At 40.7% G+C, this 72089-nt stretch overlaps 1 protein-coding gene across 1 annotated transcript; it reads left to right on the forward strand.

Annotated features, from left to right (window-relative positions):
• The first annotated feature begins 13051 nt into the window (after positions 1-13051).
• Positions 13052-55460, forward strand: LOC124282107 (neurogenic locus protein delta-like). Its single transcript, XM_046718077.1, has 11 exons — positions 13052-13487; positions 34142-34296; positions 37545-37677; positions 38217-38371; positions 39005-39141; positions 41250-41375; positions 43823-44104; positions 47059-47209; positions 48654-48831; positions 49731-49843; positions 50410-55460. The coding sequence occupies exons 1-11, from the start codon at positions 13428-13430 to the stop codon at positions 50945-50947; spliced, it is 2028 nt and encodes a 675-aa protein (XP_046574033.1). The 5' UTR covers positions 13052-13427; the 3' UTR covers positions 50948-55460.
• Positions 55461-72089: the final 16629 nt, after the last annotated feature.

Below are 72089 nucleotides of genomic sequence, written 5' to 3' on the forward strand. Positions count from 1 at the left end.
CAGATATATAAACATGGCAGGTATATAGTACATGGAGTAAGCAGATATATAAACATGGCAGGTATATAGTACATGGAGTAAGCAGATATATATAAACATGGCGGGTATATAGTACATGGAGTAAGCAGATATATATAAACATGGCAGGTATATAGTACATGGAGTAAGAGATATATAAACATGGGGGTATATAGTACATGGAGTAAGCAGATATATAAACATGGGAGTATATAGTACATGGAGTAAGCAGATATATAAACATGGCGAGGTATATAGTACATGGAGTAAGCAGATATATAAACATGGTAGGTATATAGTACATGGAGTAAGCAGATATATAAACATGGCAGGTATATAGTACATGGAGTAAGCAGATATATAAACATGGCAGGTATATAGTACATGGAGTAAGCAGATATATAAACATGAGCAGGTATATAGTACATGGAGTAAAGCAGATATATAAACATGGCAGGTATATAGTACATGGAGTAAGCAGTATATAAACATGGGGTATAACATGGCAGGTATATAGTACATGGAGTTAGCAGATATATAAACATGGCAGGTATATAGTACATGGAGTAAGCAGATATATAAACATGGCAGGTATATAGTACATGGAGTAAGCAGATATATAAACATGGCAGGTATATAGTACATGGAGTAAGCAGATATATAAACATGGCAGGTATATAGTACATGGAGTAAGCAGATATATATAAACATGGTAGGTATATAGTACATGGAGTAAGCAGATATATAAACATGGGAGGTATATAGTACATGGAGTAAGCAGATATATAAACATGGGAGGTATATAGTACATGGAGTAAGCAGATATATATTCACGGCAGGTGTATAATAGTACATGGAGTAAGCAGATATATAAACATGGCAGGTTTATAGTACATGGAGTAAGCAGATATATAAGCATGCTAAGTGTATAGTACATGGAGTAAGCAGATATATAAACATGGCAGATATATAGTACATAGAGTAAGCAGATATATAAACATGGTAGGTGTATAGTACATGGAGTAAGCAGATATATACACATGGGGGGTATATAGTACATGGAGTAAGCCAATATGTTTATACGGTATCTCCTTACCCCATGTGTCATACACACAATATGTTTATACAATATCTGCATACCCCATGGGTCATGCACCCAATGTGTCAATACAATATCTGCTTACCCCATGTGTCATACACCCAATATGTTTATACGGTATCTGCTTACCCCATGTGTCATACACCCAATATGTTTATACAATATCAGCTTACCCCATGCGTCATACACCCAATATGTTTATACAATATCTGTTTACCCCATGTATCATACACCCAATATGTTTATACAATATCTGCTTACCTCATGTGTCATACACCCAATATGTTTATACAATATCTACTTACCCCATGTATCATACACCCAATATGTTTATACAATATCTGTTTACCCCATGTGTCATACAGCCCAATGCGTTATTACAATATTTGCTTAACCCATGTACCATACACCCAATATGTTTATACGGTATCTGCTTACCACATATGTGTCATACACTCAATATGTTTATACAATATCTGCTTACCCCATGGGTCATACACCCAATATGTTTATACAATATCTCCTTACCCCTGTGTCATACACCCAATATGTTTATACAATATCTGTTTACCCCATGTGACATACACCCAATATGTTTATACGGTATCTGTTTACCCCATGTGTCAGATATATAAACATGGCAGGTATATAGTACATGGAGTAAGCAGATATATACACATGACAGGTATATAGTACATGGAGTAAGCAGATATATAAACATGGCAGGTATATAGTACATGGAGTAAGCAGATATATAAACATGGCAAGGTATATAGTACATGGAGTAAGCAGATATATACACATGGCAGGTATATAGTACATGGAGTAAGCAGATATATAAACATGGTAGGTATGTATATAGTACATGGATTGAGCAGATATATAAACATGGCAGGTATATAGTACATGGAGTAAGCAGATATATAGACATGACAGGTATATAGTACATGGAGTAAGCAGATGGGATATAGACATGACAGGTATATAGTACATGGAGTAAGCAGATATATAAGCATGTTAGGTGTATAGTACATGGAGTAAGCAGATATATACACATGGCAGGTATATAGTACATGGAGTAAGCAGATATATAAACATGGGAGGTATATAGTACATGGTGTAAGCAGATATATAAACATGGCAGGTATATAGTACATGGAGTAAGCAGATATATAACATGGTAGGTGTATAGTACATAAGTAAGCAGATATATAAGCATGTTAGGTGTATAGTACATGGCAGTAAGACAGACAGGTATATAGTACATGGCAGATATATAAGGTATATAGTACATGGAGTAAGCAGAGGTATATAGTACATGGAGTAAGCAGATATATAAGCATGTTAGGTGTATAGTACATGTAAGCAGATATATAAACATAGCAGGTATATAGTACATGGAGTAAGCAGATATATAAACATGTTAGGTATATAGTACATGGAGTAAGCAGATATATAAGCATGGTAGGTGTATAGTACATGGAGTAAGCAGATATATAAACATGGCAGGTATATAGTACATGGAGTAAGCAGATATATAAACATGGCAGGTATATAGTACATGGAGTAAGCAGATATATAAGCATGGTAGGTGTATAGTACATGGAGTAAGCAGATATATAAACATGTGCATGGCATGGGTAAGCAGATATATAATCATGGTACATGGAGTAAGCAGATATATAAACATGGTAGGTGTATAGTACATGGAGTAGCATGGAGTATTCAGAAACATGAACATGCGGTAAATAGTACAGATATATATGGTACAGATAATATAAACAGGTATATAGTACATGGAGTAAGCAGATATATGAACATGGTTAGGTGTATAGTACATGGTGTAAGCAGTTATATATACAGTTAAGCATGTATATAGTAAATGGTACATGGATTAAAACACATGTTAGGTATATAGTACATGGAGTGTATTCAGAAACAGATATGGTAGGTATATAGTACATGAGTGTAAGCAGTATAAACATGGTAGGTATATAGTACATGGAGTAAGCAGATATATAAACATGGCAGGTATATAGTACATGGGTAAGCAGATATATAAACATGGCAGGTATATAGTACATGGAGTAAGCAGATATATATAAACATGGCAGGTATATAATACATGGAGTAAGCAGATATATAAACAGATATATAAACATGGGAGGTATATAGTACATGGAGTAAGCAGATATATAAACATGGTAGGTATATAGTACATGGAGTAAGCAGATATATAAACATGGGAGGTATATAGTACATGGAGTAAAAGCAGATATATAAACATGGCAGGTATATAGTACATGGAGTAAGCAGATATATAAACATGGCAGGTATATAGTACATGGAGTAAGCAGATATATAAACATGGCGAGGTATATAGTACATGGAGTAAGCAGATATATAAACATGGCAGGTATATAGTACATGGAGTAAGCAGATATATAAACATGGCAGGTATATAGTACATGGAGTAAGCAGATATATAAACATGGTAAGTATATAGTACATGGAGTAAGCAGAAATATAAATATGGTAGGTGTATAGTACATGGAGTAAGCAGATATATAAACGTCGCAGGTATATAGTACATGGAGTAAGCAGAAATATAAGCATGGCAGGTATATATTACGTTGAGTAAGGAGATATATAAGCATGTTAGGTGTATAGTACATGGAGTAAGCAGAGATATACACATGGCAGGTATATAGTACATGGAGTAAGCAGAAATATAAGCATTGTAGGTATACAGCTCATGGAGTAAGCAGATATATAAACATGGGAGGTATATAGTACATGGAATAAGCAGATATATAAACATGGCAGGTATATAGTACTTGGGGCAAGCGGATATCGTATAAGCGTATTAAGTGTATGATACATGGGGTAAGCAGATACTGTATAAAAATATCAGTTGTATGATACATTGAGTAAGCAGATACAGTATAAACATACTGGATGTATGATACATTGGGTAAGCAGATACTGTATAAACATATCAGTTGTATGATACATGTGGTAAGCAGATACCTTATAAACATATTGGGTGTATGACACATGGGGTAAGCAGATATTGTATAAACATATTGGGTGTATGACACATGGGGTAAGCAGATATCGTATAAACATATTGGGTGTATGATACATGGGGTAAGCAGATATTGTATAAACATATTGGGTGTATGACACAGGGGGTAAGGAGATATTGTATAAACATATTAGATTGCAGATATCGTATAAACATATTGGAGTGTATGACACATGGGGTAGGCGGATATTGTATAAACATATTGGGTGTATGCCACATGGGGTAAGCAGATATTGTATAAACATATTGGGTGTATGATACATGGGGTAAACAGATATTGTATAAACATATTGGGTGTATGACACATGGGTAAGCAGATAGTGTATAAACATATTGGGTGTATGACACATGGGGTAAGCAGATACTGTATAAACATATTGGGTGTATGACACATGGGGTAAGCAGATATGTATAAACATATTGGGTGTATGACACATGGGGTAAGCAGATACTGTATAAACATATTGGGTGTATGACACATGGGGTAAGCAGATATTGTATAAACATATTGGGTGTATGACACATGGGGTAAGCAGATATCGTATAAACATATTGGGTGTATGACACATGGGGTAAACAGATACTGTATAAACATATTGGGTGTATGACACATGGGGTAAGCAGATACCGTATAAACATATTGGGTGTATGACACATGAGGGTAAGCACATGGTATAGATATCGTATAAACATATTGGGTGTATGACACATGGGGTAAGCAGATACCGTATAAACATATTGGGTGTATGACACATGGGGTAAGCAGATATTGTATAGGCATATTGGGTGTATGACACATGGGGTAAGCAGATACCGTATTAACATATTGGGTGTATGACACATGGGGTAAGCAGATATTGTATAGGCATATTGGGTGTATGACACATGGGGTAAGCAGATACGTATAAACATATAAACATATTGGGTGTATGACATACATGGGGTAAGCCTGGGGTAAGCAGATACCGTATAAACATATTGGGTGTATGACACATGGGTTAAGCAGATATTGTATTAACACATTGGGTGAATGACACATGGGGTAAGCAGATACCGTATAAACATATTGGGTGTATGACACATGGGGTAAGCAGATATTGTATAAACATATTGGGTGTATGACACATTGGGTAAGTAGATATTGTATTAACATATTGGGTGTATGACACATGGGGTAAGCAGATATTGTATTAACACATTGGGTGTATGACACATGGGGTACGAAGATATTGTATATCTATGTCCATAACGTATTGGGAGTATGAGACTTGGGGTATAGTATAAACATGTTGGATATATGACACATTGGTTCAGCTGGTGCTGTACAAGTGTCTGGACTCATCTGCACTCAATGACACGCCTGACTGGAGTGTGAGAGTTCAGAAAACGAGAAAAATTGTTGGAATGGGTAAAATGCGCAGAAAAGATCTAAAAAATACCAAACTGAAATGAAGGTGTGTTGACAAGTTATACAAGCACTGACAAACTTGTTGGGCGCGACGTTATCTCCGTCTTCTCCACCTCGTTCAAAGACCATCAACGCATTCCTCATTTTCCCTCCAGAGAGAGGTAGAGTCAAATAACAAGAATGTTTTCCTGAGTATATTGACCCGTGAAGATCCGGGTTAGAATGAGCCTTCAGTATCCCATGCTTGTCGTAAGAGGCGACTAACGGGATCGGGTGGTCAGGCTCGCTGGCTTGGTTGACACATGTCATCGGTTCCCAATTGCGCAGATCGATGCTCATGCTGTTGATCACTGGATTGTCTGGTCCAGAGTCGATTATTTACAGACCGCCGCCATATAGCTGGAATATTGCTGAGTGCGGCGTAAAACTAAACTCACTCACTCGTGAATATATACAGTCAAACACCGTTGTATCGATCTTTCGGTTGTGTCGAAGTGAACGTTTGGTCCCTGCGTAGTTTGTATTTAGGAATCATTTTGCGGCTGTGTCGAACATTGGATATCGCGAAGTATACTCATGCCAATAATGGTTGTCACCCCCTTCAATTTTTTTAATTGGAGAGGGTGTGTAGTGGGGGTGTGAGGTGTGTGTGGGGTTGGGGTGGGGAGGGTGACAACCATTATTGGCATGAGTATATTTACGTAGATCCCTTCAGCTTCAACACAATGGTGTATAACTGTATTCGGCTAACCTGAAGATGACAACTCACACGAGTGAGTGAGTGTATCTATAATGAACCAGTATGAACCCGAATCTAGGAATGATAACAGTACGGAATGTTACTTGAGGCCGCTGTCTGGAAATCTTCAGCATTATCATGGCTGTCTGTCAATGATGGTAGCTGAACTGGAGTGAGTGTGTGAGTGAGTATAGCTTTACGCCGCTTTTAACAATATTCATGCAGTATCCAGCGTGGGTCACCAGACATGGGCTTCACACCTCCCCTTGCGGCGATTACACAGAATGGTAAAGTGAGTGAGTGAGCTTAGTTTTACGCCGCACTCAGCAATATTCCAGATATATGCTGGTGGTCTGTAAATAATCGAGTCTGGACCAGACAATTCAGTGGTCAATATCATGAGCATCTAACTGTGCAATTGGGACACGATGACATGTGTCAACCAAGTCAGCGAGCCTGACCCCCGATCCCGTTAGTCGCTTCTTAAGACAAGTATGTGCTACTGAAGATCGATTCTAACCCGGAGACGGCGGGTAGACGTATTACCAGTTGTATATTTCTATGCAGAGAAATATGGTGCTTCGTGCAACAAAAATGAAAGAAACATGTTTTAAAGTAACTTGGAAAAGTACTGATATACTCCGATTGATCCACATGCTGTAGTTGATTCGGAAGATTATGTATATACATAGGCTTGTTGTTATTGAATATGTATCCACGTGGACTAGTTAGATGTAGCCAACTGCTGCACCGTCAACATAAAACCCTCTGTCCAAACACAGACCTGCATTACTAGGCCAAACAGAGTTGTGAGGCGTGCGCGGTGAGGGCATGAATACGAGTGTAAATATAGTATGTTGTATACAGGCTAGCTATTATTTACTGTGTCAGGGTGAGTTGAGACTAAATAATAACACAGCTTTTGGACAGAGAGAGAGAGAGAGAGAGAGAGAGAGAGAGAGAGAGAGAGAGAGAGAGAGAGAGAGAGAGAGAGAGAGAGAGAGAGAGAGAGAGAGAGAGAGAGAGAGAGAGAGAGAGAGAGAGAGAGAGAGAGAGAGAGACGGATGTGTGGAAGTGTGGAAGGACATAGATCTACATAAAAAGCTAGACTAATGTTTTCTTCTTAAAACATTCCATCATCATATACAGCTATCTATACCGATATTGCATATCATAGATAGATTCTCAGGGAAGGTGACAAATGACCGAAACACTTACAGCATCACGCACAGAAACAGGAATGTTTACACAGAGATATACTGTCCCAAGAAGACACGCAGTTTACTACAAATATAAACAGAACGTTTTGCTTAATTCATAAACTAAGTCCAGTGCAAACTTCCACAAGCCACAGCTACAGATCTTACACAACCAAGACAAGCCGTACGGTCACACTTATGTCAGCACCGCATTGCAGCTCAAGGCACAATAAGCATAAGTTTATATATATACATATATACTCCCATAAAGATAGAACCATTTTTTATTGATTTTATGCAGTCATGAAAAGCGAGGATGGTCTATTTTTTTGTATTAATGATGCTCTTGTGGTGTCAAATTGGCACTGGCGATTTAATTTCAGGGTATTTATTGTTACATAGATAATATGTTATGAATAAATATGACGTTATTTAGCAGTACCTCTGTTTTGTTATCACAACCAAGGAGACTCAAATCTCACAACATGGTCGTTACAGTAAGGAGAAAATATATCAAGGCAAGTTATAAATGTATATCAGGCTGCTTCTATGTACAGTATGCTGACTAAAACTACATTGACACGAGATATTGTGCAAAGTCGAGGATGTGACACAAGTCCTGAAATATACCCACTATTTATCTCTATAAATCTAAAAAATATATTTATCTCACAGGAAAAAAAGGCACATAGAGATTTTCCTTGCGGCAGACCCTGCATAGTTTTACCACTCAGTTTTTGTAATAATTGTCGGCACCAGTCTCAACGTTTTCATTATCAGTGGCGCAGACGGATGAAAGCTATGACTTGATATGACAAATAACTTAATTGTGTCCCTTAGCTGTGACAGCATCCGCTGATACTGGATTTCTAATCAAAGATTCGGTCTGAGTATCATGGATGCTTTCTCAGCACCATGTCAGTTCTCGTTTTGTTTCATTAAAGTGATATTTGTCTCAGATCTATGTCAATTGTTTTTTTCTGTCTGTCTTATGTACTTTTAATACGCAATACTCACTCACATTTAATGTTTACGACTTGGAGCCCAAGTAATCTAAACGAAATATAGGCGTAATGAGTTTCAGGCAGAGTGAGTGAGTTTGTGAAAAAATATATGTAGTTTTGTAGTTTTTTGTAGAATATGTAGGCAGAATATGTAGGCAAAATATGTAGGCAGAATATGAAGGCAAAAAAAGGTAGACAGGATAGATTGAAGGCAGAGTGAATCCTACAGGCACCATGACAGGACAAGAACATGATATAGAGTGGTTGAGACTGACATTTGGATAAATGTCATCTATTCAGTCCAGGTTGTGCCTCAGAAAGTAGGGCAACCCTTACGTGTACAGTTCGTTTATTTATAGTTACCTCCAATCGGGCTATGATTTATAGCCAGCGACCCACAGTCTCCATTGTCAACGTTTAAATGATATCTGTGATTTGGCAACGGTTGCCATATCGAAGGAATCAAAGCCATTGAATTCATAACTGACTTTTATTGAATGTAATATACACGACTACACAACAGTATCTGCCGAGTGGCAGCTATTACTACTTACTATTAAGGCTACATTGACGGTAGCAATGTTTACTATCGACATCAACAAAAACAGAGAATACAGCGGGAATGCGATAGAAGTCATATTAAACATATTTCAGAATTAATACCAATCCTGCCTCGTCGCGTCGTCATTTAGTTTAAGTAGGATCTAACTTTGGGGTGTAACTATGGGGCAATATAAATATTGCATACATATTAAGGATATACGAGACACCCACCTATGTCTAGACGTAATCGTGAATTTTCAGTATGGCTAAGATAAAATATTAAGATAATGTCCATAATACGGTCTCGTAACTTTTTTATTGTTTCATTGGTACATATTTCATACTGTTCTCGTTTCGATTATGTCTACGATTTGGTCTTCTACATGTACGTATCTCATACTATTTTCGTGTTAATCATGTCGTGTTAATACCATATATCTGATAAGATCCGAAAAGACCCGGGTTAGAATTAGTCTTCAGCAACCCCATGCTTGTCGTTAAGGCAACTAACAGGATCTGATCGTCAGGGTTGCTATCCCAGTTGCGTAAGTCGATGCTCATGATATCAGTCACTGGATTATGTGGTCCAGACTCGAATCTTTACAGACTGTAGTTATGTAGCTGGAACATTGCAGAGCGCAGCGTAACACAACAAACAAACAAACATGTAGCATAATATTTTCATTTTTATCCTGTCCGTGATAAGGTGTAGTATTGTGTCTATCTCATATTATGTGCAAGCACATTGATATAAATTTTAATATTTCTACTTATATTTTTATAAAGATGAGAATTGTATTCATATAAAAGCTAATATTAAATCAACTTGAAGACAATAACCATACAGTCATAATAATAGTTTTCGGGGGAGAAAAACAACAACAACAACAACAACAACAACAACAACGACGACGACTACTCAATGCCATTTAGAAAGTGGTCAAATGTAGCATATGTTATATTTGTGATTACACTTTCTCAGTAATGTATAGATTCTAGTACTTTTGTTTTGGTTGAGTCCCATCCGGGATTCGAACCCACACACTCAGAGTCAGGCACCTAATCAACTGCACACAATGTCAACCCAACAAAGTACTAGAATCTGTACTTTACTAAACAAGTGTAATCACAAATATAGCATGTGCATCAACAACATCAACAACATCATCACAACAGCAACAACAATACCATCATCATCAACAACAATCAACAACAATACCATCATCATCAACAACAAACAATACAACAATCATCATCATTACATCATCAACAACATCACCATCATCATCAACAACAACAACAATATCATCATCATCATCAACATCATCAACAACAACAATATCATCATCAACACCAACATCATCATCAACAACACCAACAATATCATCATCATCATCAACAACACCAACAATATCATCATCATCAACAACACCAACAATATCCTCATCAACAACATCAACAACAACAGGTATTCCAACGGGTTGTTTGAAGAAGACGGTAGGAATTTTATCACAGACAATAGCGGAGGTTGTAATGACCATGCCTCATTTTCTACCCGTCCAGTCGGAAAAAGTAAAATCTTTTATTTGTTTGAAAGCCACTGGCCCACGTACAGAGAAAGTACATATTACAGTTATACGTGACTTCGTTATAATTTACATTAAACTATTAGAGTATCTATAAATCAAGTCTCATTTCATAACTGTGAGGTAGATAGTTATTCAGTTTTCTCGGTAACCTCACATTGTTCAAAGACAGAGGAAAGTTATACATATTCGGGTTATAAAATACATCCTTTGCAGATAGAAGCGTCACATGTTCTCGATATCTCCCAGCAAGTGACTCAGAACGATCGATGTTACACCACGAACCTGTTACAATCATAACCATAACGAATCATTCGAGATCACATCTTTTAACATTTAAACCCCAAGTATCACGTGTCGACATATCAGATACGGAGAGTGTGTTGACAATGACATCACTGGAGAAAAAAAGATATAAGATGGTTAAAAATATTATTATCTAAATACAATGAAATGCCTTTATGTGACATTGTAAGAATGTAGTCTCAATGAATGTGGTCTCGAGGAGAGGTGAGCAGAATTGAGGATTACTGTGGCTTTCACGATAACTGGAAGGTCCAGGTTAGAATATTGATCTTCAGTAACCTATGCTTGTCGTTAGAGGTGACTAACGGGATCGGGTGGTCAGGCTCGCTGACTTGGTTGACACATGTCATCGCATCCCAATTGCGCAGATTGATGTTCATGCTGTTGATCACTGGATTGTCTGGTCCAGACTAAATTATTTACAGACCGCCGACATATAGCTGGAATATTGCTGAGTGCGGCGTAAAACTAAACTCACTCACTCACGACAACTGAGTGAGTGAGTGAGTATGGCTTTACGCCGCTTTTAGCAACATTCCAGCAATATCACGGCGGGAGGACACAAGAAATGGGCTTCACACATTGTACCCATGTGGGGAATCGAACCTGGATCTTCGGCGTGACGCGCGGACGCTTTAACCACTAGGCTATCCTACCACCAACTGTACAACAGAAGTAGACACGATCAATTAAGAAATATCAGTGCATAGTGTATGTTTATTCAATGAAGAATCTTACATTTTAAGTGTTTAGATTGCATTAGTTATTTCTAATATACATTCCAGACTAATCATTTTTTGATGTTTTGCGAGATGCCATCAGCAAGAACGTTCCTATCAAACTGTTAATTCTGCCTCATAGCCCCTGAACCACATTATCTTACTTTCCCCAAACATTAAACAAAGTCTAAATTTTCTTCGAGTTCAGGCTGAATCTCTCATCTCACTGGGACGCCTTTTAAATTTAAATGGAGAAATCAAAATTATATTTTTCAGAAACTATGTATGAGTCTACATGCTGTTACTTTATTTATAAAACCCACAACAGATCAATCACCGGCTACCGATTTTCTGTTTCTTGGTTCGTTAATTTGTTTATTTACATATTGTCTAACGCTGCACTTCAATCCAGTGATTGGTAATCGATTTCCGCAAACTGGTTATCGAGACTTTGTACTATGCATACATATATGTATCATAGACAACACATATGTTTAGCTTAAGGTCGATACAAAAATGAGAACACTGCACGAGAAGGATAAGGAAACGAAAAGAATATGGATGACACGAGAGCGACGGGCGTGTCTCTCAGGTCACGCAGAGTCACAAAGGCCATTTGTTCCTCTTTCCATCAACGTGTTTAAGACCTGCACGACTTAAGGTTCTCAACCACCTAATGTTGTTTTAAACCTTAATCGTCCAACAGCTAATTGTGCAATCCATGCCCGCTATCGTATTATCGACCTGAAACACAAATATGTTCATCTCCGTTCAAGCATACAAACGACAGGTTGAGGCTTGGCGGTGCCTTACAACATACAGACTGCTGGAGGCAGTGTCATCAATTATCACAGCAGCTGCATCAACTAAATCCAGATCAACGATTACAATTTTATAATGAACCCTGAACTCGGAAAAGAAGCACACGGTAGCACACGTGGGAAGGGTTCCCGATTGATCTGACATACTGGCTTACATTCATGTGATTTGTTGACAGTGCGTGTCTTGTGTATAAACAATCATTTATGATATTTCATCTGGCAGTCACATGTTGTGACATACGTCTGTAAGTCTGCTACTTAAAGTAATACTACTTATACCGGCGGCCAGGTCACACACGTTAGTACGTGATGCTGACGGAGACATGTCACGCAAACTGTGACACGGGGTAAGGCTGGCAAAGAACGGGGTCGCCCGGCAGTCATATTTACCATAAGTGGAGTTTACTTGCAACAATCACGTTCAATCGAGCGTGACGCTCACACTTATCACAGGTGGTTATCGAAGACTCATGCTCTGTTACCTATCGACAGTGACGTCACGGTCACGTGGTAAGCGTGACGGGAAGTGACAAATGAGTCTGTAAACTCCGCTGTAGCGCTGTCAACAGAGCCAGGCTGGATTCGGCTGATTGACCGAGGGCCGTGAGAAAGCAACGCGGCTGGCTTTGTCTCGTCGGTGTTTTCGCTACCTGTTCAGCATCTTCTAGTTACCTGACCCCCTCCCCCGTGTGTCCTGGGGGTGACCCGTGGTCTCAAGGTGTGGGTGGATGTCAATCGGCAACATTGTCTGAAGTTTCTGCGACTTGGAAAAGTGTTGTGACTTTCTCTACCTGTTCGGTGTGACACAGCAGTGGCGGAGGTGACTCGGGGTTTATACAGGACCTCTCCGACTCTCGGACTATATCTTGATAACAGACGCAGCAGCAGTAGCTGAAGATGAGGAAGCACGGTCGTGGATGGAGTGTGGCTTTCACACTACTGGTTCTGATCCTACATGTAAGTAACCAACCGTACCACTGATAATACATACAGATACAGTCACTGTCCGTTATGTCAATATTCCGACTGTCCTGGGATGTTTTTTGTCCTCATTCGGAAGATGGCGATTTGGGGATGGAGATAATGGATATGTAACTATACCATTGCTGTTGTTAATGGGTTCGTTTTTCTTTTAAATGATCTTCCTGAACAATTTGTGTGTGTGTGTGTGTGCGTGTGTGTGTGTGTGTGTGTGAGAGAGAGAGAGAGAGAGAGAGAGAGAGAGAGAGAGAGAGAGAGAGAGAGAGAGAGAGAGAGAGAGAGAGAGAGAGAGAATCCGTGTGTGAGTGCCTGTGTGTGTACGTGTGTGTTTTGGGTGTTGAATTACAGGCAGGTGCACATGTAAATATGTTAAGATACGGTAACCCTTGACTATAAGCATATAAAAAGATAATATTTATTTAGGGTTAACTTCGTTTGCCCTAGAGGTATGAGCGGAAATCTTTCCCAGATGACAGATGTAGCGATAGAACTTAGAAGGTAGCACTTAAAGATCTCAATAATAGGCTTTACTACGTCTTGGCTGTCAGTAAGAAGAAAGCGTCTTTGATGCGAGAAATTATGGAGCAGGTTTATGTATATTGATAGGTTCTGAACGTCGTATTTAGATTTTAGGGTAAGCATTCAGCAATACTCATTGAAGAAACGCAGTGAGCCGTGAAGACTAGATTAACTGTGTGAGGTAGATGTGTATAGTGAGCTGTTATGGAGAGACTTAGTACTTACAGATGATGTTGATAAGTTGGTTACCCAGTGGGCTATCTATACTTTTATAGATTGTTGTCATGGGTTGGGGGTGATGAGGTGAGACAGGGTCACGTGTGATATGACAGAATGTGTGCTTGCGATGGAAAGGTGTTTTTGTGTGAAAGAAGAGGACTTTTGTGTGATGGGCTAGGTGTATGTGTGATGGAACTGAGATGTTTATGTGATGTTACAAGGTGTACATGTGTGTGTGATGTGACAGGGATGTTTATGTGATGTTACAAGGTGTATGTGTAACAGAACAGGATGTTTATGTGATGTGACAGGGATGTTTATGTGATGTTACAAGGCGTGTGTGTGATGTGACAGGGATGTTTATGTGAGGTTACAAGGTGTGTGTGTAACAGAACAGGATGTATGTGTGATGTAACATTGTGTGTGTTTGTGATGGTGAAATGTGAATGTGTGAAAGAGCAGGACTTTAGTGTGATGGGGCAAGGTGAATGTGTGATGCAACAGGGATGTTTGTGTGATGTCAATTAATTAAAATACACCAGGAAGTGAGTATTGGGGTTTCATTCGCGAGTCGCCATGTCTCCTATTTCTCTGATGTCAATATGGCGTCTAATCCAAAGAATAACTGTACCCCACATATCCACCTAAACCCTCAGTATAGGGTAAGGGTTAAATGAGGATGCCACCAGTTGCTCCTGTCTGCTGGGATCAGCAACAGGGGTCATGTTTTGTAAGTCAGACCTTTACCCACACTGACCCCGGTATACACGTCCTTCATCTTGCATGTGCTTGTTCAGATCTTTCAATCAACGTTGACAAAGAAACAGTCTGAATAGAAACACAAAATACCAATGAGAACTTATAGGTTTAAGTGGGTCAACCATGGCCAAATTGGCCTCTCTTTGAGGGTGAGGGATAGACCCCGAGGGCAGAGCTTTCATTGATGATGAAAAGTCGACGTTGTATGTAGGTGAGATATAGTCCCCGGGGTGGGGCGATGTTGACATACATTCGAAAGTAAAGTGGAACACTCTTGGGAGAAATGATGCTGATAAAAACGTTTTTAAGCTTTTATTTCAATTATGAATAAGTTATAAGTGACATTGTGTATTATCGGAGCGGTGGTAGTTTCTTGAAATGGATTTAGGGGTGATATCTACATAGTAATTTACGTGTATATACCTTATGACCCCCGCCAAATGAATATTTATAACGACTATTGTATAACTGCATTAAATAACTGTTTGTATTGTAGAAGTTGTTGGTGAGTGAGTGTGTGAGTTTAGTTATACGCCGCACTCAGCAATATTCCAGCTATATGGCGGCGGTCAGAAGTTGGTGGTAAACAGGAACACATACAGCTTTAAGGATAACAATCTGGATCAGAGAAGCTATTATCAATGAATTTGTAGACGTTCTTAGTATGAAGTATCTTATTATTTTGCAGTTCAATATATTGGAGGGCGGTGGGTAGCCTAGTGGTTAAAGCGTTCGCTCGTCACGCCGAAGACCCGGGTTCGATTCCCCACATGGGTACAATGTGTGAAGCCCATTTCTTGTGTCCCCCGCCGTGATATTGCTGGAATATTGCTAAAAGCGGCGTAAACCCATACTCGCTCAATCAATATACTGGTTTTAAGAACATACGACCATTATCACATACATATATGTATGTCATACAGTTCTAGTACATTGCACTTACACATTTCCAGTTTAATTTTAAATTCACTACACATATAATTTGACAGTTCTGAAGACTTTGTAAAGTAATGTTTTGTATAGTTGGCTTGGTCCTTTGTTGAAATACAAAGGGTATGCGCATTGGCATACAGAGGACATACGAATACAACGCCCATTTCATCTTCTGGGCATTTCTAGTACGAACAGAGGGAGTCTTTATGACATACATTACATTTAACTTTATCTGTTTTGAACAACAAATATATTTTCCCCTTATAAATTTCAGCCTGACGTTTTTGTAATTAAGTACATCAAAAGTTAGGACATTCTTATTATCAGTATCAGAATTTTATTACTATACGTTTACAAAGTTTGTTTACCATGTTGTTATTTCGATTTTGCTTGAAAATGTATAATGTTATGAAGACTCCGCTTTGGTGCAGCCACATCGACATTGTTTTGGACTGATGTACGCCAATCATTATTTATGAATAGAACACAATTAAAACAGAATATCCAGCTCGGTTTAAGACTTCGTGTCCTCAGGGAAACCCGAATAACCGTATAGATAAGGAGGTTATATTTAGTTTGGACGTATAGCTCTCCCAATCCACGTTTTTCGTTACAACATCCATTCGAAGTCAACGACTTGTGCCGAACGCCCTGTTGAATAACGCCTCCTTGTTGACTCACACAGAACGTGATGGGGTAACTAATGCTTTCAAAAGAAGTGGGTGTTGTTGAATCACTGCTGTGGTTTTCTCACCAGCACGGTAGGATAAACAAGTCAACTTGACAGGTACATGTCACATTCATATTGCTGTACGCCCCCTCTTCTCCCGAACCCACCCGGCCTCTGACTGACTGATGCAATATTCCAGCTATATCACGGCGGGGGACACCACAAATGGGCTTCACACATTGAACGCTTTAACCACCAGGCTACCCCACGGCCCGACTGATGATGATGATGATAATGATGATGATGATGTGATACTGACGATGATGATGATGATGTGATAATAACGATGGTGATGATGTGATAATAACGATGATGATGATGATGATGATGATGATGATGATGATGATGATGATGATGATGATATTTCGTAAGGTTCCATTCTACAATCATTCCTAATGTATATTTTAAGAACAAAATGCCTTAATCGCTCAAACTCCTTCAGTAGCGTCTCTGACTTATATTTGCTACACAGATATCTCATCTCAAGTGCTTTACAAAGTAACATTTTCAGCTAGAGTTGTCCTGCTGACATTAATATGTCAAGATTTTATTTAAAAAAGACACACTTTTTTTCGCTATCTATAAAACTCAAATGCCAGTTGATGGATCAGCTGGAGATACGCTTCAGCAGTAAACCATGATTGATCGGTTGAAGCATCACCAGGTTACATCCACCTGACAGCTATCGCTCAGTAGATGTTTAACACAAAACGAACATGAGACAGAAGTAAACTAAAACTACCAATTAAACCTTACGGAACATGTACATTGTCATTTTATTTCCTCCTTGGAACCTGAAAAATTCCATTTTTATATTTAGCAATTATCTTACAAAGTAGGGAATTCCGAGAAAGGTGTGCACGTGTGAACTTACGCCCTCATCACAAAATCTGTCTTGAAATTCTGAATTTGGGCATTTGAAAGGGTAATCCCCGTTAGATAAAAGCATTATTTACATGAATCCTCATTGCATTTAGCATCCTGGTCATGAAACTATATCTCACAGATAAATGACGCGCATATATCACGCAAGTAAGTATAACACGCAAGTGCAACACGCAAGTACATCACGCAAGTACAACACACAAGTAAATCACTCAAATTCAACACACAAGTATATCAATCAAATTCAACACGCAAGTACAACACACAAGTACATCACGCAAGTGCAACACGCAAGTACATCACGCAAGTACAACACGCAAGTACAACACACAAGTACATCACTCAAATTCAACACATAAGTATATCACTAAAAATTCAACACGCAAGTACAACACGCAAGTACATCACGCAAGTGCAACACGCAAGTACATCACTCAAATTCAACACGCAAGTACAACACACAAGTACATCACGCAAGTGCAACACGCAAGTACATCACTCAAATTCAACACGCAAGTACAACACACAAGTACATCACGCAAGTACAACACACAAGTACATCACGCAAGTACAACAGACAAGTACATCACGCAAGTACAACAGACAAGTACATCACGCAAGTGCAACGCACAATTACATCACTCAAATTCAACACGCAAGCGCAACAACACACAAGTACATCACGCAAATACAACACTCAAGTACAACACACAAGTACATCACGCAAGTACAACACACAAGTATATCACGCAAGTACACCACGGTTTAAGACTTCGTGTCCTCAGGGAAACCCGAATAACCGTATAGATAAGGAGGTTATATTTAGTTTGGACGTATAGCTCTCCCAATCCACGTTTTTCGTTACAACATCCATTCGAAGTCAACGACTTGTGCCGAACGCCCTGTTGAATAACACCTCCTTGTTGACTCACACAGAACGTGATGGGGTAACGAATGCTTTCAGTAGAAGTGGGTGTTGTTGAATCACTGCTGTGGTTTTCTCACCAGCACGGTAGGATAAACAAGTCAACATGACAGGTACATGTCACATTCATATTGCTGTACGCCCCCTCTTCTCCCGAACCCACCCGGCCTCTGACTGACTGATGCAATATTCCAGCTATATCACGGCGGGGGACACCACAAATGGGCTTCACACATTGAACGCTTTAACCACCAGGCTACCCCACGGCCCGACTGATGATGATGATGATAATGATGATGATGATTGTGACAATAACGATGATGATGATGATGTGATAATAACGATGGTGATGAAGATGATGATGATGATGATGTGATACTGACGATGATGATGATGATGTGATAATAACGATGATGATGATGTGATAATAACGATGATGATGATGATGATGATGATGATGATGATGATGATGATGATGATGATATTTCGTAAGGTTCCATTCTACAATCATTCCTAATGTATATTTTAAGAACAAAATGCCTTAATCGCTCAAACTCCTTCAGTAGCGTCTCTGACTTATATTTGCTACACAGATATCTCATCTCAAGTGCTTTACAAAGTAACATTTTCAGCTAGAGTTGTCCTGCTGACATTAATATGTCAAGATTTTATTTAAAAAAGACACACTTTTTTCGCTATCTATAAAACTCAAATGCCAGTTGATGGATCAGCTGGAGATACGCTTCAGCAGTAAACCATGATTGATCGGTTGAAGCATCACCAGGTTACATCCACCTGACAGCTATCGCTCAGTAGATGTTTAACACAAAACGAACATGAGACAGAAGTAAACTAAAACTACCAATTAAACCTTACGGAACATGTACATTGTCATTTTATTTCCTCCTTGGAACCTGGAAAATTCCATTTTATATTTAGCAATTATCTTACAAAGTAGGGAATTCCGAGAAAGGTGTGCACGTGTGAACTTACGCCCTCATCACAAAATCTGTCTTGAAATTCTGAATTTGGGCATTTGAAAGGGTAATCCCCGTTAGATAAAAGCATTATTTACATGAATCCTCATTGCATTTAGCATCCTGGTCATGAAACTATATCTCACAGATAAATGACGCGCATATATCACGCAAGTAAGTATAACACGCAAGTACAACACACAAGTACATCACGCAAATTACAACACGCAAGTAAATCACTCAAATTCAACACGCAATTATATCAATCAAATTCAACACGCAAGTACAACACACAAGTACATCACGCAAGTGCAACACGCAAGTACATCACGCAAGTACAACACGCAAGTACAACACACAAGTACATCACTCAAATTCAACACATAAGTATATCACTCAAAATTCAACACGCAAATTTGCAACACGCAAGTACACAATTCAAACGTACAGTACATCACGCAAGTACAACACACAAGTACATCACGCAAGTACAACAGACAAGTACATCACGCAAGTACAACAGACAAGTACATCACGCAAGTGCAACGCACAAGTACATCACTCAAATTCAACACGCAAGTACAACACACAAGTACATCACGCAAATACAACACACAAGTATATCACGCAAGTACATCACGCAAGTACATCACTCAAGTACAACACTCAAGTACAACACTCAAGTACAACACACAAGTACATCACGCAAGTACAACACACAAGTATATCACGCAAGTACACCACCAGGTGTATATAATGCTGTAATCAACAGTTGAGTAAAAGCACAAGTGACGTACACGAGTCTGCCCCCGACTCCGAGTTCACGTCAAGGTATACATAGCCCGCGGATATATGACAAACACACTCATGTCCACCGTCATCGAGATCTGGTGTGGCGTGTGTAGGTAATGCCCCGAGACAGAGATTTAGACACGAACATAAAATACGGGGCAACCTACACACCTACATATGAGATGGTTATGATTATGGAGTAGTTACCTCATGGTCGTTATGCAGTTTAAGCCAATCGATCACGTTCCAGGAAGTTTTTAATCAGGGTGTTTATTTATATAAGAATAAGAATGTCATGATATAAATTATACATATTTTATAACTGAAGATTAATGACGATAATGTTGATATTGACAACATATTTTACAGATTGCATTTTTTCTTGGTGTTTAACAACAATCTACTTGTCAGGGGAGACCAGATTTACATGATCACACAATTGGATATCACTACAGCAAAGAGAATTTGGAACTGGATTTCCAAGTACTACACGTGTTCACATTAAATGGGAACGAAAAAACAACAAGTGTTTCCACCGAATGAATGAATGAATTTATTTAGCATCACTTGCTCGATAACGGTGTTAGAACCTACACCGAAACGTCGGTCTCACAGCAATCAAGAAGTTGTTCATCCCTATATTGTTATCCTTCCTTATTGCTCCAACTTCTAAATGCCACTCAAAGAACTTGAATTTATTAAAGTTTCCTCCAGAATTTACATCCGAAGATTTACAATATCCCTGCTGTTACTCTGAGGAAATACATGGTGCTAGTATGTACATACTAAACGTTCAGGGGTTAATACGTTACGCAAGATTAAACAAAAAGAATAACAAATTCGATAAGCTGATTAAGCCACGATACAGGAAGAAGATTACATATTACATACAATATAGACAGTGTAAGAACAAGGAAATAACCACGTATCGCCGTATCGTGTTGAGTTACGTAATACACAAATAGAAACATTACTTCCCCTACAGAGTGTGTAGCTTATCATTCTGTTAATATGGCGTGTAAAGAATCGTTTCAATAAATCAGTAGTACCAGCAAAGAATGTTTTCTGGAACTGATGTCAGTAAATTCTTTCCTCCCTCGGTTCAGGGAAACAGTATACCGACCATAATTTACACCTAACACCTGCACGCGTAACCATGGAGCGTTAAAAAATGAATGAATAGACCACCAGCTGATATTGGCAAACAAACAATGACAAGAAAACTTATATTCTTGTGAGTTGAACACGTGTTGCATGATATTGAATCACTTGGGAGAATCCACAAAATCGTTATACAATCATACAATTCGTTATATATGAACGTACTCCACTGTACTAATAAAGTGATATTGGTTACACTATGCAAATCCCAGTTCTGGTTGTTCCCTGTCGCGAGGGGGGCCGTGGGGTAGCCTAATGGTTAAAGCGTTTGCTCGTCACGCCGAAGACCCGGGTTCGATTCCCCACATGGGTACAATGTGTGAAGGTAATCTCTGGTGTCCCCCGTCGTGATATTGCTGGAATATTGCTAAAAGCGGCGTCAAACTAAACTCACTCACTCACTCACTCCCCGCTGTGAGTTTGCTGGACTATTTTTAAAAGCGGCGTACAAACCAAATCACTCACTCACTCAAAAAATAATTATTTTTAAGAGACATGAGCAAGTCCAGCATGCATAGAGAGTTGAGGAAAATACTACAAAGCACGAGTTAGTATGGGATAACAGTAAAAAAGTCACTATTATAATCGATACAGAACGACATTTCCTGGTTTCAAAACTAAATCAAGATCTGACTGGTCTCTATGTTAAAACCCATGTAACTGAATTTCCCATGGTCTTTATATTTCCTTATTGAAATGGTTTTACCAATAAACACGTTCTGGAAACACATAGGGAATTCCAAACGTATTGAAATAACTGACTGCCACACTCTAGCGATTACAGTACACGTGGTACTAAAAATAGCTCTTGTTGATTGCAAAACAAAGACCAACTCTGTCGCAAGTACAATTGTTTCTTTGTGAATCGGAACCGTATCGAAACACTGCACCCTTCAAGAAGAAGCATATGAGTCATTAATCAGGACTGTCACTCACATGCAACTGCATTTGCAGCCCAGGTGTTCTTAAACTGTCGACCCTTAAAATACCACGTGATCACGCTGGTCCAGCTTGTATACAGGTTATATTTCGTAGGCTGTTAGGTTGGCGTCAGGTCTTCAATGTACTGGTGATGAATAGCGTTTGGATGAAAAAATCAGGGAAAGATTGACGTGTCCTATTACTGCTAGACTGGGCTGATAGCAGTGAATCTGATGACACCTAATCACTATCTCTAGCTGCAATACAGCTCCCACCGACGCCCTTTTTAAAGTGGTTTTGACTTTTATCGTCTTGAAATTAATGTTTTTACTATTATGTCTCACAGCCGCAATTAGTGACAATTACTGAACATTAAAATCAGCTTTATTTATACAAGAAACAGGGACTACACAAAAACGACAGCAAATATAATTTGTATCTCATCCATGCAACAATTAGCAATAACCAAACTAAAATCAGTTAAACCAGTTATATAGTTCTCAGCTATCACGGTCCTCAGCACTAGAGGCCAGATTACATAATAAAATATTTTACCAACCGGAATGGGCACTTTAACAAATTTAACAGCACAAATGCATTTAAATCACAATAGATCCTATCACCATTTTTCCTGGTACATAGGCTATATATAAAGCTGACGGAGGAACTTCAATGCCCCACCAGTGCAAGGCTAGTCGTATATATTTCTGTGTTTCCCTTCTCCCGCCGTTCTGAATTTATATTCCGACGTAAATAATGAAACTTTTCACCGTGAAAATTTATGCCCTGATGAAAAAATTCTCCCCTTGTAATTCTCAAAGGAGTCACCAGGATCATTCGTCGTTTCCGAAGCAAAACGACTCAATATTGATAATTTAATTTGAAGACTGTTACCAAATGAACTAAATTTTAGAATTTCATAAAAATACACAGTTAGTGAAAAGCATATATTTCTTAACTCATTTTTGTTGCCCGGCGGCTCTCGTGCTGGTTGAAGTTTTAGATGAGAAACAGTAAAAGATACGGAGGGCCTAACAACCATCAGTCAATGCACTGGGGTTGACACTGCAGTCTTTCTCTGGTCAGGTGAAAGGTTGGCCCGTGTTAAACGCTTGTAGTTAAACGTGATCGCTGTCACTCGAGGGTAATGGGCGCTTTAGTTAAAATGTACAATTGCCAGTGGAAACTCGAGGGAAAGAAATGTTTAAAGTTCGGTAAATTGCTTTACTTTTCATGAAGTACAAGCATTAGAGAATCTGTTACCAAATATTCAGCACTCAGGCACAAACAATTACCTTGAGACAGCTGTTTATACTATTGTACCCTGAAGACACCCAAGTCATAATGACCAGCTGCCTTTCTAACAGCAATACATTGATATTTTCAAAAATAGCAGAATAAGATAGACAGTTTTGCATGTCATTTGTGTGGAATAGCAATCTCAACATCTGGGTGTGCACTTTATTATTTCAGATCTTTTTATACTGGGTATGAAGGGAAATGCCATTGTTAAAATTGATACGCTTTCTCAATGATAGAGATAAACATATTTGCTGCGTTTCATATTTGGTTATCACCTGTCACTGTGATGCTGTATCGTCAGGCAATAATCACACATGGTGGTCACAACGATCCCAACAGTCATCTGCGTAACAACTCATTCTATTTTTGAGTGACGTAAATTACACAATTTCGTTAATTTTAATACAAATAAACAACACCAAATGACAAAAGGTGCAACCCTTGAATACTTTTATTTAGAATTTTTTCTTCCAAATTGACAACTAATTAATAAAACCAACAACTTATGGTTAACATTATCACGAACATTAGACACAGATCAAAATACCTCTGTGACGTTAATTACCTGTCAACAACTTAAATGGACATTAATGATACTATGATAAGCAAGGAGCACAGCAGAATAAGCAGAACTCGCGAAGAACGTTTGACGTATGAACTTATAAAACTTTGAAACTGCAACATGAACTTCATCTTTAAAAACGTCCAGGAACTGTCATCCATAACATAAATTACACATTTACATTATCAACGCACTGGCGAATAGTTTGTTCATCAGTGACACTCAGCTTGAACATTCTACGGCTTTTACCCATTGGCACTGGATTTTCTTGTAGTATGTAGAGAATGTTGTGTTGTTCCACCCATATCTCGTCAGCTTTTCCTGGCCACTTGTATGTGCTTAGTTGCTTGGATGCTTGTTCCATGAATGTGATGAACACCTCATTGTCCTCGTTATGTTGGTGACTTTGCCAATATATGATTCACTGCATACAGAGCACAGACGTAATCATCAACGGACAGAACTTTATCCTTGTGTGCTTGAACTGGCACTGCATTAGCCTCGGCAACATTTTCGTCAAGAGCTTGAACTGACTCATGTATCATCTCGACATTCCTGTTTTTGGTGACATTAGATCCTGTCCCATTAGATCCTGAATCAGACTCTCCGTTTGATGCTTGTGTAGATCTCTGCATCTTCTGTGTCTTGAAGAGAGGCTGAACATTCCATCCACAGGCTGTGCTGACCTTAAATCCCACCACCTCAAAACATTCCGAACACGTACACGTCATTTCTCGTGTCATCAGGTTACCTGGACTATTAGGAACACTTGAGACAGAGTGAAGCTTCAATGTCCACTTGACTGGATTAACATCCTTCTGTCGGGATTGAACAAGCGTAGTTGCCAGGTCAAAACCATCTCTTTCTATGTAGAAATATGAGATCTTACTTGAAGTTGATTTTGACCACTGGTAGAAGTCGTAGGCACTCTGAATGTTAGTTTTTGTGTGTTGACAGCGTTGTCTGCCATACGTTTGGCCGGACCTCCAATCCCATCACAAGCACCTTTACCATGGCCGGACTCAAAATACTGCCATGATCCTCTGCATCCAAAGAGTGTCTGATGACGAGCTATGACATCAAATGCACTTCTGTTTCTGTACTGAGCCGTAGCCGAATCGGTCCAGTAATGCACATGAGTGACATTTGGGCAAATAGATTTTACATCTTCAATGAGTTTTTGGAGGATAGCAAATACCATTGAAAAGTTGTGTTGTAAGACAGAAGAGACATAAACATTGCTCTTGTGCTGCAGTTCTCCATTGTCATCCCGGTAGTAGATAACAGCAGGGTGTAGAGTGACCATTTCCTGATTCCAATAGGCGGACTGTACCTCGTCCATACTCTGTCAACTGTAATTTTCAGCGAAGTCCATCTGGACCAAAACATGTTGCTGATGAAGGTTATCTTTCATGTTTCGGAACTCCTTAAACTGGTTCTTCACCCGCTTAACAGTTTCTGTAACTTCTATGAAGTGTTGTTTCATTTGGGGTAGAAATTCCGCTTTTGGGATGTGTACATCAATTATCTTCATTCTCTGCTTTCCGTCCTCAGTTGTTACTTTCCTCCATTCCATAATGATCACTGTAGTGATATCATCATCAAGGCCAGTGAGCATATCAGTGATGTCAGCTTCAGTATAAGTTTCAACAAACTTGTCTGTAGTCTCTTTGTCTCTCTGCTTGAGATTAAGCCATAATATCTGCAACAGTTGACCACAGTTCAAGCAACAATGTATAAAGTCCATCATTTAACATAATGTCACTTTCCAAACCCTGTGGAATCTCTCAGAAATCCCAAATAAAGTAATGTAATTTACGTTGTAAGTTACGTTATCAGTAAATAGAAGTCTTTATAAATGCATTATTGTGAATCGCATGCAATGGCATCACTACTTTGAACAGTTTCCCAATAGCCATTTGTTTAAGAATAAACATGCATGTTTTTAAGTATTATCATGATACCAAGTGTGCAGTTTTACAAGTGTTATATAAAGACCTACATCAACAAATTATCGAACACTGAACATGGTTCTTGTTACATCTTTAAATTAAAACCCCTCCGACTCAATCACGGGTTTACTGCTTTGTTACTTGATAGGAAACCATATATTTCAATATTCAGCTTACTGTATACACCAGTGATTTATACAGAAACGAATAATGTAGATTCACTGACAAGTAATTTACGTCACAATTCTTGTAAGTTACGTTACAGGGCAATGCATGGACGGCAGAGGATGGTTTTCATGAAATATGTCTGAATTATGAAAGTATTTAACTTGAATAATCAATACATTATCATAATGTTACAAAAACGTAACTCAGAAACATTATACATCATGTGGCAAAACAGTACAGCCATCCTTACCATTGAAAAACACTTATTCCACACATTTTCACTTACACGGAATTTCTGAACATGTACTAAACGCAAATTACTAAACGTAAATTACATCCTTATATTACATGTCCAGGATGAGGGCTACATTGCTCCGTTTTGGTGATTTAATGTTTGGAAACATACACGGTTATGCTATCCATTTAAATGGATTAGGGCCAACATCAACTCGTATGAGACTTATTTTATTGTAGCCGCCACGTATGATTACATCCTTAAATCGTTCTAATAACTAAAGATAAAATAGGTTAGTTCGTTCTGTCGATTCTCCTTGTTGATCAGTTGAAACTTCTATGAAAACAATGTTGTTATCTGCATAGAATACAACTCATTTCACTTGTTTAACTTGTTTATATGTAGTAAATGTTCTGCACATCAGTTACCATAACGTAAATTACGTTACTTCTACCGACAAAATTGAAACAAATTGTCTTTCTGTTTCTTTCTCATCCATGGATTTTATTATCTTAAATATAAAAACTCACTTTGAAATTTTATTATGCTGGTTTACAAGGTTGACTCGTCTTTGGAATATTATCTAGAAGAGAATCATTGACGGCAATATCTATCACCGACAGCACAAAAAGCATAACCAACAGTAAAGGAACAGTCAGTTTCAAATATTTTCTCAAATGTTTGTGACTATTGGAGTTTACCATAAACTTCTATGACATTTCACTATTGAAAACTGTCAATTTCACATGAAAATCAGTTTCACTTTATGGATAGCAGGGACTGTAACCACTCCGACAGCATTTGTACAACTTAACTGAGAATGGCTGTTTAACCTGGGCTAGGGTAAAATAACCAGACAACCATGGTGGTGTTGATGTAATGGTTTGACGTCATCAACATCCTCTGGTATCCTCTACCACGATGTTCAGACCAATGTTGAAAAAGTCCACCTTTAACGAGTTTTAGAAATGAGTGAGTGAGTTTGTGAGTGTTGATAACACATATTCCAGATCGTTAATAAATGTAATTTAAATATGCATCTAATATTGCACCATAGTACCTATCATCACGTTATTAAGTCAGCAACGTTAATTTAACAAATATGCAAGTAAATAGGTCAATATAATCGATAAGCCAGATTACCGAGCTTCTACAAAACATTATTTAATGCCATTATAAGGGATTGTTAGTGTTCCCAAATAATACGATATCTCTTTTCTTAAAGCTAAAATCTCTTTTTATGATTCCGACTATATCATAAGCATGTGAAGTGAGTGGGTTTAGTTTTTCGCCGCTTTTAGCAATATTCCAGCAATAACACGGCGGGGTACACCAGAAATGGGCCTCACACATTGTACCCATGTTGAAATGATCGTATGGATAAATTAAATACATAAAATTGATGGAGGAGGCACAGAAAACATTTGTCGGAAACATTTACTATCCAGGGTTTCAATGATGTGCAGATTGTTGTCAAGTCATGTATTGCCATGACAATAAAATATCATCACTTATCTCTCTCTCTCTCTCTCTCTCTCTCTCTCTCTCTCTCTCTCTCTCTCTCTCTCTCTCTCTCTCTCATATATATGTACATGCCCACATGTCTACATGTCTCTCTTTACAATGTTTACTGTGTCCTAAAAGTGTTAAGACGATTTATTGCTGCGTAAATATTGACCTGCTTGTTGTAGGTCTTTGATTGTGTTGAAACATTCTTATGGAAATGTAGACACTTTATTGCCCCCAAGGGGAGTATGAAGCAGATAGGCCCGAGTGTATTGTAATACGCGACGTCTGTGGAATACAGGAATTAAACTGTTTCCAGTGTATCCATGCAAGTCGTTCGTAGCGACGTGGGTATTCTAAGTTAGAATAGAGGTAACCTGTGCTTGCACAGCTTCTAACCCCAAGGGAGAATAAAGCTTGAGTGTCCAAGGACCGGAAGCCCCCCCAAAGCCAACACATATTTGCAAATTCCCTTCTCAGAAAAGTCACTGAAAAGGATGTATTCAGACCTATTTGTGTGCTTTTTTACTTACTTTTATTTCTAATTTTCATTTGAATCATGTTTGGTGTTTCCGAGATGTTTCCGTTTTGTTGTGAGAGCGTGACATGAATGAGAAAAGCCAAACGCGTGAGCGTGGGCAGGTATGATACGTGTCAGAGGCATATACAGTACTACGTTTTAGACCTGTGAAGATCCGGGGTAGAATAGATCTTCAGCAACCCATGCTTGCCACACAAGGCGACTATGCTTGTCGTAAGAGGCGACTAACGGGATCGGGTGGTCAGGCTCGTTGACTTGGTTGGCACATATCATCGGTTCCCAATTGCGCAGATCGATGCTCATGCTGTTAATCACTGGATTGTCTGGTCCAGACTCGATTATTTACAGACCGCGCGGAATCAATTTCATCGTCATGTAATGCACGTGCACTGGCCCACATCTACTCTACCTTTCACAAACCAAATGGGTTTGCTCATTGCCGTGCACCGCCTCCTTCTCGTAAACGCGTTCTCTGCACCGGTCAAATTTGTCCTTGTTTGCCAGTAGTGGTCCTTATGAGTTTGATATGACAGTAGCATGAATCGAGTGGTGAATCGGATTGTTTGTGCTATATTTGCATGTCATCGTATCCCCCAGTTCGTAGATCGATGCTCATGATGTCAGTCACAAGATTGTTTGGTCTTGATTAGATTCGTTACACGCTGAGGGCTCATACTATTTGATCTTTACACCCAGTAGAATCTGTTTGGTCGGATAACTGACGTACGTGGACGTTTCAAACAAACTAGGGACGGTAGGGTAGCTTAGTGGTTACAGCGTTTGCTCGTCTCGCCGAAGACCCGGGTTTGATTCCCAACATGGGTACAATGTGTGAAACCCATTTCTGGTGTCCCCTGTCGTGATATTGCTATAATATTGCTAGAAGAGGCGTTAAACTAAACTCACCCACCATTTAAGCAAACAAAACAACCCCTGACGAACAAAGCGAAAAATTGTGATCTGACTTGCTCTGAGCTCTTAAAATGTACACTACGATAGGGAGTAATATTAAATTCTGCCCAACCCTTCAAGGCTCACTGCTTTTTACTGCATTTATCTGCGTCCTTTTGAAAACCATATTTTATAGATATGTACATATCGTGCATGAACATGACAGAGGGAAGCCTGTGTACATACTTCATATACCCATATACCGCTTGTACCGTTGTAAGTGGAGTTTAATACTGTTCTGTCCGAGACTGTGTAGGACGTTAAAAAGCTGTAAACCTGCTGTGTTGCTATGGCATATAACACTCACTCACTCACTTACTCACTCACTCACTCACTGAACTTGATATCGACCACCAGTGTCGACACTCTATTTTACCCTAACATCGGCCTTAACAACCCGAAAAGCTTTATGTGGAACATTCATACTTCGTAAAGATTTGATCTTTCAATATGTTATTATTATGCTAATATTTGTATAGCGCCAATAACCAGCTCAGCTTCTCAAAGGCGCTTTGTTTTCCCCCTCAGTCTCAAACGTATCGTATTATCAATCTCAACTCCCTGCGGATCATACAACTCTTGCAGCCACTAGGCGAACCGAGGTAATGTGGCTTTCTCACCCTTACCAGGTACCTATTCACAGCTGGGTGGACTGGAACACATAGTCACTGTGCTTTGTCCAAGTTTACTGCACTTTGCTGTACCCGCAACTAGGTGTTTGCACGTATTCATATTGCCACCATCTGTTCATTTACCAACGGATTCCTTGGTTCTCTTAAGTGCACAGGGTTGGGTACTGTACACTACACTGACAACACTGAAAGAGTCTGCGCACAAAGTTGACTCCAAGGTTTTTTACACCCGGTCACAGGTGAGCTCGCTGGATCACTAGCCTGGCGCCTTAGACAGCTCGCCCACCGCGCCCCACAATATATTATGTCAAAGTGATGTTTAAGTATATTTAGGGTGTGTAATATTTTGACTGTTCAGGTTTGACAGGTTCTACAGGCGTAAGATAAATACTACGACTGAGTGTGTGTTTCGAATTCGTTGTGTTGTATAAAGTGACTGGGTTACATTGAATGCGATGATCCATTGAATGAATGAATGAATGAATGAATGAATGATCTCTACTTTGCATTGTTTGAACACAATACACAGTATGGTTTGTTAGTAGTCTGTCGTACAGACCCTGAAGCAAATATATCCAAGAAAGGCCACGCAAGTCTAGAAAATATGGCAAGTCTAGATTTACTCAGCTTCAGGAAATGAAGAAAGTGTCAGATCTCCTTTTCATTATATATATTTGTTTTTTACTATGAACTTTTTTTAGTAAAATATGCTCATTTCAGAGACTAGTTGTTAGTCTAGGTTTGTTAGTTAAATGCCCTCAAACCAGACCAACAAAAGTAACATCGAAAACAATTATTGGAATTGTACATGGCAACAACTAATTCATCATAACATTTCGGTTGCGAAATACCTACCAATCTGAACATCTCGCCTATCTAAACACTGCTTTGAAGTCCATTTACATGTATGATAAAAATCTTACTTAAAGTTGGTTCTGTAATCTGTATATTTTATCCAGACAATTGCATTCTGTGGAGCATTGGGACATATCTACACGACCTCAGCTACTTACCACTGTATGCATGCATTTAGTTGTACATGTATAATTAGACCGCCTCCGTGGTGTAGTGGTTAGAGCGTCCGCCCGGAGAGGGGAAGGTCGCGGGTTCGATCCCCGACCGCGTCATACCAAAAGACGTTAAAATATGGTACTTGGTGGTCCCTGTCTGGCGCTCGGCATTAATGGGTACAACAAGGACTGGTCGGCTCGGAGTCAGTATAATGTGTCTGAGTGGGGTCTTCATGCTTCACTGCGGCGTGGTATCTCAGTGGACTAGCACTATAAAAACAGCTTCAGTCTGGGCTAGTAAAAGCAGCCGCACATACACATACACACGAATGCACGTCGTCATATGAGCGAAATATTCTCAAGCACGACGTTAAACCCAATTTCACCTCACCTCACCACCTCACATGCATAATTTCGTCAACAGTGGATTGAAAACGATAGCATTAAAAGATAACGAAAGTCAAAAGTATGGTTTCTAAATTTCTATGTTTTCTAAATTCTAATCACAGCTTTGATAGTGTGTTGTGATGTGTAAAGTTTCTTAAGAAAATTCAATCTGTTATTTGCAAAATGGTTGAAATATTTCGGGATCTGACCAATTGCCTAGTCAATAACAGTTCACATATTGCCTGTCAGAGACTGGGAACTTTAAAACTCTTAAGTTTATTTTATATCATTCAAAGCCACTTAGTCAATGTCCCATATATCTATTAAAAAAGCAGTAGACATTATAGTGTATAACAAAATGAAAAAAACATAAAATCAAGAATTAGACAGATGCACACCATTAAGATGGCTGCAAATACACTTTTTCATAATGAATGTTAAATCATTGTGATTCCATGGATCCCAGAACCTTCTCTTCTGGCACAAATCCAAAGACGCGTTGAATCTATCATCTCTTATAAAGGGGTTTAATATAGTACATGTATATACCTAAGCATAAAGTGCGTCCTTGAATTCTCTTTTACTTTTTGATGACGTATGGACGCAGAGTAATATATAATCGCCTAGTGATGTGTTGATATGTTTACATTTGTTGCCTACTTTAGCGACAGTCTATAGAAAACTTACGTTGATACATAGCTATCAACAGTGAAGGCAAACGCCGTATCCAATAGCGAAAGCATTGAGGTAGATAATAAGGTTTTGAAGAAACACGTTAATGATATACGGCCCTAAGAAGACACCCTTTCGGCGGGGTTATGACTAGTGGTAAATATTTCTATATGCCATTCAATTCCTGTTAGATGTATCATGGAATAAGCAAACGAAGAATGATTATCGTTTTGCCCAAACTAAGCGAAGTACTGTGTATAAGAGGGTACCCATACGCTGTTGTTGTGAAGGCAGAAATTACATTGCATCTATATTAAACCTGAATAAAATACGTGAATGTAACTTCCAACAATGTTTGAATGTTACATCTTTATATTGATGATATATAGTTGCCAACGGTATTTTGTTTCGTTCAAATAGACTAATTTCAAAGAATGTTGAATTGAGACAGGAGTCAATTAGGTTTTACCGCATATTTTCCCAAAGTAATTATCGGCGAATCAGGTCCAAGAAATGGCATTATGACCGACACAGATTTACATGATAATGCCTGTGTGCAATTTATTATGTCAAGGGGTTTAATCCCCCCCCCCCCCCGTGCCTTGCCTGACATGCACACGCACACGCACACGCGCACACGCTGGTCGCTTTATACATATTACAATCTTGAATACGGCCCTGTTCCTTGTACCATTACTGATTTCAACTCAGGTGAAGGAGTCTAATTTTCAGCCTATTGTTTACGCCTCCTACTCCGTTTTTCTGTGGATGATGGGATGGCCCTACTGATAATACTTTATTCAATGCCTCGTGTCCCCAAGGGCTTGACATCTTTGATGTTCTTTAGGATAAAGAAGTAAAATCTATGGAAACAAACTAGGTAACATTAGTAACATCTCCATGCGCTAAAGTAACCGGGATGCGGAAACTTAAACCAATAATCATTGATAAAATCATACCCTATAAAAATTCAATAAACTCAAGGTGGCAAATAAGTTATGCTACATACCATGTTATCATTCATTAAAGAGGACACTTATCATGTTTTCATTCATTAAAGAGGACACTTATCATGTTATCATTCATTAAAGAGGACACTTATCATGTTATCATTCATTAAAGAGGACACTTATCATGTTATCATTCATTAAAGAGGACACTTATCATGTTATCATTCATTAAAGAGGACACTTATCATGTTATCATCCATTAAAGAGTACACTTATCATGTTATCATTCATTAAAGAGGACACTTATCATGCTGTCATCCATTAAGGAGGAAACGTTAAACGTTATCATTCATTAAAGGGGCGGTGGGGTAGCGAAGTGGTTAAAGCGTTCGCTCGTCAAGTTCCGGGTTCGATTCCCCACACGGGTACAATGTGTGAAGCTCATTTCTGGTGTCCCCCTGCCGTGATGTTGTCGGAATATTGCTACAAGCGGCGTAAAACCGTAGTCACTCACTCATTCATTAAGGAGGGAACTGACAATTTTTCCTCATAAACTAAATGAACAGTGAATGGTAGCCATACAAGCTATACAAAGCATCTGGGTAACACAAATACCGGGACCCAGAAACTCATAGGAAAGTGATGATTTCAAAGTTCCTTAAACCTTCAGTGAACGAATTCTCAGTGATTGATGTCCACCTAAAATTTACTTGTGGGGTGGTGGATAGCCTAATGGTTAAAGCGTGCCCTCGTAACACCGAAGACCCGGGTTCGATTCCCCCATGGTTACAACTTGTGAAGCCCATTTCTGGTGTCCCCCGCCGTGATGTTGCTGGAATATTGCTAAAAACGGCGTAAAACCATACTCAGCGAGTCAGCTAAAGCGACGTAAAACCATACTCACTCACTCCAAATTATTCTATCGTGTGTCTAATTTACAGGAAGTCAAGGCCTCGGGGAAGTTGGACTTGAAGTTTCACAGTTTCTTCTCCAGTGGGAAAGGGTCCAATGGAAACTGCTGCGAGTCCGTTTTTTCTTGGATTGGTTGTGGCAACCAGTGCGATCCGAAGTTTACTCTTTGTGTAGACGAATCGGAGTGAGTATATCAACCTTCTTGAATAGTTTGTTGAAATGATCGTATGGATAAATTAAAATAAACAAATGAGTCTCAGCTTATACAAACCAAAACGCATCATAGAAAGTTGCTTTTGTTTCATTCCAAAAACATTCAATACAAAAGCAATATTTTCGTTGAATGCTGTAGGAGTGAACAAACGCCGACAGTTTATGTTATATCCAGACTGCAATAATTTGGAAAACATTCTTCCTTTTTTAGAACTAATTTCACTCATGGAAGACAGTTGTATGGATGTCAACATCTTTGTTATGAGGAACACAATCGCGCTAATTAACTGTTACGAGTTGGCTTCCATTTGTTCTTGCCAATCACTCATCAATGCCAGGTAACTGTTGGTTCCATCTTTGTTGTCTTATAAGTTGTCCTTACATGTACAGATGTATGCTCTCTGGCAGTCTCTGCCTTATGCCATTCATTCGCCTGATGAAGGAGTAAGGTTACACCCCGAAACGTTGTGTTCGTCATAATAAAGTAGCTGACATCCATAAAACTTTCTTCCTCATGCCTATCACTTCTAAATGCCATTCAAAGACCTAATTTCATCAGAAATTGAAGTGGTGTTTTTGCACCCTTGGGATAAAGCTAGCCCATGATCTTTATATGATGAATACAATGCTACAAGATTATTAATATCGCCATGTTTTTTTTAATTTTCACTCCTGTAAAGGAAAAGAACCAAAAGGTATGCTCTATATATAATATGCATGCATATCCTGTGTAGAGAATGGCGCATGATCTGTGAAGATATTTTCAGCCTTTGTTTTGAATGCCAGTTCCCTGTAATTTGTGTTTTATCACCCAAAGTCTTAGAAATAGAGAATCTCACCCGAGTGTCTTTTGTTATCAAATATATCACCACGAGTTGATAAAGTAACAAATATCCGGGGCTTGTCGAGGACATTTTTACTTTTATCAACGAGTGTTGATATATTTGATATCAGAAGACACAAGGGTGAGATTCTATTTATCATCAAAAGTCACTCTTCATTAGTTTTCAATGAAAAATGTACATCTCTGAACACAGTGTAGCGATGTCATAGCAGTGTGACGTCATCAAGTTCATTGCGTCATAGCATTGTTAGGGCATTGTGCAAAATCTACTGTCAAAATGATATCTCCTTGGAGATATCGTCTGATCTCACACAAGCAATATCTCCTGTGGAACACTGTTTTGGATGATAAACATTGATTGGTGACGTCATACTCAATTTAACTTAATGTTACACGGTCGATGTTACATACAGTACGTGTGTCACAAACGCGTGAATACACTTCGGTTACACACATTGAGTGCATATTGGAATGCACAATCCCTCTTAGAAAGTAGACAAATGTAGCAAAGGTTAAATCTGGGATTACAAGACCCCCATGACTGAGTCTGTGAGGCACATTACGTAGAAGGAGTGAGTGAATATGGTTTTACGCGGCTGTTAGCAATATTCCAGCAATATCACGGCGGGGTCACCAGAAATGGTGACACAATGTAACCATGTGGGTAATCGAACCCGGGTCTTCAGCGTGACAAGCGGACACTTTAGCCACCCACCGCCCCTACGTATATAGAAGGAAGTATTATCCCAAATATAACATTTGTTACATGCATGCTTGTTGCCGGCATGTTTCGGTATGCTTCACACGATTCTATACCGCCAGATTCCGTTCCTTGATCTGCTTCTCAGGATATTCAATACCACCAGATTCCGTTCCTAGATCAGCTTCAGGCAATGTCCAATACCGCCAGATTCCATTCCTTGATCAGCTTCAGGCAATGTCCAATACCGCCAGATTCCATTCCTTGATCAGCTTCTCAGGATGTTCAATACCGCCAGATTCCATTCCTTGATCAGCTTCACACGATGTTCAATACTGCCAGATTCCATTCCTTGATCTCCTTCTCAGGATGTTCAATATCGCCAGAGATTCTATTCCTTGATCAGCTTCACACGACGTTCAATACCACTAGATTCCATTCCTTGATCAGTTCCACACGATGTTCAATACTGCCAGATTCCATTCCTTGATCTCCTTCTCAGGATGTTCAATATCGCCAGAGATTCCATTCCTTGATCAGCTTCACACGATGTTCAATACAAGTAGATTCCATTCCTTGATCAGCTTCACACAATGTTCAATACCGCCATATTCCATTCCTTGATCAGCTTCACACGATGTTCAATACTGCAAGATTCGATTCTTTGATCAGCTTCACACGATGTTCAATACGGCCAGATTCGATTCTTTGATTAGCTTCACACGATGTTCAATACCGCCAGATTCCATTCCTTGATCAGCTTCACACGAAGTTCAATACCGCCAGATTCCATTCCTCGATCAGCTTCACATGATGTTCAATACCGCTAGATTCCATTCCTTGATCCGCTTCACATGATGTTCAATACCGCCAGATTCCATTCCTTGATCAGCTTCACACGAAGTTCAATACCGCCAGATTCCATTCCTCGATCAGCTTCACATGATGTTCAATACCGCCAGATTCCATTCCTCGATCAGCTTCACACGATGTTCAATACCGCCAGATTCCATTCCTTGATCAGCTTCACACGAAGTTCAATACCGCCAGATTCCATTCCTCGATCAGCTTCACATGATGTTCAATACCGCTAGATTCCATTCCTTAATCAGCTTCATAAGGTGTTCAATATCGCTAGATACCATTCCTTGATCAGCTTATATAGTGAATGTGTGAGTGAGCTCGAGTTTACGCCTGTTTTGGCAATATGCCAGCAATATCATGGCAGGTAACATTGGCTTCACTCATTGTACTCATGTAGGGTATTGAACCCAGGTCTTTGGCGTGAAGAGCGAACACTTTAATCACTGGGCTACCCTGCCTTTCCTCAGCTTGTATATGCAATGCAGACAGAGCATCAATTTGTAATGTGCATCGACCTAGCTTTAATATATGTTTATTTCGTAGGTCTGGCTTGTGTATTAAATATATCATTCACAATGGCCACGTATTACAATGTTCTTTTAAACACGTTAATACAAATAATATTAACTATCGGAAGATCATTGTCAGCACTGGGCATTTAGCCCTAACTGTGTTTAAATGTAGTCCTACCTCTTTTGATGTTGTTCCAGTGTTCGCTGGTCTGACATATGGATGGTGTATTGAAAGCTTAAGTGTTGTTTCTTGGTCAAGCTCGTATTTAAACTGATGTCATGATCATTCAATATTTCAGCTCCCACAGTATCCATGATTGTTCCTTGCTTAAAAAGGAAACAGGCGTAATGCATGAACAGAACAACATAGTATTTGGTACTAACATCGGAGGGACGTCTAATCGGTTTGTCATACCCGTGGTCTCAATTCCTGTAAGTTCTAATTGTTTTGTCATACCCGTGGCCTCAATTCCTGTAGGTTGTAATCGTTTTGTCATACCCGTGGCCTCAATTCCTGTAAGTTCTAATCGTTTTGTCATACCCGTGGCCTCAATTCCTGTAGGTTCTTATCGTTTTGTCATACCCGTGGCCTCAATTCCTGTAAGTTTCATAATTTTAGTGTTCCACTTGTCGAAGGTTTCAGTCACAGCTGTTATCATATCCATATCAGTAACTACAGGTTTTACCATACAATATGAGAAACAGTCACAGGTTTTATCATATCAATATCAGCAACAACCGTAGGTTTTTATCATATCATATCAGTACCAGCAAGTCATAGGTTTTGGTATGTTAATATCAGTAACATCCGTTGGTTTTATCATATCAATATCAACAACAGTCATATGTTTTATCATATCAATATCAGCAACAACTACAGGTTTTATCATATCAATATCAACAACAACCGTAACCTTTAGCATATCAAACTGATATTTTAACATGCAAAAAACATCGTTGTTTGTTCTCAGTCCAAGGTAAAAGTGAAGGTCGACGTCTACGATGATGACCCAGGTACCGGTCACGATCATATGGACAACTTGGCAAAGGTGTTGGAAAACTTCTTTGTCAGCCCCAAAGCCGAGGGGAGCCTGTACGAGACGTACACCTTGTCCCACAGAACAACGTGAGTGATAGGAAATAATTCTTATGTGGAAAACGTTAGCTCGGTGGACAAGGTTTTGAAAGGCGCTGCAAGAGTGCCAGAAGCCTTTGACCGTGGGTTCGAATCCCGGATTCGGACTGTGTGTCTTGGTTTGTCAAACAATATCCGTGCTTCGTAAAGGAATCAGTGGGTCTTTCCTCCCGCTTGAAGATCAAAGGGGCACAATTTAGAAAATATCCATCAGGCTACTTTCGCATGTTGAATTAACATAATTATAGCACCACCAGCCATCAGTGAGTGAGTATAGTTTTACGCCGTTTTAACAATATTCCAGCAATATCACGGCAGTCCACCAGTACGCCTACTGTCCCTACTGCTATCATATGAATAGCCTGTCTTGATCTAGGGTTTAACTATGTGACTAAGAAAGTGATTCAGTGGCAAATTCGTTGCTGTAAAACGGTGTTCATGATATCCACCTCCGATTTGTTAGACTTGATTATTCGCGTTTTACTTTATTATTTGTATGCTTTTAATCAATATTTCTAACTTAAGAAGCTGGATACAGGAGAGATGTTTCGATGTCAGGTTGGTTTTCGACAATGAATTTTTATTTTATTTATCTATTTCATCACTGTTTCTATGCTTCTTCAGGCTGAAAATACAGTTTCGTGCCTACTGTGACCCAGACTGGTACGGTTCTGTGTGTGAGATTTACTGCAAGGCACAGAACGATGAATCGGGCCATTATACATGCCATGAACACACGGGAGAGAAGATATGCAATATGGGTAAGCATTGATTTCTCAAAGTCTTGACGTGGTCTGATCTGGGGTTCCAATCTCCAACCCCAACAATTATAGGTAAATGAATAAGGAAATAAAAACAAATGGTCAACAGAAAGGAAATTAATATATTATGTTGTGAGAGAAAGGAAAATATACTTCGACACTTCTTTTAATTTTTTGTTGTTTTGTTTAATTTCATATAGGCTGGAGAAATATACCTTCCCCAAAAAGAAACGCATATAGGAATTTCAACTGTATTTTTATGTTTATTTTGAAACATCTTGTAGGCTTTATGAGTCAATGAAATATAGCTAACTTGCACACTGGGAATGCAGACTTATCCGTCTTTGGCACCAACTCGAGGAAAGTCAGTTTGAGTGTCACATGGAGACGTGTGGTGCCGCTGAAGTCAATACCTCGTGTGACCACCGTGGGCATCCAGAACTGCACGGCATCGCCTCGGCATCGAACGAATAAGTCTCAGAATCTCGTGTTGCCCAATCGCAGTCCACCTGTAGTGCCTGTGCGGGTTGCTGAAGTGTCTGGGGCTGAGGGTTACGGCGTCGCACCCGTCTGTCCAGGGCATCCCACAGATGTTCGATCGGGTTTAAGTCCGGTGATCTTGAGGGCCAGGGGAGCACATTGATGTTGTGGTTCTGGAGGAAGTCTCTAGTGTGACGTGCTGTGTGGGGCCTGGCATTGTCCTGTTGAAACAACTCCCTCTGGCGATCAATGATTGGAATGAATGAGTTTAGTTTTACGCCGCTTTTAGCAATATTCCAGCAACATCACGGCGGGGGACACCAGAAATGGGCATCACACATTGTACCCATGTGGGGATTTGAACCCAGGTCTTCGGCGTGCCGAGCCAACGCTTTAACCACTAGGCTACCCCACCGCCCATCAATGATTGGAAGGAGGTGTGGGCGTATGGTTTCGTCACAGTACCGTTGAGCTGTCAGGTTGCCTTGGATCATCACCAAATAACTTCTCCTACGGCAGGTGATCTCTCCCCACATCATAACACCGCCCCGGCCGAATCTGTCCACCTGGGGAACGCAAGCGTCGGCGAAACGTTCACGTCGACGTCTGTACACCCGCATTCTTCCATCGCGTCGTTCCAATAGAAATCGTGATTCATCACTGAACCAGATTCTACGCCAATCCGGTAGGTTCCAGGCCTGAACGTTGATTAAAATCGATGTCGACGATGTTGTTGTCGAAGCACAGGGCCAAAATAAGGTGTTCTGGCACGTAAACCAGCCTCTCTCAACCTGTTCCTGACGGTCTGTGCAGAAAGCCTCCTAAATCCGGGTATTTGTCGAGCGGTACTGGTCGCCGTAGCTGTTCGATGACGCAGGTGCTGTACCCGGATGTAGCGATCCTGCGCCGCAGTGCTCGCTCGAGATCGCCCACTACGAGGGGCATCTGCTACCACATTCTGCCGGCGATATATCTCCCAGAGCCGTGAAATGGTGCTTTGGTGAACATTAATGCGTCGGGCAACTGCACGTTGAGACTGGCCAGCTTCAAGCTAACCAATGACGATATGACGATTGGCTTCACTTGCGTTCACGAGGAATTTTGCGTTCGTCAACAATATTCCAAATACAGTGAATGATCGACAGACAGCGATCAACCTCTATACCCATCATTGAGACTATCTGATCCCCAACTTTCACGTGCATTGCATGTGAATTGTGTATTCTGTGACACTACACGCCGAAATTGAAAATCATGCTGTTAAATACGGGTATTTTACGGATGGTGCGTTTTGTTGTGATGTTTCAAAACATAAACACCATATGACTCATAAACAGAGCAAAACCTTTTGTAAATGAATCACGTTTTAATTCATTGCTACATGAAATTGCTTTTTTCATGATGCGTTTCTTTTTTGGGAGAGTATATATTGTGTTGTAAGACAAATGAAAAATATATTTCAACACTGTCTTCTTTTTTGAATTTTCATTTGTTGTTGTTTGTGTTTATATTCATATAGGCTGGAGAAATATATAATTTTATTGTTGTGAGAAAAAATATGTTTCGACACTTCATTTCGCATTTTGTTTAAATTCAATTTTTATTGTTTATGTTTAATTTCCATACAGGCTGGAAGGGCGACAACTGCGAACAGAATATCGATGAATGCCAAGCTGGTGGTTACTGTCAGAATAATGCAGATTGTGAAGATTTGCCGGGGAGCTTCAAGTGCAAATGTCGAGATGGATTCGGAGGTAACATTTGCATTTTTGTGCATTTTTTGTGCATTTCATGCAAAAACAAAGGATTACAATTTATCTCTAAAAGTCAGTTAGTGCATATATTTATTTAAGAAAATACTTTAAACAAACGTTCCAAAATTGTCATCATAGATAGGGCTAGAGCTGGCTATCGATGTACATCATAGGGATCGATAACTAAATATACATCGATTATCGATGAATATCGAACACGTGGCTTTGAGCCAGAATGCCAAAATGTCAGAACGAAAGGAATATATTTCACATCATTTGTGAGTTGTGTCATGTTTTTGCATGGATTATTAACAAAACAGCGTCCTGAACACAATTTTGAAGCAGACCATGAATAAAGTACTAACTTTGTATGTTGTATTGAAAAATTATAATCTTTTTCATATCGATAATCATTGATACTTTTCCTATCGACGATATTTCCGATTATCGATTATTTTAGCCAGCCCTAGTCAGGGCGGTGGGGCAGAAAGTGGTTGAAACGTTCGCTCGTTCAGCAGAAAGGGTTAGATTCCGCATGAAGACAATATTTGAAGCCAAACTCTTATGACCTCTGTTTCTTTCATTTATTATCATTATTATGGCACTAATTATACTATTCCAAAATAGAAACGCATAACCCAGAAATATGTTGCGAAAACGATGTATGTTCAAACATGTATAACTCGTCCACAAATTGAGTTTAGTACATGAATTTTTACATCAGTTTAGAAGAATGTAATGTCTATACAACCACAAGTGGATAATTTTAGATAACGAATTCGTTGATGGTGACCATGTAGCATGGTCCCGACGTCGGGTCTCCTGGCTCTCAGTCCAATCCTCAACCCGTTCCGTCCAGTTTGACCGGATATCCGCCGAAGTCCAGGCACCCTGGCTGCTGTGCTCTCACCAGCGGCAGTACGATCACGCAAATGTAGTACCCGGATGTACCAATCTTGGGCTGTAGTGGTAACTCGAGGTCTGCCTGTACGGGGACGGTCATTTGTTATACCTGTTTGTATGGAACGTTTTGCAAGCCGTGATATCTTGCTCAGACATGCAGACGCCTGGCAACAGCAGATTGGTAATCTCCAGCGTGCATTCTTTCAATGGCGATGTTCCCTGTCGCAGAGTCAAGACGTGGCGTAGTGATTTGACCTTGAAACTCCTTCAAAACAAATGCCAATTTCCGAAAGTAATCTGGATTTTTATTGCCAGACAGTGCATGCTCTTTGCTGCACAATTTCAACTGGAAGGTGATTTCTGTTGCATTGTGGCGATGCCTTTTTAATCCTTGTAAGAAATTTCATCAAAATCAACATTTTCAGGTAAAGTCGATTTTTCACTTGCGCAATAGTGCAAAATCATGTTATCAACACTTTTGTTACATATTTTGACGATTGTTTGAACACAATTGGTAATTAATAGATTTAAAAAAATACAAAACACCTATGCGTTTGTTGTTTGGGAGAGTATATTGAGTTGGCCTTTTGGACAAACCTATGGTGATTCTGGACAAAAGTGTAACTCTCCAGCAGCTCATGTCGTAATACCCGTGTATCGGGATCGGGTGGTCAGACTCAGTGACTTGGTTGATAACATGTGAGTGAGTTTAGCTTTACGCCGCACTCAGCAATATTCCAGCTATATGGCGGCGGTCTGTAAATAATCGAGTCTGGACCAGACAATCCAGTGATAAACAGCATGAACATCGATCTACGAAATTGGGAAACGATAACGTGTGTCAACTAAGTCAGTGAGCCTGACCACCCGATCCTGCTAGTCGCCTCTGATGACAAGCATTGGTTACTGAAGATCAATTGTAACCTGGATCTTCACGGGTCGGTTGATAACATGTCGTTAAAGAACCCTGAAGATCCGGGTTAGAATTGATTTTCAGCAACCCATGCTTGTCATAAGAGGCGACTAACGGGTTCGGGTGGTCAAGACCTCTGACTTGGTTGACACATGTCATCGTATCGCGAATGAGTTGATCGATGCTCATGATGTCAATCACGGGATTGTCTGGTCCAGACTCTGATATTTACAGAACGCCGCCATATAGGTGTAATATTGCCGAGTGCGCCATAAAATAACAATGATATATATAAACATGTAGTTATATCCCAGTGGCAATCACTGGATTGTCTGAACCAAGTTGACCCAGTTACAGACCGCTTCCATGCAAATGGAGTATTGCTGAACGGTTTATCTAACAAAACATTTATCACACCCAGTGGTTCCCTAAGACCAGAGTCGATGGGGTAGCCTAGTGGTTAAGGCGTTTGCTTGTCACGCCAAAGAGCCAGGTTCGATTTCCCAGAAGAGTACAATGTGTGAAGCCCATTTCTGATGTCCAAAGCCGTATTATTGCTGGAATATTGCTAAAAGCGGCATAAAACTAAACTCACTCACTCCTCAGCACTACATCCTTCACTTATTTTCAGGAATGTTTTGTGAAGACATTACTCACCAATGCGCCACGGATCCGTGTGTAAATGGAGGCATCTGTTCCGGAAACGAGACAAGCTTCAACTGCACATGCCCAATCGGCTGGTCGGGAGATACATGCGCAGAGGAGGTTGACCCCTGTGAGAGTACTCCCTGTACAAGAGGGACATGCTTGTCGAACAACGTCACAGCAACTCGCTTCTCGTGCGCCTGTGAGTCTGGATGGACGGGAGCCACGTGTGAAGTGGACATAGTAGACGCGATACCAACTGATGGTGGTGGGTGGAGGTTTGGTCAATCTAGCTGTGACAGTCATAGTATCATCCTCGGCACATAAGGGCTTTTTTACACTTTACGAACCAAAGCTGTTTGTCAACTCTTCCTCAACTGAGCGGAGTTCTAGGTTGCTCTTGCTCACGTTCGGGATCGGTACAATGTGTAGCCAGTTTCTTAATGCTAAAAGAGAATAAAAAACCCAAAACGCCCTACATTGTGTGTGCAACTAAGCGAAAATGCAAACCTTCTTCGCCCCCTTTTAGCATTTATAATAGATTGAGGTAGTTAATGTAGCATAACTATGTCTTATATATATTAACAGATGAGATCACACGTAAAAGGTTGGTAAGTCCGTTTGGCTCAAAAGCGGACCGATGAATTGCAATCTAACTCGAAAACTAATAAACATAACATACTCAATGAAACGCTGATCATAATCAAAACATCATACCCACTCTGTGAGGTTTTTGCTGAATTTTTGTCCTAAAAATAATAGAGTTGTTTAACAAACTATCATTAAAATATTGACACAGTTCACTATTTGTTACGAGGGAGGAGTGCAGAGAAAGGGACAGCCAGGTGTTCGAGAAGCACGTTGACAGACAAAGTTATTTATTCATTAACCTGTGCTGTGCCGTCTCCATCCGTTCTCGAACACCTGGCTGTCCCTTTCTCTGCACTCCTCCCTCGTAACAAATAGTGAACTGTGTCAATATTTTCATGATAGATTGTTAAACAACTTTTTTATTTTTAGGACAAAAATTCTGCAAAAACCTCACAGAGTTGGTATGATGTTTTGATTATGAACAGCGTTTCATTGAGTATTTTATGTTTATTAGTTTTTGAGTTAGATTGCAATTCATCGGTCCGCTTTTGAGCCAAACGCACTATAGTTTCAAACTCAAAGTCACATTAGGTATTCAATGCCGTATTTTCAGTGTAAACTATGACTGTGGCAGCGGATGTTTTTGTGTGTTGTACTGTAGTTACTAATATTTAAAACGACTATACGGGTTTCTTTTCTTGCAGCATAAAAATGTCTTTTTCGTATACAAAAGGTAATTACCATATCGTGTCACTGTATGACCGTTCAGTCGATCACTTGATTGTCTGGTTTGTTTATCGGCTGAAGTACCATGTCAAGGGGACTGCAGTCCTACTGAAGGCAACGAACGTTTAGTTTTTATACAAATTGTGTGTGTGGTAATATAATTTATGTTTACCTTTTCTCGCGGACGCCTTGGTCATCGCTGATTTTCAGTGACCGTTATACCATTTCATCGCTATTTGATGTCTACGCACAATGCGTTCGGGATCCGCGATACTAGTAGGATTGGTCTTCAGTAACCCATGCTTGTCGTAAAAGGCGACTAACAGGATCGGGTGGTCAGGTAGTCAGGCTCGCTGACTTGGTTGTCAAAATGATAAATAATAATAGTAAATCATGACACCAGCAATATTTGATGCCATATACAACACAGTCTGTTCTACCCGTGAAGATCCGGGTTAGAATTGGTCTTCAGCAACCCATGCATTTCGTAATAGGCGACTAACGGGATCGGGTGGTCAGGCTCGCTGACTTGGTTGATGCATATCATTGTATCGCAAATGTGTTGATCGATGCTCATGCTGTCAATCACTTGATTGTCTGATCGACTCGATTATTTACAGACATCAATCATTAAGCCGAAAGACTGGCGAGGCGGCGTTAAACAACAGAAAAGTCTGTTCTTCCAAACACAAACGTAAATGTCAGGCAGTTCATCTGTCCAATCTAGGTTGTGAATCGCCCCGAATGTAGAATAATTGAGCCTTGTCTGCTTTGGATTTGATTGTGCCAAGGTTTCCTGGAAACGGGACATAGGTAAAGAAAGCAATGTATTTATATAATTTTTTTTATCTAACCCCATCTAACCTAAGATATATTCATACTTTCTCTTAAACTGAAACTACATGGGTACCCATTTAATTTCAATATTACTACATGGTTTCAAGGTCATATTTAGTTAACTAATACCGTAATCAAAATTACAGGGAAACTATTTTTGTTTGGATGATGTCTGGGCATTAACATGTTAACTTCAGTGAGGGTAGGCGTTTTGGTGATGGAAATATCCTCAGACTAAAAACGAACTATGTCTTGTGACCACTTGGGTCACGTTTGTAATTTGTTTCTAATACAAAACTCATGTGGTTGTAGCGCATGTGAGGTGTTTGACTTTCACATTCCTACTTTTGGATGTGTTTGACTTTCACATTCCTACTTTTGGATGTGTTTGACTTTCACATTCCTACTTTTGGATGTGTTTGACTTTCACATTCCTCCTTTTGGATGTGTTTGACTTTCACATTCCTACTTTTGGATGTGTTTGACTTTCACATTCCTCCTTTTGGATGTGTTTGACTTTCACATTCCTACTTTTGGATGTGTTTGACTTTCACATTCCTACTTTTGGATGTGTTTGACTTTCACATTCCTACTTTTGGGTAGTTTTACTACTTTTTCAACTTATGAATTTCTGGGTTTATAATAGTAACGATTTATGAATTTGATACTAGCAGAGGTGTCTGTATACATCATGGCAGCCATATTGAAAATGCTATTACTGCTATTTACCCTTGGCTTGTTATAGCCATCATTTATTTATGAATCTGAGATGAGAGTTTATTATCTGCATTAACTACTTTTATTACTTATAACACAAGATGTGTTCATTACATACAGAGAGTTCATTTCGTATATTCAGCAAAGCTTCGAATTTGGCATCACATTAGACCTCTATCTATCCATCTATTCATATGTCAATAGGATGATATTCGTAGAATCTTCTTTCATGCTTGTACGACCTTCCAGAGTTTAAGTAATTGTCCTTAAGGAAAGGTGAGCTACAGAGAGTTGTTCCTCTATCACGTTTCTGTTGCAAGTAATTGATTCTGTTTTGTTTGCCCTGCACAGATCCCTCCGCCATTACGCTCCTGGGTGTAATTGACAACAGCAATAGAGACAATCTGACCAATGGCTTGATCAAGCTGATACAAAACCTGGGAGGTGTTCCGGAAACGGTCTATGTCAAGGTGATCACAAGAACAATACCCATCAACAGCGAGTGAGTGATTCATCCATACTCTTTTAATTTGTTTTGATGATCAATTTCCTTGACACCATGTTACAGTCTCATGGTAATATTTTATTCACCATCTGTCGTATCCAAGTTCCAAGTAACGTCAGGACAAAGAGAGGCCAATGAAAACCTATAAAATGAAATACTGATGTTCTTTTCCATTCGTCACCACTCGCCCCTTTCCGTAATCTCCAAGAAGACTCGTCCCCAACTCGATACTTGTTATGTGCGAAAATACGACAAACCAATCAGAACGAGCGTAAATGAGCGCGGTGCTTTGATAAAAATAATCCCGAGTACTTAAATCGTTTATGGCGTTATGTCATTGTTTAAAAAATCATGAAAAATATATATCGTCATATTGAAAGTACAAAGAACGTAGCTAAAAGAATTTTGCTGCCTATTATGAAGTTTTTAATAAGAATCATGCGATTGACGGTGAGAGATTCAAATACACGCACGTGCGTTTGTTGACATAACTGCTCTCATGTTTCCAACTGAGTGTATTTCTGACGATCTTGCGGGCTTGTTATGCAGATTGTACGTGCGCTTCGACCAATTTTAGGAAATGTAATTATAATCGCTGCCAGTTTCAAAACAATAATATCGTATTTGTATGTAACTAATCAACCTTAATCTTTAACATTGGGCTTATATTTCATATCTCTGGGGATATTTTAGTCAGCGAATTCATTTAAAATTCCACCAGGGGTGTGACAGCAAGGTTACACGAATGTTCAGTTTGAGAAATATTTGAGTATCTGCTTTGGGATTTAATGTAGCTGAATTTTGTTTATTTTATTTGTATATTCAATAAAACAAATTCCATTTGTGATGATTAAACCCTATTAAGAACCCTATTAATTAACATAATTGGAAATATAAGGTGAACATCTGGTAATAATTACATTAGAATATGTCTTTAACAAATATGTTTTTCTTCTTCTTTTAGTTGTATCAAAGAGGTTTAATTCTTTAAAATAAATAAGTGAAAAAACCCCAAAAAAAACACCAAAAACATTGGAATCAAACAGGGATAGAGTTATCGTTCTAGTTTAAAGTAGTTCTGATGCTCATGCGCCAATATGAAATGCTTCCAGAGGCACGAGTCGCTATTCGGCTTGTCCCGGAATAACACGAGTTGCAATTGGTCACGAATGGTTCTTTTCAGAACAACGGACCCGTGAAGATCCGAAGTAGAATTGATCTTCAGTAACCCAAGCTTGTCGTAAGATGCGACTAACGGGATCGGGTGGTGGTCAGGCTCACTGACTTAGTTGACACATGAAATCAAATTTCGAATTGTGCAGATCGATGCTGATGATGTCTGGTCTACAAGACCGACGCCATATATCTGGAATATTGTTGAGTACGGCTTTAAACAAAAAACAAACAAACAAACTGCAAAAACCAACAAATATCTTTTCAGAACAACGACAACCCGGGTGGAGTTTTACTCGTCGCTTGAAGATGGGACCGTTCTGGACAATGAAGCTGTCAACCGCATATTCAGCACCAACGACGATGACGACATCAACCCCTATCTGCCACTTCCGCTCTACCCGCCAAGACCCAAGTCCGGACCACTGGGGCTAACAGAAGTTGAGGTTGCCACGTGTTCTAAATATTTTTCACAACTGTGTGTGTGTAAACGTCTAGCACATGCATCACTTTGGGCTTTCCTCCCTCAGTCAGTTGACACGCTGTTATCTAACTAGAATACTGTTCAAGGCGGCATTAAACCCTTCTTCCCATGTGACCTGTGAAGATCCGGGTTAGAATTGATCTTCAGTAACCCATGCTTGTCGTAACCCATGACCGTGGTCAGGCTCGCTGACATGGTTGGCACATGTCATCGTATCCCAATTGCGAAGATCGGTGCTCTTGCCGCTGAGTACTGGATTGGCTGGTCAAGACTCGATTATTTACAGACATATAGCTGGAATATTGCTGAAAACTAAACTCACTCTCTTCTTCCCAAGTAAAGGGAGTTAACAGACTGTATAGGACCAATTTCCATTCTTGCCGAACTAGCTTAGAATTCCGTGACTTGATCGGAGTAACGTCCCATCTATATCCTTGCCTAGGATAAAATGGCGGCGCACAGCCAATACGATCTGATCAATAAACAAGATCTTCATCGTAGAAGTGCTCATATCGTTTAAAGGGGGCGGGTGGACAGTCAAGTGGTTAAGCGTTCGCTCGTCACGCCGAAGACCCGGGTTCGATTCCCCACGTGGAGACAATGTGTGAAGCCCATTTCTGGTGTCCCCTAGCTGCCGTGATATTGCTGGAATGTTGCTAAAAGCAGCGTAAAACTAAACTCACTCAATGGAATTACTGTCAGGTCATGCCTAGTGGCCTTTGCTCGACGCGCCGAAGACCCGGGTTCGATCCCCCACATGGGTACAATGTGTGAAGCCCATTTCTGGTGTCCCCCACTGTGATAGTGCTGGAATATTGCTTAACGCGGAGTTAAACTAAACTCACTCACTCACTTTTTCAGGTGCGGAAGGAAAGTTGGCTGACCAACAACTGGTATGCGATCGTTCTCCCTCTCCTCATAGCGTTAATCCTGGTGATCCTCTTAGCGATAATCCTCATCCGTCGAAGACGATCGTAAGTATCCATTTGATCACCGAATTGAACAGTGGGTAATCGGCTCAGGTTAGATAATAGGATTATCGATCCAGTGACAGAATCATGGAATGAAAGATATTTTCAGATAAGAAAAGACACACGATGCATATAATTTGTAGTTCGTTATTGATATATCTATATATTATGCGTCACTGAAAAAAAGAAGTTTACAGCTAACTGAAAAATGACGACATTCATTTATATTTCACTCATCGACTACGCGAATCACTATTGACAATATCGAATGTTGTGATTTTTAACGATGACTATCGAAGAGCGTTCGCTTGTCACGCCGAAGACATGGCTTCCATTCACCACATGGGTACAATCTGTGAAGCCCATTTCTGGTGTCCTCTGCCGTGATATTGCTGGAATATGGCTAAAAGCGGCGTGAAATATACTCACTCACTAATAAAGGCGATCAGTTTTGCACCAATCTCTCAACATATATTTACCGTTTGAAGAGTTAGTGCCAAGGCAAGAAAGCAAGAAAGTACAAAATTTGGTTAGTATGCGTTCCCTATCCTCCTATTTTGAATTTCCAGAGACAAGTCCAAGGAACTGATGCGATGCGAAAGCAACGTGATGGACGCCGAACCCAACCACATGGCTTTTGAGAATGTTCTGTATCGCGAGGCGAACAAGGAGAATCTTCAGAGACAGAACAACGATCAGCCTCTTGACGGCGAACCTACGGCTAATGGCGTACTGGCGACTGGCGGCGCCTGCAGCGATGAAGCAAACCCCTACTGCCAACCAGTGCAATATGACACGCTTCCGAAACAACCCAACACTCTTTGCAACAGCGCTGGTCAGTACGAGAACAGCAATCTGGCCACTCTGGACACCCGCTGTGAAGCAGGAGTCAATGATTACACGGACTTTGATGACCTTGACGGAGAAAAGGCTGCAGCGGAGAATCACTATCAGGAGCTGGACGAGGTCCTCCAACAAAAGGCGGCCATTGCAGCTGGTAACGGTGACGTTGGCGATATCAGCGACGTCTCTGCTGGCAACAGTGACATCGAGGACGACATTGACAAAATCAAAGAAGAAATCAGGAAAACCTATAGTGAAGCCTGAAGAAAATAGTATTGTTGGGTCCATATAACAAGAGAATGTCTCAGCTAAACAGTTGCAGGTTCTACGTTATTCCCCAAAAGTATCTGTATGGTTTAAAATGTGTTCCATACAGAAAGACAGATATTGTGGAGGCGTTAATTGCGTTTATTTTTAATGTATACCTACAGAAAAAAAATCTTTAAAAACGTTTCGCATGAATTGGAATTTTGAAATTGTATTGAAATTACATATTTTTGTACGTTGCTTAACATTTCACGTTTTGAAAAAGCTTTGCAGAGTCTTAACATAATATCTGCTGTCATGTGGTCGAAATATTCTCGATGCAACATTACACTTTAACTCACTGTATATAAAGTCTTGTAGGGACGGTTGAATTGTACATCTGTTACACATTTTGCCCAATTACTGAATAATACAAATTGCCAGGGAAAGGTGTACACTTGAAAATTAGATTTGAAAAACAAACAAACCCCAAAATAATAACTTTAATAGGCCAGAAACAGTGGCCAGAACATAACAACTTCCGAAGCCACAATAGGATACCCGTAGAGCATACATTGCCATCGTGTAACCATTTTTGTTTTGCTTAACGTCCAGCCACCGTCAGAGGTGTATACTTTCTTTTTCTCGTCAGTATATAATTATTGTAAATAGTGTTTTCTATATATATCATTAAATAAAATGACCATGTACATATTTTAATATCTCAATTTCGATGTATCCGGGATTGTATGATACGGAGCGATAATGACTAAGGCAAATTGTATGTGGGGGTGGGGGTGGGGGTGGGGTCGGGGATTAGGGTGGGAGATTGTACTTAACTTGGTTAAGGCGTTTGAGGGGCGGCGGGGAAGTCTATATACAGAGCTTTCACTCGTTACGCTGGAGACCGGGTTCCATTCTACTCATGGATACAATTTGTGAAGCCAGTTCCTCTTGTTCCCCGCCATGATATTGCTGCAGGCAGCGAAGAACAACACTCACTCAGTGGTTTGTCCATTTTCCCGTCGTTGTTAGTTTACCGTAATATCTCGTTAAAATGGACGTGAAGAAAGTATTCATCCTGGCGTTACAGCAAAACTGTATTCATTCTATTAACAGTCTTACCAGAGTGTGTTATACCAGTGTGTATAGTGTTATGAATACTTCGGTTATAACGAACTCAAGGGACCAATAATTTAGTTCGTTATTACCCGAGATCTATAAAGGCATTTTGATTAATATATACACGAGAAAGGCTGGACCTGAAACAGTTTTTATACCTGTCACTTACTGTAACGTTTACTGTAATTATCCATTCCCTCATTAGAGAGGGACAAGTGTCTCATTCAAAGCGGTCCTAGCTCTGTGTCTGTCATAAGACGTCGTGAAAGTATGGGAATTTCGATAATTGTAGCAGTAAGATCTCTTTGTGGAGCGAAGCCCTGGTGCCAATCGACAAAGCGGATCTTGGCACCAAGACGATCGTGTCTGCTGTACTTAGCCATAGATTTATGACAGTCTTAGCACTGAGATCGATTTGCCGAACGGCGCCTCGTGTGCTGCTCCGCGAAGCAACCTTTGTTCCTGGGCCCCGTTCCTCAAAGCGATCGTAGCGCTACGACAGTCGCAAGTCTATGTTAAAGTATTGGAGTTACGATCACCTTAGCGCTACGATCCCTTTGAGGAACGGGGGCCCTGGACTTTTAAGGATCACGAGCTCCTTGTGTGTTAAGGACGCTTTGGGCATGCGGACCATGACCTCTGAAGTATTTCTTGCCAACTGATCATTATTATTATTATCATATATGTAGACATTATGTTGTATTGATGTTTTTCACAGATGTACATAAATACTTATACAATGAACACTCTTTAGTCCGAACCACTTTGAATACTATAAAGCTTGATACTTAACGTTGTAACCTATTCTATTTGTTATGCCGTTCGGATTAACTGGGTGTCGTTGAAATTTAGTTTTGATACCACGTGACACAACGTACCAATTTAGTAATGTATAACGGTGTTTCATTTTAGAACCTGTGATGTTTATATGATTGTGATATATACTTGAATAATATATAAACTCATTACATACATTCCACCAAAATGTAAAATATGGTCTTTAAAAAATTGCAAATATATTTTCAGATACACGCAAATCTCAATTCATGATCATATTTTACATAAGCATAATCACATTTTTAATCATATGAAGCCTTTTCAATTTTTATATTACAATGTAAATATTTAGTTTGGTACAAAACTAAATCGGCTCTTCCATTGCTTCCCTATTTCTATATAATGCACTGTTACCTTGTGAAGAGATTATGAAAGAGATTCCATAAACAAATGATATTAAGCAAACCCAGCCAAGAAGGCAAAGGCGAGTGCCCCTTTAAACCAGTGCTATGTTTTCCAACTTCGTGCATTACCTTATTTTTATTTGAATGTACTGAGCACCGAGATCTATGCATACATTGACTATGTCCATCGTGATCTGTTCGATTACCATTTCAGAAGTTGGGGAGTAATAAGAAAAGTGAGATACTTTATGGATGACAACCACACTATGGTACTCAGGACTTATCGTTATAAGAATCTGTACCGTCACGTCACAGTGTAGTGGGAAATAAAATGAATGCGTTTAGTTTTACGCCGCACTCAGCAATATTCCAGTTATATGGCGGCTGTCTGTAAACAGTCGACTCTGTACCAGACAATCCAGTGATCAACAGCATGAAAATAGATCTACGCAACTCGGATACGATGACATGTATCAACCAAGTCGGCCAGCCTGACAACCCGATCCCGTTAGTCGCTTCTTACGACAAGCATGGGTTATTGAAGATCAATTCTAACCCGGATCTTCATGGGTCGTGTAGTAACGAAGCGGTCATCCATACAGTAGCATACCTTTCTTGTACTTCCACCATGATATGTAAACCGTGCTATTATACTAGTTTGTATAGTGTTGCATACCATCATATCACACTGCTCCATTGCTGCTTGAAATAAAATTGGAAATTTTCAAGGACGGGTGACCCTGACCTAATAGAAGTCATCACAAGGTCACTGAATTATTAAATCCACTGACCCATTTTGGGCAAAACACCGGACTTTGCTCAAACATAATACACACAAGATCTGCGCAAATTTACGTTTGTTGAATCTACTCTTGTGATCATGTTAAATGACCTCGAGTGCCATTATCGCAAACGCTAGCCATTCGTCACCGGTCGTTCATTTCCGCAAGTCCTTCCATCGCTTCCGGAATAACACGAGTGGTTCCGTATGTCACAAACTGTAATTGTGTGCCGTATGAAAACAATCTGAGTTGTTTGTAGCTGTTAAGTGTAACGCTAATGTTTAACTTTGTCCTATAATCACATGCCAATCCATGATCCCTTGTATTTGTACATTAATGCACGCAGGCGACATTCGTGACCTACTCGTTTTATTCCAGGGCAAACCGAACAGGAACTCGGTTCTTTCTCCTGGCCATTTTCAGACTGGGTACCGTCTAAGCGCAAACAGGCGGATCTAAAACATTTGCCATGTCATGGGACGACCTTTTGCGTCCAAGCTAACGTATAAGTCTCCGATAAATTATATATATTGCAGAAGATATTTAAACACGTCGGAATTAACTGGTTGCACAGTTAACAGTATTTTGGAATATTTTTATATTCAAGACGTATGTAAAACAGAAACTTATTCCTGAAAGATTATTTGACCAACGTTCTTGAAGTCATACACGCATTCATATTGGTTTTTATTTCCACACATTACTTTAATCGATAGGGTGACGTGTCTGCTTCCGGGTTACGGAAAGGGCCAAGTGGTGACGAATGAAGTGGCTATTATGCCTTACATGGCGGCTTAAACGTCAAAGGCCGTATTACAGCGGCAATAACATTCGTAACTACTCGTCCCTTTCCGTAACCAGAAAGAAGACTCGTACCCCTTTCGTAGCCATGTCCGCGAGAAATATTCCCCCAGCCAATCAGAATGCGCGTATGTAAAGAAGAAATTGGGTCAAAATAGTTAGTTGAAATAATTTTCATTTCGGCTTGCATAATTTTTCCCCAGACACTTCAAGTATATTTTAGTTATTGCATAGTCCTCCTGGGTTTCTTGAATTTGTATAACCAGGATATATTGACATTATGGCGTAGGAAAGATTCACCGTTTACTCGGAAAAAAATCCTTGGTGTGGATGCCATGTTTGTTTTCTAAGTAAACTAGAGTTACATGCCCTTCGAAATAGTTCGGCGACTAGACTAATTCTTTCTCTCGGCGCTTTTGTGCTCATGGAGCAATAACGCAGGTCAGGGAGGGTATTTAATGAGAATTCGTGGACGAGATCATGTTTACATGATATTTACCTTTCTACAGAACAAGCACTACGTTTCATTCTAACAATACTCTGTATATTTTTACCTTTTGTATATATTTACTTGCCTGTTTTAACACACATTGATCAGAGTTATGTCTACTGGAGGATACGTTTCAATAAAGTTTGTTCTTTCCAGTATGTGTTGAAATTATTTTGTGGTTAGGAGAAGATAAATGTAATAGTGAGTGTGCAATATTCCAGAAATATCACGACTATGGACACCATATATGGGCTTCGGTGTCGTGACCAAACGCTTTAAGGGCATTGACATCCTATAAGTAATACATTTAGTGACAGTTGCTTGACATAGCTACGGGGTAATTAGTATCAGCTGACAATATATGTTGACAAAGGTGTTCCTGAATTGGTTGCTATGGCAGTATCTAATGACGATCAATCATGATATGTGCCTTGCATGATCTTGGGTGAGAGAGTTAAAATTAACGTCACATTGGCAATATTTCAGCCATGTACTGACGAGAAGAGTAACGTTACCTATAAGAAATGTTTAAGAAAAAATATTAATTTCAAATAATAAAATATTTCATTCAACACAAAAATCAACATTACATATGTAACGGGAACGGCCTTTACGACACATGACCATGATTCAACTGAATACTTGTGTAGAGACAATTCTGATCACCCTGTACATTGCGCACCTGATATGTAATCTTAGCACTACTGGAGGGTGCTCCCTTCCTTGTAGTACCAGATTCCTCCTGATCTTTAGAACTAACAAATTGTGGCCCTGTCAGTTGTTGAACCTGACAACTAAGGACTGAAGTTTCGGCCCCTCCCTCAGTCCGAACTAGTTTTCCGAACTGTTAGTTGTTGCCCTATCAGAAACAGTGGATCCCCGTGTCTTTTCTAGCTGCGGACAGTGACTGATCATATGTCCTTTCTCCTCACAATAAAAGCAAGCACCTGTTCTCATTTCATCACTATATTTTTGCCTGCTAAATGACTGCTTGAACCTAGCCAATTTCTCATCAATGAGCTTGGCTAACATGTCTAAAGTTACTGGACTTTCAGTTTCCCTGGTAACCTGAACATTTGATTCTGACTTAACTAAACAGATTTTTCCACTAGTTGCTACAGGTTTTCTATTCCGACTTCCCTCCACAGCTTCATACTCTATTGCATAGGAAATAGCCTGCTCCAGAGTTTGGGGATGACTAAAGGTAACCCTTTTCCTCATATCAAAATTATTCAACCCAGTCACATACTGGTCAATAATCTGGAGTTCAAGTGAAGTGTAGGGAACCTCAGGGTAGGCAAGCAATGCCAGCCATCTAAGTTGATACCCGTAATCAGCGGCAGACTCATCTTTGCCTTGTCGCCTAAGTCGGAATTCACACCGATAAGCTAAACTCCTTTCCTTGGGGTTAAACTTCTGGGTCAACACATTTTTTATGGCATAGTAATCACTAAGCTGTCCATACGTCAGATTGCTAAGCAAAGTTTGTGCTGTACCACGCAAACTCATGCTCAGTTGCTGTGCTTTTTCATAATCATTCCAACCATTCCATGCGGCAACCTGCTCGAAATGATTATGATATAATTCTGCCACTCACTAGTTTTGCCATTGAATGTGTCGGGTTGTTTTTCCCTGCGAGTAACCTTGTCTGAACGAGCCTGCCCTTGGTTAGTATCTCTCAGAATGGAGGAACGTGGGGTAGTCACTACTCCTGGTACATTTGAACGTACATTGCTACCTGAAGAGCTACCTAAATGCGAAGACCAAGACGACGGACATGGTGCACTCGATCCCAAACTCTGTCCACCACCAAACCTATCTTGATCTGACGATGGTTCGAACCTAACAGACCTACCACCAAACTGACCTGATCGAGAGCCGACAACATACGGATAACCTATCTCCGAGGCGGAAGCTGTCACGGATCCTGACCCGATGGTATCCCCACACTCATAACCTCGTTTCCCAAAATCTGGCAAAAATGTTTGGCCTCCCAGATTATGTTGTGGAGTCGAGGCTCTACGAGAAGGTAATTCGCGAAATGCATCATCACGAACTGAAGGGGATGGCAAACCAGAAACACCAAACAGTTCATATTCAAAATCCATTTTTAAACTAATCCTATTCCTAATCCTAAAAAAGCCAAAACAAACTTCAGTCTTATTTCATGTTAACTTAACCACAAAAATAGTTTTAATTGCAGCACATCTACATCCTGGTCACGGCACCAAATGTAACCGGGAGCACGTGTTTCGTTTCGTGCAGACATTTTGGGTATCATACTTTGATTCTGTTCCGTCGGTGGTTGAATTGTTTTCGCCGCCATTTTCTGTTGCAGTCAGGTTGTTTGGTATGAGCAATTCTGATTGGTGGTTGGCAGATTGGCTGGCCAATCGTGGCGAGGTTGTTATGTAAGACGTAGGGCAGCTGCAGGGTATTTAAGCGCGTAACACGAATGATCGGCGACCGGTCACAGGTGACGTTATCCACCGCAATATGTCCCGTGATGGAACAACAAGATGTTCCGTGACGGAACAAGGAGTCCCGACTACACTTCCTGTTAGGTTTCAATTTATTTTTCGGCCAATAAAGAGAAATTGAATAGAAAGGTTGTATATTTTGGGGTAAATTTGTTGGTGGGGACGGCCGGGTGGATTTCAGCATAATGGAACATGCCAATCAGTAGGAATTTCGTATATTAGTGTAGGTGCAGTAGATTGTAGGTAGGATTTAGTGCTATTTTAAGAGGGTGGTTTATGCGTAGTTGAGAGGGTTGGGAGAAAGTAGGTTAGGTTATTAATAAAATATTTTAAGTAATTGTGTTTGTATATCTTTTGTTCTCAGGAATTTGTTAGATTTGACTTATTGTTTATATTGTTTGTTGAGTTATAATTTATGAATAAATTATGTCTTTATTTAAGAAATTTGATGGTTTTTAATTGCTCCTCTGCATCCACGAACTGGGAACGGGACGGCTTTGATTTAGAACACACAAAACACAACGCAAAGCATCATGGTCATATATGTCGTTTAGGCCGTTCCCGTTACACATATAATGCCATTAAAACACGAGCTGTAGACCAGATGTCACAAAAGCTTGACCAGGGGTGGTGGGGCAGCCAAGTGGTTAAAGCGTTCGCTCGTCACGCCGATGGTCCGGTTTCGATTCCCCACATAATTACAATGTGTGAAGCCCATTTCTGGTGTCCCCAGTTGTGATATTGCTGGAATAATGCTAAAAGCGGCATAAAACACAACTCACTCACTCACACTAGACCACATTACTGTGGGTCCTGGGGGCGCATGATCCAGGGATTAAGCACGTGTGATGGAAAGAAATCTAGAGTGATGAGCATAATTTTACTGCCCCAAAGAAATCTTGACTATGGTTAAGAAAAGAAACGAGTTTAAATGAAATTTAATATACTGGACAAAATAAGTTAGGGATATTGGTATTTTTATGATTGATATTTTATTAATGTGTCAATGTATAAGTACATCATTATTCATAATTTCAAAATTTACATATATCCCTAACTATTTTTGTCCAGTATATTGCGGAAGAAGATTCTAGTGTAACATATACTGGACAGTATAAGTAAGGGATATTGGTATTTTTATGATTGATATTTTATCAGTGTGTCAATGAATAAATACATCATTATTCAGTATTTCAAAATTTACATATATCCCTAACTATTTTTGTCTAGTATATATCAAGTTATCAACAAACCAAACTGACACAGAGCATAGACATCGAGTCCATTCGATCAAGTGTGATGATTGAAAATGACTTTGTGTTCTAGCTCAGAGCGAAAATTAAAAAGGATGCCTGCATTTTAGTATATTGTATTCCTCGGTATTTCACTTTAGTGTTTGTAGAAATGCTTTATGGAAATCAGGATATATTTCCCAATACAACATGTTCAGTTGAATAGTCCGTGTGTTTATTTGTTTTCTAAATACACTCTGATGAAAAAGAGAAGAAGGAACAAAGAACCACTAGCTATTCTCGAAACGTTCGTAGCCCTACGAACTTCTTAAGCCCATTCTTAATGCATTGGCTACGATCAAAATTAAGAATTCTTAGGGCTACGAACGTTTCGAGAATAAGGGCTAAGATACTGGTAAACACGTGTTCACTGCAGGTCCAAACAATGTGGGATGACACAGGAAACTGGACAACAGTGGACTCATGAATCGATTATTCGTAGACTGCCGCCATATAGCTCGAATATTGCTGAATGCGGCGTTAAACTACAAACAAATAAACAATTCAATCTGTAGACACTATACGAAGAGTGTAGGTCAATGTCTTTATCTGATCATCTCAGTGGGCGACATTTAAAGCCAAGAACTTTGTTGCACCTCTTAACAATGGACGCAATGATAGTAAGTGTTAACCCAGAGCCTGTATTGCATGTGCAACTATTTAGGCGTTAACCAACAAACGCGGATGGCTATATCACTTGCCAGTCTATTTATGTCCAGGAGAAAGTAGATAACTGTAAACTGTTTTTTACATTGATTAATATTTTGTGTGCGTCAAGAAACACTTGTCAAAACAGACCAAGCTAAACTGATGCTGATTTGGGTGAAAATTAGAATGGCACTTAATTTTGACATTTATTTTGTCTTTCCATTTTCTGTTCATCTTGAATGAGGAACGAAATTTACTGGACAGTTAATGCAACTCGCGTAAATGAATTAAATGTCCTGGTTGGAATGTGAATGTGCAGTTATGTTTAAACACAATTTATACTTGAAAACTATTTTGGAAAGACCATGACACGCTATTAAGAAAGAATGATGTGCTTTTCTAAATATCAGTATGAAAACAGCTAGCTCTGTATAAACCATGAGTATTTCATTTTTATATGCAAACTTAACGGTATCCCATTTCTTACACCCCGGCAACACGCGGGGGAGGTATTTCTCAAGAAATCTTTCTGATTCTTAACACATCCCATTTTGAATGTTTATTTAATATACTGACCAGCAAAAGAAATGCAATTCAAGAGATCAAAACAATTGTGTTAAAGTATCAAATCCAAACTCATGCTGAAAAAATATAATTTTCATGAATTCTGAGTTGCGTTTTTATTGCTGGTCAGTATATATTCATTTTCTTTGAAAATAAGTTGTGATCGTTTAGATGATTACCAAAAAAGGTTTACTTCTATTGTTGTGTAGTCCGCAAACACTTCTGGTTTCAGGAACGTATGCAGTCTCAAGGTTGAAACAAAATCGTATTCTGAGCAATGTATTTTCTGTTTACAACGTCACATGCATGTATTGAAATACATGTACCAAAGCCGGTGCTGCATGACACGATATGGTATAATATTCTACTTTTCATTGTTCCACGAAAATAATTATTTGACTTCCCTTTTATTTCCTTTTTCTGTTTTTATCTGATATAACCTTGTAAGTGACGGTTAGAATAGGTCTTCAGTAAAACATGCTTGTCGTAACAGGCGACTAACGGGATCGGGTGGTCAGGCTCACTGACTTGGTTGATACATGCCATCGTATCCCAGTTATGTAGATGATGTTCATGCTGTTGATGTCTGCATTGTCTGGTCCAGACTCGACTAGATACAGGCCGCCGCCATGTAGGTGGAATAATGCTGAGTGCGGCGTAAAACAACAAACAACAACCTTGTAAGGCATGCAGGAAATGATATCAATCAGTTTCGTAAGTGACTCGGATGATATATGGGCATTCGATAGATAGAACTTTTGTTTGTTTTCAGGCAGTCTGTCTGGTGCCATGTCTGTCCTTCAGTCATCCATTCAGATAACTGTCAGAGCCGTTTTGTCCTTTACTCCTCACGGAACCAGTTTTTTTAAAATTCGTGAAAGGTTATTCTCTGGCATTTTGTGTGTAATGTTTTTCCAGGTGTCTGTTATGTGTATTTGCTAACGTACATGCCAATATTGGTTTGAAAGTGGGTAGAGAGTATGAAAATTAGCATGGGCTAGCAACTGTTGCTGAGGACATCGTTCTGATGTGAATAATTTAGCTCTTTACCAAACAATGAAACCTGACACTTGGAGAAATGAAATAAATTGAAAATGGGTTGTACAAGGTAGTTAATATGGCAAATAACATGAACGCCAGGTCCAACCTGACCCGCCCATTTCAACTGTCGTGAACCACGTGGGCTGCATGCAGTATGCTCTTTTGGGAAAACGCGACCCTGCATGGATGCGAGGCGACAGCGTGTGCTAAACCACCAATACGTATGCAGAAAGTGCTGGTGAGTGAGTGAGATACGTTTTACGCCGCTTTTAGCAATATTCCAGCAAAATCACGGCGGGGAACTGAAGAAAATGGCTTCACACATTGTACCCATGAGGGGAATCTAACCCGTGCTTGACGAGCGAGCGCTTTAACCATGAGGCTACCCCATCGCCCTTGCTACGTTAACAATCCTTGAGAGCTATGAATACACAATGCCATTTCGAAAGTGGTCAAATGTAACATGTCTTATATTTGGAATTACACTTTCTTTGTAAAGTACAGATTCTAGTACTTTTGTTGGGTTTAGTCCCATCCGGGATTCGAACCCACACTCTCTGAGTCAGGCACCTAATCACCAGCACACAAAGTCAGCCGCCAAACCCGTTCTGCCACCGTGGCTTCCAAGCTTGGAAACTTAGTGGCTGAGCGGGTTAGGAAGCTGACTTTGTGTGCTGTCTGACAATTTTCATGCCATGCCTTACAAATGTTGAACGTGAACGTGCTGGTCAGTCTACTGTGGCTGTTGCACGAGTCATGAGATGCAGTAGACCGACAAGTCAAACCCAGAGGACACGTGTGCATCAAACGGGTACGTCATCTGATGTTCACAGGTCAGGACGGCCACGTGTGTCGTGAAGTCAAATTTGCGTAATTCTTTACGTCAACCACTAACACACTGTTTAGGGGTCGCGTTACAATGAACGCCTACGCTGGGCACAATTGCTCCTGCAGATGGCTAAACTTCCTGCAAAATACAGGTATTTACGTCATGGGGTTGCCATCGGGATCACTTGACCTCATATGGGATTCTCTTTGAAGACGTCTTCGTGCCTTGAGACGTCAACCTCAGAATGTTCAAGAGATGGGTTGCATGTTGATTCAGCAATGGCGCAAGTTGTCTGATGCTGTGTTCACGGTTGTTAGGCAGTCAATGAGACAACGTTGCCTTATTGTTGTGAACGCGAGAGGGGACATACGCGTAACTGAACAGATTTCCAGTATGGATGGCTAATACCTGTGAAATCAAAATGTGACCCCATTGTGCTGCCGTTGACTGTGGAGGGTCAACCAGTTAATGTTAACTTCTGCTTTAATGTACGCCCATAGCGTTCATGAACCAGATTTATCCATTTGCAAAACACTTTGTTTTGTGAGGGTATATTTGATACCTATAGTTAGACATGTGAAGTTTCTTTTTTTGTTTAGTATATATTTGTTCATAAATGGTTAGGGAACAATTATTTAGATCAGAAAATAAGGGAAGTACTTGAAACGGAGATCCGTGACGGTCACAATATATGTGCGCCTCAAATCCCGAGAAATCTCATAAATCGCAGTGGACTGAACTGTGAACGGGACATGAGAAACAACCCTCCACCAAGATCAGCTCTGATGACGGCATGAAGTTATGATGTCTTCTTGGTCGAGATACCGTTTGGGCGTTTCTTTCGTGCTATTGCTCCTGTTGATATCGGTAAGCGCATAATCCTTTAAGTCATACTTTCATCATTACTGCTCGAAGTGCTAAGGACCAAGCTTTGATGATTTAAAGATTAGAATGAAATCCCCGTACACTATGATTTATTGATGAAATGGGATGAGTGAGTGAGTATGGTTTTACGCCGCTTTTAGCAATAGTCCAGCAATATCATGGCAGAGGCCACCAGAAGTGGGCTTCCCACATAACCATGTAGGGAATCGAACCCGGGTCTTCAGCGGGACGACTGGTCGCTTAAACCACTAGGCTATCCCACTGGGACAGGAGCAAGCAGTCATGAGTACTATGCGCACCTGTGCTTTAAACACACAAGTTCTCCTACAAGTTTATCTTCAGGGAGAAGAGATTTCAGATTATATCACGGACGTTTTGTTATGAAAAATTATCTTTAGCTTTACTCCGCCTGCTTTCTTTATATAAAAGGCTCCTGTTATCTCTCTGGTGCAGAGGTATGGGATTTTCACCCAAATAAGTATATTGAGTCTGCCCATACGCTGGCATGTAAAAGGTTCGTTGGTGTAAAATCATCAACATCTGGGGTCATTTCCCTAAAATTATTGTCTATGCCTAGCTATCGCAATCCTAAAAATGTTACAATATGTTGGTACAAGCTTCTAATGCCGGAAAGGATAACTGGGCTACTAAATGTAAGCATTTGTCGTTCAGTTTAGGTTTTAGGTATATCTAGGAGCAACAAGTCGTCATTAATCCAGTTTCCTTTTTGTCGGAGTTTATTTCCCGCTTAAAATTTATATATGAACAAGATCGGCGAGGTTTACTTCAAAAAGGCAGTAAAACTTTCGTGTATTCTTGTTTTAAAACTTCCCTATCAAAGGAGTCATATATTGAGTGTATCAGTTTCAAAAAGTTTAGATAAGCATTAGCTCAGTTCAGGTGTTTCTTCTCATCAGCTCTATACTGAAACTGGACGGTAATCCAAAACCAATAGCAATGCTAGGTTATGTAACGTGTAAGATTGACTATGTGGAGGACGAGTTTCATTTTCTTCTGGTCTGTCCGTCATAAAGGGATCCAAGGCAACAACATATACCTTGTAAATATTATGCATTTCAAACCAGGTCTAAATTCAATTTTAATGTCAACTTCTAACTATTAATTATTAAGAAACATATCTGTGCACATCTATTAAGCTATGCTGCTAAGAAAAGTATATCCAGAAAGTATTGAGAGTTAAAACAACTTAAAAATAAATAAACTACCCATCAAAAGTTTAGACTCGCTTAGAGAACTCACTATATATTATGTATAGTATATAATATATATATATATATATATATATATATATATATATATATATATAGTTAGATCGAAGGTGAACTTGGGGGAACCAACTGCAAACCATATGCAGATGAATTGCACAAGGATCATGCATCAAATTTCTGAAAAGCATGTGCATATATCGTGCATGTGAACAGCTGCGTTTTGATGTAAAGTTTTGTTAAGAATTCGCCAAATTTCACCGAGTTTCATCATTTATTGAACTCATGATAATACTCTTTTCAACGTTACGAATTTGTTTTACAATGCATCAGTTCATGTGTAAACAGTACCTTTAAACAGTATGGAATATTTTGCAAAATCTAGTTTCGAACAGTTGACTGAAGTAAGTGGCCTCATTTACACTAGTGAGTCTAAACTTTTGATGGGTAGTATATATCAAATCATCCTTATATATGCGTGGTTAACATATCTTGACCATTGATTGTTGTATTGTAGTCATGGGTCGATGACCTACACTATTTTCGTAAATAAACAATTGAACAAAAGGAAATATCCTAAAATAAATTTTTATTCCTGCTTCACAATTGTCGATGTAAGCGTGGTTCAGGATGACACTGTTGTATCCTGTGATCAAACCTGTTCCAGAGTAATATATGCACTGGGGGTACGGGCTCAAGTCTGCACATAAGCTTCGTTTTGTTCAGTGAAGCAAGCTTCTTTTTAACCAGTAAAGCCTTTGTTAGCCCCTTATCTCGTATCGCTATTATACATACCACTTTTCATTCGCACCCCATTTCCTGGTCACTATGACTACCTGATCACGTGGTCCTATTGTGTTGTGGGGTAAAAATCAATACTGGCTTCCTCGTTCACTATGACCGCGGGTCACTCGGTTAAGTTGATCTCAGCGAAGCATATAAGATGTCGACTATTGAAGTCCTTATCGTGTGCAACCTAACCTTCATCTCACTGTATTTCGTGTGTATTGGGTATTACATCATTTAAATTAAAAATCGTTTTCTATATTATAAGATGGAATGCAACGAACTGCTTGAACAACTGATATCTGAGGAGGGGAAGGAGGGTGAAGATGCGTCCTCCCTGGCCGGTGATAAGCGTGAAAGGCTAGTGGCGCTGGCGGTGGGTGGGAAGGGGAAACAATACTTTGGTGGGGACTATACCCCTAATAAAATCCAGAAACTACCAGCTGATGAGGTCGACAAGCTGTATGCGAGATACGAAACCAGGCTCGGGGCTGAGATGACGGCAACCATAGGGTCGACTATGACTCAGATCTACACCGGCATAGCGTCGTACTTCCTTCCCATTTCCCCGGAACGTCGACTTTACTTGTGGGAGGACGTCGACGTTTTGCCTTGAGCTCTGTCAGGAGGACACTCGATGAAAGACCCGTAACTGCGGCGATTGAACATGCAATTTAATGAGGTAAAAGGCTCTATCAGCTGCATGCTGTACCACAAATACGGTATGCTTTTAAGGTCCCGGTAACTGCGGCGATCATCTGTGGACGGCTGAAGCATTGCCTACTGCTCTCTTTAATGAGGTCCCCAAAAAATAATAGTAATGGTATACAAGATGGATCATGGATAGTGACTTCATGTCTGAGGGGAAAACGTTCCAAAGAGGACCGTGGGAGAAGCCGTAGCCCTCGTCTGACCAAGAGGAAACCCGACTATCAAGTCGACTGCAGGATATGGGCAAGAAGAAAATGGGTATGGCGATCCCAAGACATCCTCGTAAAACAAGGGATCATACCAGAAAATATTTTGAAGTAAATATAGGTGTATATAGGATGGCTACGATCGATATGATGGTCGGCGGGGCTGTAGTCAACACCCTGGCAATTACCTCTTCTCGAAACTACAGGAGTCGAACGCGATCGAGGTAGAAGCAGAACGAAAACGACACGACATCGCCATGGAGCAACTGCAGGCCACAGAAGCTGAGTACACGAAGAAATGTATGCAGAGACTCGATTTCATTAACGACCAACTCGAGCGTGAGAACCATGCCGTTCGAACGTTCAAGGACGTCGACGATGCCACGAAAGAATACTACCTGCTGACCGGCAAACAGCTCGAACCCCTCGGTGAGAAACCCACACTCTCCCAGTATTACGCACCCTCCCAGGGGCAAAAGGACCGGGAACTGGCCCTCGTCGTGCTGGGTCTAGCAGCGACTGTGTTAATCACAAGGCAATGAAACTAGGTACCCATATGAGTATACCAAAGATGAGACCAGCCCCGTATCGGTGCCAGTACGTGCTTATGGGGAAAACCGAGACCTGCGGTAGGAAATGCAGGACTGAGGGGTACTGCTGTTTCCACATGAGAAGCATCAGAAATAGTTTTTTGAACTACACGTGCTCCGTGTGCGGCATCAGAGTGAAATGTCACTACTGTTTATGTAGTCCGGCACCAGCTTATCTACGAGAAGAAAAAGGACTAAGTAAACGAATGTAGGCGCCTCCTTGGGATGGAGACCTAATTAGAAATTGTGTACACCTAGGTATAATAATGAGTAACAACCGAGAGCCTGCGTTCGTGCGAACTACTGTAACCCCGGAAGATTACCTGAAAAGCTGGCGGATGAACAAAGCTGAAAGTATACCCATCACCGGCATCAAACCTATGATCACTGGTATACTCAAAGAGGAACTGTATGACCTGGGACGCTTCCAATTTCAGTTCACACTGAGAATGGTATGGACTGAGGAGGGCGTCAGATATACTTACCCTATCACAGGAGGGCGAAAAATCACAACTCAACCTGAGCTGGATAAGTACCTCAACACCTCATTATGAAGTGTACAAGAATACCTGGAACGCTTACCCCAGGTTGGGTACAGAAACAAAACGGTCTACCTAAGTATAGACAATTACGACTCTGAAGTGGACCTACTGGTGCCAGCCCTCCATCTGCTCAAGGCAAAATTCCACTAAGGACCTCATTAATTTTTTTGACCTGGTAGATAAGGCTGGAGGAGTTACCTCCCTTCCCCAGTGACCCATTTAGAGATTGGTCACCTGAGTATAACAAAGACTACTGTTCGAGAGCTTAAACAGATTGCGAGAGAACGAGGTGTAGTCGGTTACTCTCGATTGAGGAAACCCCAGCTGTTGAGATTCCACAACCCCACAACGTACAACCCCCTCCCACTGTGAAACATCAAGCAGCCGAGCTAGTCGAACTGCCACATCAGCACGATCTACGGTTCGTGCGGACCGAACACGCTATAGGTAACTTCCTGAGAGACTGGCGGATAACTGTAGACTAAAACATAGACATCGACGACGTCAAACCCATGGTCGCTGGCAAAGTCAACGAGGAACTGACCGACCTTGGGAGCCTCAAATTCCAGATCACGGTGAAAATGTGGCTTGATAAACAACAGGTGGAGGGGTCCATTGAGTAGGTTAAGCCTTATTTCAGGGGTAAACAAGAAGTCGCAACCCAACCCGAGATGATAGACGAGTCCATCGACACCTTGCTTCAGCAAATACGAGAGTACCTGGAACGCTACACGCACAGGGGTTCCGGGTGGGCCGTGGACAAAATCGACAAGGTCTACCTGGACATAGCTAACTACATGCCGTTCAGAGGTGGAGTGCACCCCCTACTACAAGGAAAAACAAGCCATGGTCAACGTCAAAAACAAAGGAGACGACTGTATGAGGGTAGCGATCAGATCCGCCTTGTATCCAGCTAACGTTAATTCAGACAGACTTTCCAGCTATCCAGAAGACGACAGACTCAACTGCGACGGTATAGACGAACCCACCCCCATATCTCAGGTCACCAGAATCGAGAAACAGAACACCCACATTGCCATCAACGTCTTTTGGCATGAAGGCAACAAAACGATCGTGCACAGGAACACCACTTTGACCGAGGGTCGCAAGACGATCAATATATTCATGGTCCAGCGAGGTGACAAGTACCACTACATGTGGATAAAACACTTCAGCAGGTTGCTGTACGATCTATCGATGCATAGAGAGAAAAAACACTTCTGCAAACGGTGCCTGCACGGGTTCACCTGGGCTGACCTGCTGGAATCACACCTGGAGGATTGCCTAGGCGTGGAGCAGACGGCCATACGAATCGACATGCCCAAGGAAGGCGACAACACCCTAAAATTCGACAACCACAAGAACCAGATGCCAGTACCTTACATCACCTACGCTGACTTCGAAGCCCTCATCAAGCACGTTGACACCACTATCGAGCCGTCCCCTGATAAAAGATTTACACACAAAACACAGGTGCACGAGGCCTGTGGGTTCGGGTACGTGGTCGTCCGATGTGACGGACAAACGAACGCTCCCATGGTGTGCAGAGGCCCCGGGTCGGTAGCTTTTTTATCTCGTCCCACAGCTGGTATGCCCTCATACCATGGCTGAACAGCTGGTTGGGCACGCCCTCGATGGTCACTTCCACCTTCGTGACCTCGGTGTTGAAAAACTTCTCGCTGTCCCTTCGGAACGGCTCGTAATACTCCATGGGGACAATCAGGATGCCTTTCATCGATCGTGCCGGCATGTTCAGGTTGATGTTCCACACCGTGTCGCTCTTGTCCTGTACTACCGTTCTATGCCGCAGGACCCAGTCACACAGGATGGCCACATTCCCCGAGTACTGGTTTTGAACCTGCCGGGTCAGCTCTGGGCTAGTGACCATGTCAAACTCTAGCGAGATGTTGTCGATGGTGTAACTGGCCTCATCGACGTTCGGCGTACGGACGACTTTGCTGTAGTTGTTAAACGTGAGCTCGTATTCCAACCTATCACCCAGCGCGGCCTGGTAGAACGGCGCGTGCCCTGTGAGCAAGCAAAACTGGTTCCCGTACGCTTCGGCGATGGTCTTTTCACCCGCGGGGACCTTGTCGAGCTGGTCTGACGTGAAGCCATACCCCACGGGCAACCGAGTCGATTTGCTGATGCCTTGGTACACGTCGTTAACGTGTTCGCACTCGCTTTTCTAGAGGTCCCCGTTGCAGTGAAACACGTCGCTGTCGTCGATGCCGCTGATGTTGATGGGGGTTTTCTTGATGATGGCACGACCTACGTTCCGCACGAGCTTGTGTTTGTCGTTGTCAGAGGCCAACGTGAGGTTAAACGCCAGTCGAACCGTGCCGGGTACGATGAGGTCATTCTCACCCAGGTTAGGGAATCGAACCATCAGCGTTTGGTTCTGATCTATCTTACTAGGATTGTTGGTGATGGTCACCGACTGACGCACGGCTCTGACGCTGAGAGGCTCTCTTGATCTCCGGAAAGCTTCCTCACGTATGACATTGTTATATATACAAAATATATAAGTTTAATAAAAATAAGTAATGGCTGAAGGTGGTGGTTAAGATGACATCCAGATGGATGATTTGTGGGATGATAGTGCCCACTTGTTTGGGGGTGAGGAGGAAACCTCGTTCTCGCAAGGCAACAGACTCCTGAAGCAGACTGTCGACGAATACTACGATGCGTTGAGGCGTAGACACCAAGTCGAGCCACTGTACCGAGACTATTTCAAGTTCACCATCGACAAGAATGGCACGCTGGAATTGAAGGTTAACCCGGAGTGAGAAACCCGCTTGCCTTATCGACACTCACCAGTCGCCATGGTGAGCAACTGATCCGCGATGGACTAAACCTCATAGATTATCGGCCTAAGCTTCCCCCGAAGGTCGTCCATGATCTGCAAGCTACCATGGCCGAACTCAGCGATGACAGGGACGTGCCTCAACGTGCTATCGAAAAAACTGTTGGATACGTACCATAACAAACCCTTGCCTGGGTTCGAATTTACGGTTCTGGAACTGCGGGGGCTGGACAAGGACATGCAAACCATTCGTGGGTCACTCGTGGACAACAGGGCCAAACTGGACGCGATCGACGCCCACATCACCCGTGAAAGAACCAAACTCGGCGAAGCGGAGGACGAGTTCAGCCGGCGTCGGATCACGGAACGAATACGCAACCTGGAAGAGAAAAGTCGACCCGACTGGAAGCGGCGTCCTCCTTCCGAGAACAGCTTCGATCCCAGATCAGCCGTTTGTGGGAAACCATCGACCGAGTCCTCTAACAGGACACCACGTTGGTCGACAGGGTCCAAATTTTGTTCCGAGAGCAAGGGATCACCATAGCCAGCGTTCTGACGGCATTGGGCTTCATCATATCAACCGCTATATCGTATCGCTGACGGGGTGTGTGTCTGTGTGTGTGTGTGTGTGTGTGTGGAGGGGGTGGAGGTACACCCCTAACCCCACCAAGTGGTGGCAACGCCAGAGACTGGGTGAGAAGACACCTGAAATCACTCAGGGAGGCCCTGGCTAAACTCGCCGGACACGGAAGCCCTGCCCGGCATCCTGGGTAGCATCGTCTCGAGGTTACTTAACACTCTCTCAAAAACTGTCACGTGGCTTGGTCAAAACCTGTGGGCGTTCATCGTCGCCGTGGTCGGGCTGGTGTACGTAGCCACTAAGGAATTTTTAACCAAATGAGACCCAAGCTGACAGCGATCCCCCCGAGCACCAGCGCTGTTTTACGATCGAGGTGTTCCTTGTTTTCAGCCACCTTGTGTGGTGGAAGGGGCTGTGGTGTTGGTCGAACCCTGGGCTCCGGGGATGGTGGTACGACTATGCACGTTTCACCGGTCGTGGGAGGTGGGACGTGACTCACGCTGACGTCCAGGTTGATACCCGACTTCTGGTCAGCCGTGGTTACGACTATTTCGTTGTTGTAGCCCACCACTTTGTTGAGTGTCAGTTGCATGTCGCTCGGAGCCATGTACAATCCCACTCCGAACACGTAGTTGACTTTAGACCGGGCATATTCCAACATGTTTTGGTAGCGTTGGATGGCACCCGGTAGATCGACCTGGGCGGCGATGGCATCCTCGACGTTGACCACAAACTGTTTCTGCACGTCTGAAGCAGTCCCATTAGCGATGATGCCGGAACGCGTTTGTGCCTGCGCACCCACCAGCGCCCACACGTACCTTCGAATCGAGTCGTTCAAGCATTCGGTGTCGGCAGGAGTGAACCCTCTCAACATCTCCAGCATGAACTTTTTCCACTCATCCGCGGGTCCCTGCTCGAACCACCAAACGCGGTAATCCTTGTTTTTGTCGAAAGACATGAGTTTATCGTTCCACTCGTTAGTCGTGACGTAAGAACCCGCAAACGTTTTACCACCCAATTCTTTCAACTTCTTGCTGGCTTCCATGAGGGGCATTTTGTGAACCATGGGGATACCCAACCCATGGATCGGGCCCGGCAAACGCCAATCCGTCTTCGGGTCTATTTTGAATTCGTTGCAAACGTTTTCGTAGGCCCGTCGATTGTACGTGTTGTTTAATGCGTCCCACCCTGTGTCCTGTGGAAGCAGGGCGCTGATATCTTTGAGGATACGCCTGACCTGGTAGTATACGTGGAACGTGAACACAGACCTACTCAGCACATCACGCCGAGTGTCGGTCAACGTTAAGCACATCAATGAACTGGGCCCTGAAATTCAACCCAGCCACATTGACCACGATCTTCATGTGCGTGAGATTGGAGGCACTTACGTTGTCGGTCTTTGGGTAGAAGTGCATGTTGAAATATTATATAATGTATGATATACTTCCCGATATGTATGTAACGCTCCCTGGAATAATGAGCGGTGAGGCAGTTCAGCTGCTCCACGTGATCGATTACACGTCTGGTCAACTCGAAGTCGCACTCTGCGATATCACCTATCTACCGCAATGGACCAACATCAACGACAGCAACAACAA

The sequence above is a fragment of the Haliotis rubra genome, unplaced genomic scaffold (assembly GCF_003918875.1).
Source record: "Haliotis rubra isolate DU_JTF1 unplaced genomic scaffold, ASM391887v1 Scf292, whole genome shotgun sequence".
Classification (NCBI taxonomy): domain Eukaryota; kingdom Metazoa; phylum Mollusca; class Gastropoda; order Lepetellida; family Haliotidae; genus Haliotis; species Haliotis rubra.

Excerpts from the sequence above, each read along its gene's own strand:
- LOC124282107 (XM_046718077.1), top strand. The coding sequence starts at position 13,428 with ATGAGGAAGCACGGTCGTGGATGGAGTGTGGCTTTCACACTACTGGTT. Across the intron at positions 13,488-34,141 it reads TACTGGTTCTGATCCTACAT|GAAGTCAAGGCCTCGGGGAA; the intron begins GTAAGTAACCAA and ends TCTAATTTACAG. Across the intron at positions 38,372-39,004 it reads ACCTTGTCCCACAGAACAAC|GCTGAAAATACAGTTTCGTG; the intron begins GTGAGTGATAGG and ends ATGCTTCTTCAG.